The 71,518-nt window shown below is 47.4% G+C and overlaps 2 protein-coding genes across 4 annotated transcripts; one reads left to right on the top strand and one right to left on the bottom strand.

Annotated features, from left to right (window-relative positions):
- Positions 1–11,390: 11,390 nt before the first annotated feature.
- Positions 11,391–55,474, bottom strand: LOC119399786 (xylosyltransferase oxt-like). Of its 2 annotated transcripts, none has more exons than XM_049417843.1 (10): positions 54,967–55,474; positions 50,464–50,773; positions 40,877–41,058; positions 39,749–39,948; positions 38,603–38,683; positions 37,291–37,513; positions 28,514–28,690; positions 26,830–27,150; positions 23,557–23,829; positions 11,391–17,484 (listed from the first exon to the last, which is right to left on the bottom strand). In XM_049417843.1, exons 1-10 carry the CDS (start codon positions 55,159–55,161, stop codon positions 16,972–16,974), a joined length of 2,475 nt encoding a protein of 824 aa, XP_049273800.1. In that variant the 5' UTR covers positions 55,162–55,474; the 3' UTR covers positions 11,391–16,971. The 2 variants fall into 2 exon arrangements, with proteins under 2 accessions (XP_049273800.1, XP_049273801.1); XM_049417844.1 differs by lacking the exon at positions 54,967–55,474 and adding an exon at positions 47,903–48,200 and having other exon boundaries at positions 50,464–50,604.
- Positions 55,475–56,139: 665 nt separating this feature from the next.
- On the top strand, positions 56,140–68,119 carry LOC119399785 (40S ribosomal protein S15a). 2 transcript variants are annotated; one of them, XM_037666627.2, is made up of 4 exons: positions 56,140–56,223; positions 56,491–56,628; positions 58,367–58,532; positions 68,012–68,119. In XM_037666627.2, the coding sequence occupies exons 2-4, from the start codon at positions 56,496–56,498 to the stop codon at positions 68,103–68,105; spliced, it is 393 nt and encodes a 130-aa protein (XP_037522555.1). In that variant the 5' UTR covers positions 56,140–56,223; positions 56,491–56,495; the 3' UTR covers positions 68,106–68,119. The 2 variants fall into 2 exon arrangements, with proteins under 2 accessions (XP_037522555.1, XP_037522556.1); XM_037666628.2 differs by having other exon boundaries at positions 56,203–56,317.
- The last annotated feature ends 3,399 nt before the right edge of the window (positions 68,120–71,518 follow it).

The raw sequence follows: 71,518 nt of genomic DNA, 5'->3' as shown, positions 1-71,518 counted from the left end.
GGCATTTATACATGTGGCATCGAAGATTCCAGCCTCATCATTGGTGGCCGCGTTAGTTGCAGAATTAACTCTACTGTTCGCGTTGCGCGCTCAAGCTTATCAGAACAATCTAAAAAATTTGAGAGGACGCTTGAGCTTCGCCTTCAAGAGTATAACGCGATAGCGTAATCGGGCCCCGTGCGCATAGCCTTCTCAATCGCTAGCCTAGCTTCGGTTCTCGGTGGACACCTCAACCGCGCGGCAAGGAAAGGAACGTCTTTGCGCCTGTAAATTGGCCCTTTCAAACTATCATGTCTACTGCAAGTACAGTGGCGAAGTGCCCACTACGACATAATTCCTTTTGCGAGTTGTCGAGATACCTACCACGCGTCCGTACGGCAACACGCGCATCGAGCAGCTGCGCACGTTGTTGATGTTGTCGTTGATGATGATAATTAATTACACATGCGCGCTTTGTAATTGGTGGTCTTTTAAACGAACCACTCGTTGCGCAGTTCACATGCTTTGATGCCCGGTGCGATTCTACGCTTCTGCAAAGCAATGTTACATGTGCTAACACTCCTCACACTACTTAACATTCATACAGTGTTTCTTTTCTTTTTCGAAGAAATTTTGAGCACGGGCGTGGCTCTGTTGTAGAATTATGTGTACTGTGTACACGAAACCGCATAACATCCATGCAACGTTGGTTAAATGTTTGGCTGTCACATTCGAGCAACATCGCTATTTTAACGTTCCGTCAACGTTGCCTGAAGGTACCCTATGTTACTCAACATATAGAACAACATTATCAACGTCGCTCCGGCATTACAATAACAATACGTGTTACTAGGTAACACCTGCTTGGCACGCGGAAGTCCTGGGTATGATTCCCACTCGGACCGAAGGCTTTTTATTATTTATTCATTTGCATCTATCTCGAATTTCCGCTCCCGGACAACGCTGAATTTTCGCTCACAACCGACGACGCCGACGCTGGAATTTCTACGAAATCAGCTCTTTAACGCTATCCGTTCATGATCTGGAATGTTCGATATCTCGGCGCGGCGCGAGCAATGCAGTGTTTACAAGTGTAACTGTTCGGTGACATGAAAAAAATTTACAGCATATCCACGGGGTGAATGATGATGAGTGGGGCGAAGCTCCGGAGGGCATCATCGGTAAACCGTGAATACGAGTAATTAGCCCCACTAAAGTAAACACGTGAGAAATGTTAAAGGATTCAACAAATGTGGCCAGACAAAGAATGCGGATTTCAACAAAAGCGAGCGGTGCCTTAGCAAACATTTTTGGTGTTTACGCATGGGTGCTTTTGTGCATATCACTATTGGTTTCTTGCAATGAAAATAAAAACAAGTCTGCGTGTCAGTATTCGACGTTGGACAAACCAGAACACGCCGCATACGCGCCAAGTGGCCCACAGTCCAAACTCTGCATGCAAAGGACTCATGGAGCTAGCGCTCACTCTGAGCACCACCAGCCGGAACTGTCGCCTGCAGGCTCGTGAGCTGAAGCAACGCGGCCAAGACAGTGGCACGCCTACGGCCGGGGTCTCCGAGGCCGCGGGTCATCGCGTCGCGGCGCCTGCACACACGTCGCGGCGCACTTTCGATGTCCTCTGTCGAACCGCCCCACGTCTTGCGGATGAAGCTGCGACAAAATTGTGATAAAAGGGGTCATGAACCACTCCTCACGTAGCACGTCGGCAGGATGACCGATGGTCAATAAGGTAACTGACTGGATTCCAAGAGATGGCAAACGCGTGAGGGGGAGACAGAAAATTAGGTGGGTAGGTGAGATTAAGAAGTTTGCAGGTTTAACGTGGCAGCAGAAAGCACAAGACCGGGTTGATTGGCGGAACATGGGAGAGGCCTTTGCCCTGCAGTGGGCGTAGACATGCTGATGATGATGATGAACCACCCCTCGTGCTTGGTGAACAAACGCATTTATTTATTTATTTATTTATTTATTTATTTATTTATTTATTTATTTATTTATTTATTTATAATTTAGCCCCAGGTCCGAATGGCATTTATAGATGAAAGTGGGTTGTTACAGAAAAATAATGGAAGAAGCAGTTAGTACAGCTAAATCATACAAATAAAGCTACTATAATGCAATGTTAGCTGATTCATCAAAGACCCTAATCATATAATGTTAGCTAATGCATAATGGAACATGCGGTTACCAATAACAACAATGTCACGGGGAAGTCTGCTCCACTCCTTTGACGTACGAGGCAAAAATGAAATAAAGAAAGCTTTTGGTTGCATGAGGGAATACCTACTTTATGGCGATGGTCGATGCGACGGGATATGTGCTGTGGGCGAAGCAGCAGTTGGTCGTGAAGGAAAGAATGGATTACCATTCCTTCCTTCACGACCTCTGTGAAATAGTGTTAAACGGGAAACTTTTCTACGAGATGTTAAAGAAGGAAGTGCAAGGGAAGTTTCTCATGGTTGAGATGCTCGCAGCTATGTTATACTTAGACAATATAAAACGTACAGAGTTATTCTGGACAAGTTCAAGGGAACTTAGTAGATTCTCATAGCTGGGGTCCCATGCGGCTGCTATAAACGTTGGCTGCAGCATATACAGCGGAAGGCAGGCGCTGCTGGTAACAGCTCAGACGAAATCTTGCAGCCGTGCAAGGCAAGGAATGTTCAAACGCGGAGCGCGAAGTTTCCGCTTTCTGAAGCGCGCTCTTTTCATACAGAGGCCCGTCATACAACAGAATTTTCGTCACACAACAGATTGCTGCTGTTGGTCGATAGCTCATATAGCCAAAGAGCGGCGTTAGGATCAGATCAGAGTTGCCATATGCTACCGAGTTAACAAGCAAATAATCATCACAAAAGAAGCACAAGAAAAGCGACGTGACTTTCGCGAAGAAGCCCCAAAAAGAAGCGGAAATTAATGCATTTTCCCATTCTTGAAAATATTTTTAATTTTATTTAAAAATGTCACTCAAATACGAAGGGGAGTTGAAAAAGTTCCTTTAGTTATGTTGTACAGCGAAAATATGCGCAACTATGAACGAAAGCACATATTTACTTTTTAACATGGTCTCCATTCGGTTGAATGGAAGTTTGCCAGTGCATGATTAACTTTACTTGTTGATTCCCCTAAAGTATGTTTGACTTCAACACTCAGCTACTCAAAGTCATCGACAAACGCACTATTAGAGAATGCGGCGATCACTAAAACAACCATATTTATTGGGAAAATGCAAATAAGCCCGAAAACGAGACAAGCAACTGGAAAATTCTACAAGCGACTCGGCGAAAAAAGAAGCCCAAATCCGCTTATTAAAGCGGAGCTGGCAACTCTGGATCAGTTGCACTTATTGCCACGGGGTGCGGCCACCTGCCAGGCGCCACGCTCTATAGTGTGCTAATGTTACATAGTAGCTAGCTACACTGGCGCGCTCAAGAATCGCAACCAGAGGGAGCAGTCACGTTTCATGACGCGCGCTGACGTATCTTTCTTCCCCTTTGTGATGCCCCCCTGTGTAGTTTCCAGCGCGCTCGTCGGGACGAGAGAGATAAAGCGCCTAAAGCCCGTGCGCCAAATCCTTCTAAAGCGCGAGACAGACGGTACGATTTTCCATGCGATGCGACGGCCGACGCGGCGGTGGGGTAGAGGGAATGGTAGCTGCTCGATGCTATGAAAGGTCACCATTCCGGTTACCCCACCGCCGTGTCGGACGTCGCATCGCATGGAAAATCCTACCGTCTGTCTCGACCTTAACTCGTATCGTTCATGGCGGATTAGAAATATTTTTTTTCCGGCGATCGATTCGAGAGGCAATAAACGTCGACATTTTCGATACTGATGTCGATTCGACGATTGCTTGGGAAAAGTGGTTCGAGGTCCCCTTCGAGAAAATGATGCCACACACGAAACGACAGAAAAAGTAATCAGCAATGACTTACGGTTCCGTAAGTGTCGTTCCGTGGCAGTAGGCCTACAATATAGATGTGCTGCGTCAGGGCGAACAAAGGATAGACGACACGACTTTATTTAGCTTTCGCAGACACTAAATCCCATGCACTTTAAAAAGCAGTTGCACAATTTGGAGCGTCTTTTTGCTATTTGGGCGGGGCTTGTGTTTTTCTTATGATGCAACCGACGACAGACAGACAGACAGACAGACAGACAGATAGATAGATAGATAGATAGATAGATAGATAGATAGATAGATAGATAGATAGATAGATAGATAGATAGATAGATAGATAGATAGATAGATAGATAGATAGATAGATAGATAGATAGATAGATAGATAGATAGATAGATAGATAGATAGATAGATAGATAGATAGATAGATAGATAGATAGATAGATAGATAGATAGATAGATAGATAGATAGATAGATAGATAGATAGATAGATAGATAGATAGATAGATAGATAGATAGATAGATAGATAGATAGATAGATAGATAGATAGATACCCGAACCCGGTGGCTTACAGCCGTTACTATCGCGGGGAATACTCGGAAGGCTGTAATTTATCCAAAGAACGGGCTGACTTGCGACGTATTATATGGGCCTGCCTCCAGGTGACCCGACGGGGCCACGCATTAATTGAAGAGCAGTGAGCGACTATGCTGCCCAGCAGGGGCCCTGATGACCTATTGCGGGCAGTCCAAATGGCTGAAGATGCAGCCACGGCCCAAGGGCTACTGGCCGCCGTTTTGGTGGGAATCGATCCTCCTTATAGGGACCCTGACACGGTTTTCACGATATTGTAGAAACGCATTGAGCCGGTAAAGCAAGTTCTAGGGACAATTTTGCAGACCGATATAAGCAATCTGCATCAAGTGTTTAACTTATTACCAAGACTTTGAACATGCGAATCGCTACAGATCGCAGCGGCTCAGCCGAGCGAGTTTTCAACTCCCCGCTTCCATTCTACGCAACCTTGTTTCATTATACGTAGTACCGGCGACCCATATGATTGGATATGTCCAGCCTATGTCACTAAACCTCCGGTGGGTAGCGAGCGTCCTCTGCCCGTGACGTGCTCCGTGTTGACGTGAGCTGCGCGACAGTGCTAATCTAGACGTTTCTCTTCTAGGATACCATGAATTGCCCTAGCTGCGTTGTGTGCTGCACGTCTAGCGATTGGTGACTCATTAAAGTTATTCCCTCTGCCTCCTGAGGCTTTCGCCTTAATAAACTGACGTATACGAAAGCTATAGCGCTTAATCTCGCACTTACGTGCACACGATGGAGTCGGACGAACAAGGTGCTTCGACCGAGAACTCGCAAGGGATGCACGGAGCTCGCTGAGAACGCGGCCAGCCAGTCGAGCTCCGAAACTGCTTCTCGTTTTCTTCTTCTTCGAGACACGAAGAGGTGGAGCGTTCTTCCTCGTCGTCTAAGTCATATCACAGTAAACCAGTTTACACCTCTAAGGGGGGTTTTACCGTGTCTATAACTAACACCCTTACACCCTAGGAAAAGGGTCTTTTCACGTGTCAAAGTACCCATACCATATGGTGTTACCATTAGCCTAACGCAATTATCATGGGGTGTTTCCAATGGCCTAAACACCCTTATCACTAAAAAACGTGAAAAATAAAACCTACCAGTCAGGGACGTGCAATTACAGCTGACATCAGCATAGAAGGTGCACGCACTCGCCAAACTACAACTACAGAGCGTATTGTGAAATACCGCGTGGACGGAGCGCTCGTGCTACACAGCCTTATACTGACCACCTGGTATATATAGCCATAGTATCTTAAGCCGCCGTTCAGTGCCGGTGGAGATATTCCTGTTCCGTATAAATGAACATTGCACATTAAGATAATAGGCGTAAAATTTATGGTACGCTTGCAGATAGCCCTAAAAGAGACATATCTTTTAATCTGAACTCGCCTAAGATCCAACGACTTTTTAATCAGCGAGTCCCAGTTATCATCTGGCACGGTGTGGTATGGGCCATGGGTGTTTCGATAACGCATAACACCCTTATCTCCTAAAGGGTGTTTTAGTTAGAACATTACCCCATTAGGCTATTTGGGGAAGGAAAACACCCTTACACCCTATTTTTTGCAAATTTTGGTTAGGTAAAAGGATGTTTTGCTTGCTTGAAACCGCCTTAAGGGTGCAAAGTGGTTTACAGTGTATCTCCAAATGCACATGCAACACTTAACTAGTAAAGGCGTCGTGAACGAGTAAAGGCGTCGTGAAGATATGTCGCAAGCCTTAAGCAGGAGCTCGCTCTCTTCGCTCGTCCCGACAAGCGCGCTGGAAGCTCGACAGGGAGTGATGACACGGGCGACAGAAGCTACGTCAACGCGCGCCATGATCTTGAGCGCGCGCCACGAAACGCGATCGCTCTCTCCCGTTGTGGTTCCTGTGCGCGCTAGTGCAGCTACTTTGTAACTTCAGCACACTGTAGAGTGTGGCGCCGGCACACGGCAACAGCCCGTGGCAAGAAGGGCATCCGGTCCAAATGCCGCTGCTGATTTATGTCAGCTATCCGCTAACAGCGTGCTATCTGCTGCGTGACGCCAAACACGCATGGGGCCTCTGTATGAAGAGAGGGCACATGAGAAAGCGACAACTTCTCGCTCCGCTTGTAAAACTCTACATGCCGCGCACGACTAGAAAAATCTTGCTGAACCGTTCACAGCAGTGTTTGCTGCTCGCAGAATGTGTTTTTTAGTCCTGCATTTCCACGGGGACTACGAACTACGTGGTGAAGTCGGGCGTGGTGAAGTCGGGCGTGGTGAACTACGTGGTGAAGTCGGACGTGGTGATGTCGGGCGTGGTGAAAGGCAGCCTGCCTTTCACCACGCCCGACATCAACGTGAGGGTGAGGGAAAGTGTAATACAGAAGAAAGCGCAGGGGCCACCCCCTCAAGATGAATACCCACACCACCGAGCACGCGGTCGGGTATTTCTTTTCCCATTGAAACATCATAAGGAAATCGTGAGCCATTCCACTTGCGGAGGTGCTCGTACCCCCCGCAAAGTCGTTTTCGCCTCATAGCGCAAGCGCGTCCGGCGGGTCATAGTTGCCGCAGGGCGAGGGACGTACGGCGCTGATTCCGCGGTGGCGCCGCCCTGTCGGCGAGGTTAGGCGGACGCACGGGCAGCACGGGGAACAGCATGCTGTTCCCCAAAAGAGAGTCATTGCAATGACTCTCTTTTGGGGCCTGTCGCGCGAGTCGGCGGTCGTCTCTCGCGGGAGGTCCGTAGGTACGATTCCGCGGCTCGGGCTCGCGGACTCCCGCGGTGAGTCGAACGTCGGCGAAGCCGCACTCGCGGTACATATGTGTTAGGTTGTTTATGTTTGTTATATTGGCATTTTATTGGGTTATTTGTCATGACACCAGCTATTTGTTAGATTTGGCTGGTGAGCTCGTCGTTATGTAAAAGCTGTTAATAAATGTCCACGTGTTCAGTACACTACGGTGCATGCTGCTGTGTCCGATTTTTCATGAGCGTGGCACTCTCGAGACCCCACACACCCTGTGAAGGTGGATAACCAGCTAAGCTGTTTAGCACTCAGCACAGAGGGGACAAACTTTCGATGAATGGTACACAAAGGCGCAGCATTTTCATGAAAGACACAGAAAGTCCCTTTCGAATGTAGCGTATGCTTCTTCGGAGTTTTCCATTTGACCAGCATGAGTGTTTATGCCGCGAAATGTGTCGTCTTATTTGGTTTGCCGCTTTGCACTCGGCGTTTCGTGCACGATACTGAGGAGCCATTTGAGCAGCATGCGCACATTTTGCCGCATTCTCCGTTTCCCGACACTTCAGTGCACCAGTGGCGAGTAGTGGAGTTTGCCCAGTGTCTATGGCACATACGTTTTTGCCCACGGACAATTTGTTTATTTTTAGTGGAGCAGTGGTGGGTAGTGCGGCTTGTCCAATTTTTGTGGCCCATACCGGCGCTGGGGCTTTCTGCGTACTGACGGATGTTTCGACTATATAGGCATATACAGCTTCGCTATGAAACCAATGGGTGCCCGGTGGCACTGTGAATTTAACCCAGTAACTCTCACATTAATTTGAGGCTTACGCTCTGACCACTTGACCGCCGCTGCGGCTCCCACCAGGTCCCTGAGCAGAGGCAGTGTTCTTTCTCCCTTAAAGGGGACCTGCAACACTTTTTGAACAAGGTCAAAAAACGCTACCGATCGGTAGCCAAGGCTCCTGAGAAGATGCTAGCCAAACACTATAGCGCAGCACGTGGCCTGGAATTTTCAAATAATTCTCAAAGTCAGCAAGAAATCGCTCACTCTTCCCTCGACAAACGACGCCATAAACCCAAAGGACTGCGCCATAAACCAAAGTCCATGGCCATTGGCTGATTTGAGCACCGTGAGCTGCATAGTTACCGCGACCGCCGCGGGACGTCGCCACATGCCCGCGCGCTCGTGCGCGATCACACTGAAAGTAAGCCGCGCGTTCGATGAAAAAAGAGAAAAAGTGTTCAAGGTGATGACGCGCGTTGACGAACGGACGTAGCTCCTTTACCCTTTTCACCCTTACCCCCCTTCCTAGATTGCAGCACCTCGTTGGTACGAAAGGAGAGAGAACGCCCTAAAAAGTGTTCGACAAATCCCTCTAACCCCGTTCGTATTGACGGATTCTAAAACTTTTTGCGGCAGTCGATTCGTGATGCAATAAACTCATTCAATGAAGCCATTCGATGATTACTTGGAAAAGTGTTGCAAGGCCCCTTTAATCTCCTCTCCTCCTCTTCCCACCTTCTCCCCTTGCAATTATTAGTGTGCGTAAGCACTTACTGGAGAAAGAGCAATCGTCGCATGCAAATAAAAGAGGCTTCTCCTCACGCATTCGGATCGTGCAGAGAAGCTAGCTTCAAAGTCATCGGAATGTTCCGGCGCTACAGTTTCAAGCACGCGTTCCAGCACATATATGTCACTACAGTCGTGAGCAAAAATATGTGGAACACCGCAAGCCACCTCTTCCTAAATATTCAAAATAGAGAAAAATTTTGAAAATAGGAAACTGTCATCCGATTGTAGCAAAAGAACTACAAATGGTTTCCGAACAAAACATCAAGAACAAAGTCACAATTTAGCCGCAAGGGCGAAGCAAAGAATGCGATAGCAACAAATTCGGATGTTAAGCGAAGTAAGGCTAGCAGCTAACTCCTTTAGGACCCAATCTGGCATAGCTCTACAAAACACTGGCGTAAGGGAGTACGGCGGCTCCAGGGAGCGAAGCTGTTTCGCTTCGTAGCCGTGCTCATTGTTTCGCTCGTTTGTATGCGCTATACCATTTGCAGTTATGCTGAGCACACAACTAGATAGCTACTATGGAAAAAAAGAGTTGGTTGTTTCGTCTCGTATGAATCGTTCATAACACGAAAGTGAGATGTTTCTCCGTGTGAGTGTAGTTGCAGCTCACTTGGACATACAAGGGACTGTTGTGACCGGCAGTCGGTGGCGACGCGCTGACCCTGAGAATGGGCGAGCGATGCGTTCTCACACTACTAGAACACCTGTATCCATCGCAGAAACGGACTCTGTACGCGAAGCGACCGACAAAGGAAGAGTCTCGACCTCAAAGTCGGGGACGGCAAAGCCGGAGACAATGGGCCACCTGGGCTTGGCTTGGTGTGCTGCCGAAACGACCTGACCTGTATGTTTTGACAGGAGTCGCCGCAGACCCTTTTCTGCCCTTCGGGGAAGAGTCCTAGGAACAAGGCTGAGGAACCTGTCGCCTTGCTTCCCCCACAAGCGTGCCGTCGACCACCTGACCCTTGCTGTTTCAAGAGTGCAACGACCCCTCAGCGACAGTGAAATGGACTGTGCCATGGTGGGTGGGGTCGTGCGTGTGATTGGTGGTCATCAAGAAGGAGGAGCCAGCCTGAGGGGTTAAAACGACGGTGCTAAGTGAGAAATGGGGCTCTGAGCCCTCGGTAACAGTCGCTGAACTCTGACCTTGTCACGATGTAATTGAGTGTACGGAAAGTGCCAGTAAACTTGTTATTGTTTTCCCAACTTGCTAGCATCAGTTCCTCAACCCGGAGACTCGACTACGCTACCAAACGGAGTCCGGGTACGACGCTGCCCTATCGTAGCAACAACCTGGTTGCCGAGGAGGGACGGATCTAAATACCGGTCGCAACAACTGGTTGCAGCGGTGGGATGGATCCAAATACCCGGTCGCGACAGGACCGACAACTGGCCACAACGTGTGATTAGATCCTGGCGGAGATGAAAAGACCGCGAATTATATCGACAGATTCAAGCAGCGTTTTCGCGATCCGACCAGGATTTATATCTGTAGCTTGCATTTAAAGTCACGAGATACCGGTATGTCGCGAAGCCTAGCGGAAGATCTTTGAAGCTGTATTATGGAGTCGTTCACATTGCTGAACGTAGTCCGATGCTTTTATGCGCACCTTAAGTAGTTCTCAAAATTAGAGAATTTATATTATTATACATCCCCGATTTATTCTGTGCTGCTTACGAGGTAAAGGGAGTTGCTCGCTGAGAAGCGGCGGCGCTGCCTTCGCGGAAACTAGTGCAATATATAACGAGCCGCAGAGCGTGCGCAGCGAACCGCCGTGCATGAACGAGAACCACTCTCTCGCTCACCTCCCACTGTTTTCAGCATGTGTGGTGTGTATACGACTTCATAGTCGGCACAGATAGAAAAAATTTTATCATGGATGTTTCACGGCGTTTTCCGCGTTACCATTCCTAATTAGACACTCTGATCGGTAAAGCTTTCCGTTGCTCTAAAGAAAACAGGCACCATAAAAATTGCTTTTCGGTCCCTTTAAGGAAATACAATTTGCATAGTGCGCAAGTTGCGATTGGAGCGGCACGACAGACACTGAGGTGGTTGCACCGATTTTGACACCCACCGCCACATATCCGCCGAACATTTGGTTCGGCCCCATTGTCTTTAGCAGCCCGGTATAACGCGCTCACATTCATGAAGGTGACATGCACAGTTCGTAGTGTGCGCCTCGAAGTATGCGCTTTGGCGTAGTACTTTGCTGCACCACACCTAGATAACGGCACCATCCCTGCCAAAGAAGGAAGCACATGTGCCTTCACGTCAAGGAACCTGTTTGCGTGTGTGACGTAGTGGTGAACGCGTCAGGCTTCGCAGTACTGTGACTGGCTCGAAAGTCTAGGAGTCGGAGGTCAGTTCTATGAAGTCTGTACGGGTAACCTTAACCTTTTTTCTCAATTTCTTTCTGAGCTACCCGCGTGCGCTTTCAGTGACGTCAGTTCCGTGACGGAAAAGACGTGCGTAAACACTGGGCGGTTCGGGCAAAAAAAAAACACTTTCTTGTAAAAATTAACAGATTTACATAGTAACACAAAAAGAAACCAAGCAAGAAAGGCCACAGACAACCGACAGGAACTCTTGTTCTATGAAACGTGTATATTTGACTGCATTTCCACGACAGTTTCAGAGTACAAAAAAATAGTTGAAATCTCTCTTTCATTGCACACGTTGTGACCAATACGAGACGCACATGCACATATGATAATCTGCTCAAGAGCAACACAACATGCGGCAGCTTACAAGTAGCTAGTTGTGCAATGACTTTGGAAAACAAATGAAGACGAATACAAGGTCAAAAAGGAAGACCCAAAATTTGTTCAATGCAGCAGACACGTAAAACAAGCTCTCAATCGTTTCCAGCACTTGTCGAGGAAACCAACCCAGAAACAAAATTTGTTCACACGGCAAAACAGGTGCCACACAGTACAGAACGTTAGGATAAAAAGAATGAGTTGGTAGACATTAATGTTTGTTTATGCGACGCGCTTTGCGATGTTTTTAAATGCGAGATCCTCCTTCTTTGCAGTCTTTCATTTAAAACATCGTGAAGCACTGCACATACACAAAGACGAGTACAGAACCAGGTCAAGGACCTAAAGCCCTGCTGAAAATGTGTACCAATGCACTCACTCGACTGTTGGCTGTAAAGCAAAGCAGTTGAATTTAATCTAAGCTAGACCCAACACCATCAGGCTGAGTCCCAAACATTGCAGAAAGTGCACAAACTGATAAAAGGGTGGGCAAATAAGAAACCCTCAGCTGATTTTCGCAAAAGAGGACACATCTTCGCCAGGATGAAGGACTTGCCTTCGTCACAGCAAATGATTTGTCCTAGTCAAGCGTACGTGTCCTAATGAGAGCCGAGACAAGATCCCTTGTCATCGCCACATCCAGGCATCCCTTGTGCGACCACATGTTGGTCACTTCGAAGTCCTCACCTCCTTGTGTGAACCTTTTACGTTATTTAGAAGTTCACAAAGCACGCATAGGCTGTCTGTCCACTAAAAGTAACCTGCTTCTAGGTAAATGACTTATAACCACTCGAGTGACTTCGCAACTTCCGAGTTCTGCACAAACACAAGCACTTAGAACAGCCTGAGTTTCAAGCAATGGCTTGCGCACTTACGACACCTCTGCATTACACCACTTTTTTTGGTATGTCGGACTGAACATTATGACCACACTACACACATAATTGAAATCGACGCTTTGGGCAAAAAAAAAATGCTTGGACAAAACTTGTACACAGCTATTGCCCTGAAAACAGAGTCGAAGAACTATGGTGAAGAAGACTATGTATCTGGTGAAGACTGCAGACATTTTCCAAGTCGAAGATTACAGCAATGACCACCGTGCGCTCGAAGACTATACAGTTGGTGAAGTCTACATACATCGTTACGAAGTTGAAGACTACGATGAGATATGGTCGAGCAAGCAGCCCCATATCTTTTGTCCTTGATGAAGGAGGTACGTATTGCTTGAGGCATCATCTCGAGTGCTCAGAAAGCCAGTATTTGAAGTGATGTACAATTCCAAAAGTGACGCGTCATCACAGCTTGGCTATACAAAGAACAAAGTAACACGTGTAAAACATGGCACCTTCACGAAACAACAAACTAAGCAAGAACCTACTTAGTACTGAAAACAGAACCACAAACTAAGTACGTACACAGGAGAGCGTGTGGGTGTTTAACTCTACATAACACGAGTACAGTATGGCACTACTCTGATATGCACGTGAATGTTACGTTCAAGCGATACTTATGTACATGCAGCTATTAAAATTCGATGCACATATAAGCCTGCTTTCAGCGAAGCTCTCGTGATATGCAATGGTTCAGGAAGGGTATGATCATTGTCTGGAGGAAGTGCGCTTGATTGCTTCACACGTTCAGTGCAGTGATGTGCCACATTACTTCGTTACACGCACATAAAAAAAATTTATCTGGTGACGTTTTCTTCGACGTCGGTTAACCACTTTTCGGTGCTAAAGCAATCTCTGTGCTTAGACTTCGTGAAAGACACATTATGGGAATTCTGAAAAGTGCGCGGTTGCACAGTCGACGTTACTATGAGTTTGAAGCGTTTCGATACCATGATGTCACAGAAAAGCACCGGAGGTTTGTTACTGCCCAAATCCACAACGAACATCAAGAACACCTGCAGGTAAACGAGGACGTCTACAAGAACCCAAGGGTCAAATTAGTTTCGAACAAATGCAACAACAGAAGTATTAGAATGAAAGCAGTTTTTCTAATATGCATGAAATGCACAATTGTGCATATTGTGCACAATGCACAATATGCAAAAATGCACAAGTGCCATTATTGGGAGGTAGACAAACTTCAAAAAAATTATTTGCATGTTACACGTGGTTAGTGCAATGACGAACATGGCCGTGAAGAGAACCACAGCATTGGTTAACACACACGCATACTCAAGGATGTGGAGCAAAAGCTACAGGATGACGAAATGTGTGACAAATGCCGACACGACACACAACAAAGGCACAATTTATGTAAATCCATGGACATCACACATTCTCACAGGAACATGACCCGACAAAACCTCGTTGCTTTGTCGAGAAAGCGTTTGTATGTTATCCCACGAACACCAAGAACCTATCTCGAGAATTGCAATGGTAGACTAGACAGAGTTTACAATCGTACTCCTGTACAAACTATTAATGTAACACAAAAAAATTCAACACAAGCACACACCTAAAAATGTTCCAACTTGCTTTTTTTGCAAGACATCAAGGCAAGTAGTATTTTTCTTTTTTTCTTCAAATGCTGCAACTCACTATACAATTCATGAGAGTTCTGACTGACATCGCCGTGTATCATGTATACAATGGGATTTGAAGGCACGTCATGAAAAAGAGCCGGACATGCAAACGGCAACTTAGATACATCCCATTTCAAGGGAAGACGTCAAGATGATGACCAAATCGTAAAACTTGGCATCCTTACTTGCAATGAAACCTCAAAGGAGTACTGACACAAAACTTTGAAGGCAAGACAACTTTCGAGATAGATTTGTGTGGACACACACACATCACCTGTAAAATATCTATGAGTAATGTAGCCCAGAACATAGCTAAAATCCGCTTTAGTGTACTGAATGTATATAGCAGCTTGAAGTCATGATTTAAGCTAGCTAACCCAACTGACTCGCTAAAAAGGTCCATGATCTCTCTATGCACAGCATCTGTGATGTGCTTGCATAAGCCAACTTGGAATGCATTTTACCATTATACACAAAATAAGCAAGGTGACACCACCGGGATATTGATTAGACAGCCACTTCAGGCCTCTGCTAACCAACAGAGCATTCGTGTCAGCCTAGTGCCTTGCTCGTTACCTTAACGAAGCAAAAAAATCAACGAATCGAAATCCTCTCTGTTCTGTTTAAGAAGCATGTGAGACGACCGATTCGAGACTTTTACTGTTTTCCTTCCCCAAAATGAAGCTCGGGACAGGGCCGACCTACTGTAGATTTCCTTCTGTCTCGTCTTAAAGGGCTAGTAAACAACTTCACGGTGCAAAATTCGTGATGCACAGATAACTGCGCAGTTCTACACTGTGAACATGCTGCCGCACAGATTTTGCGAATAAGTGCTGTAATTAGGAAATTACAGGGTGTAGGAAAACCCACTTCAGCTGGTTCCAGTTTCTCGCACGGCCTTCCCACCCTTCTTGGCAGCAAAGAGGGATAGGCGTGGCCCTTTGTCGTGACTACGCCCCCTTCGGCGACGTAACACGTCAGCGATTACATCAGCGGCGTGCAGCGAACGACCAAACGAGGCCTCCTCTGCGTGTCGCTCGTGTTGGAGCGCCGCGGTGAGGAAGCGCAGGTACGAGGGCTGCAAGGCACTGGCGAGGTAAGCAAATACACTCAAACCTCGTTATAACAAAGTCGCATCTGACACGAAAATATGTTCTTTATATCCAGAAATTAGTTATAAACGTATATTTGTAACATTTTAGCTATGACAAGACTATTCTTCATTTACTTCGTTATAACTAATACGCTATATCCACGTTCGTTATATCGAGGTATGAGTGTATGGCACAGTGCATGCGTCCTCCCCCTAGCGGTAAAGTCTCGAGGTGCCTCTTGATCTTGAAGGCTTCCATTCTGGCAGTACCGCTTGTCCCAGTAGTCTCGGCTGTAGCGAAATGGCAGACGGCAGCACAAGAAAATGAAAATGCGGACTGCACGGCCAAAACTGCATCACTGCACGGCCAAGGTGCCGTTTCGTAGTGCAAAGGACCAATAGACAAAGTTGGTGCTACGTAATGTTGCCCATGGGTAAGATTACGTCACTGTGCAGGCGAAAAGGATTGGGCAGGTGCAGGAGAGGGGCGAGGCAACTGTTTCTCGAAATGGAGCATCTGCGGGGCGTACAGCACTGTGACATCCACAAATTGATTGGCGTGGCCTTCTGCACAAGTTAGCCAGCTTGTTTCGAGGTGTAACAAAAAAGTCTGAACCTGTTTACTGGCCCTTTAAAGCAAAACCAAGGCTGCAAGTAACCACCTAGGTTAACTAGAACTTGGGCAAGCAAACCAAAAAAAAAAAGCAATGCAAACAATAACAACGCCTCAGTAGCTACCATTAATGCGCGCTGCAGCAGCCCCCTCATCTGTTCTTTTGCCTAATCAATTTCTTCTGAAACAAGCTCAGATATTCGACACGCAACGAAAAAGAATATGCACTTTTCTGTGCCTGCTATAACTCGAGGCTCTCAAACACAAGTGAGGTTACCGAGTCACGTAACTGGTTGCAGCTACGATGGGCTACGCCCCTAGTAGCTCCAAATGTTGACACAACGTTGCGGCAACATTGAGCAAGTTGCTTCAAGGTTGTGGAAACACTGCGTGCTACTAGGGACCATAGCCCATACACAATATGGTTGAGTGCATAACTTGATATTTGACAGCCCAATGGGCAAAACGTTTCTGCACCCGCAGATACCCATAGAATTACTACACATTTCCAGAGTTGGACAGCAAAATCATAGACCTGTGCTCTGTCTACGATTAATGTCTAGACGACGGCGTAATCTTCCATACCGATTGGGAGACGCAGAGTGGAATCCAAAGCCACTGCGGGCCCCATTTGCTGCTTTGTATTCTTTTGTATTCAGAGTGGAAGCTCTCGAGAGCTGATGGCAAAGTCACATCCAAGAAGGAAATACATTCGCCATATTCTATATTAGTTATAGGACTACGTTATTTGTCTGCTGATATGCGCATGAAACATTTCACAGTTATGCAGCGACATTTTATGACTCGTTACGTTAGACATTTCTTTACTCCTTTCTCGCCTTTTTAAAAAACGGGGCAACATAATGCCCACATAGGTTGTGTTTTTAGGTGGCCATTCACCTTCAATCAAGCACCAAATGGGGCATCTTTCGACCTCTGGACCTTGAGACAGGCACTGCAGCGGACGGCAAACTGTTGCGAGGTTTTCGCTACTCATCTATGATCGGGCCCAAGATCATGCATGCGGGCTAGACCGACAACTACGCAAGCAGCGAGTACGCCGACCTCTGCCAGCGATCTCTATTATCGAAGACGAAGAACGTGCCGTGTGAGGATTGCCTGAGCTCCTCCGCGGACCAAAAGAAAGAACATCTAGAAGACCGCGTGGCCTCACGTGCCGGTCATGACCTGTACGGTTGGGTCCGGCCAGTGCGAACTCCATCCGCTCTCGCGGCACAGTGTCAACGACTCGCACGTCCCACTCGACGGCGCAGAACGTGTGACGCACGCCGTGCGGAACGTCCAGAACTGCACCGTCAGCGCGTCGACCCATCTATCGAGGTCCGGGCCAACGAGAAATGCGTCTTCGTCCGCCTGCGCCTGAAGGGTGCGGCGCGTCTCGGCCGAGTATCCCAGGTGCTCCTCCACGCGGGACAGGTCATGGCCGATGTAGGGTCCCTGCGGCCCGCCGTTCGCCCGCGACGCGGTCGTGGCCGACGTCAGCTTCTTGCCGTCGCGGTAGGCAACGGGAGAGACAAGGAAGCGTATCTGGGCCACGAGGGACCAGTGGTGGAACAGCATGACGGTCCAGGTGCCGGGACGAAGGGGCTTGCGGAACTCAGGGCGGTGGAACAGTGTCTGCGGCCCTGGCTCGACCTGGACCTCGTACGATCCGGCGACCACCTGGGTTGAGTGAAACGAAAGTAAGTAAGTGACTTCAGTAAAGCACTCCTTTGGGGCTAGTTAGTACATGTTAGACAAACAAGCGCCCGCCCGTTCGTGTTGTGTTTTCCATGCCTTCTGTGTTTTTTTTTTAGATGCAAAGTATCTCTTGCTCGGGGGTATGTAAAGTGGCGTGGTCATCCGCACGCAGCGTTGTGGTCCGCACTCACACTACGCATGCATGACTCTCCTCCTTCCCTCTCTCCGACAGCTGCGCGTTACTCTCTCCACTTCTCTCCCAGCACCTGCTTGCGCTTCTCCTGCGTTCTCGCTTCTGCTCTCACGGCGCATACGCTACTCTCCTCCTCTGGTCTCCTCTCCTTCAAATACTAGTAGAGCGCTGCGCGCGTTCAGTCCAGCACTTGCCTCGGTTGGCTCCTCTGAAATGCGGGCTCGATATGCTGAAATTCACTCCTGCACAGTGCCGCGATGAGGGCCAGCGCATGCGCATCCCCTCCCCCTCTCTCTCCTCTACTACGCTGCCTCTCTCTCGCGTGCCTGTCGACGTTCCCCACACGCTCTGTGAGAATTAACGGCCAGGCTAGAGGGAAGACACGACGCGCGTAGTGTTCCTCTTCGCGTTCCACGACGCGAGGTCGGTAGCATGCCCAGCGAACACCAACGGAACGCGATTGTGCAAGCGCACCGCTTTGCATCGCCTCATGTTCCTCTTTAGCGGGAGATGGTGTAATTTCTTTTTGTACCACCTATGCAGCACAAAGTTCCCCTAACTTTGTTCAAGTAAATGACAAAAACTCCTTGGGTTCCCTGATCAATTGCTAAGACAACTTTGATGAAGACAGCCGTCACGCATTGACTTCATTTCGATTGTCACTGTTATCTGCCTGTCATGTGTGTTATACCATTATAAGGTATATCAACCTTATCAGCTCCTATCGTTTCTTATCAGTCTTACCTATGTCCTCTTGTTTTATACATCTTTATTTATATCCACATGACTTCATATGCCTTAATATACTTTGATGTACTGTTATCCAACCTTATCTATCAATATTTATTTATTCAAGCTGCTATCTATCTGTCACTATCTGTCTAATTCTAATTCTCCGGATCTATCTTCACGTCTATCACAAGCCATCATCATCGTCAAGGCTAGGGAGGTCAAATTAAGTTTTTGTACTTCACGGTGCTTTTTCAAGGTGAGCGTGATGTATTTGTTGATGCTGTGGCTGCTGCTGTTGCTGATGACGATGTTACGCCTTGCATGTGTTGTCGACACCGTCGGACAATAACATCACGCATCTCATGAGACACTTAGGGCTGTCACATTAAAATGCCATAAACTTCGTTGAAGGAAGATTTGTATACTTGTGCGAATATTATCCTATTCAGTGTTTGCTGTGGCTCAAGTTTCAGTGTTCGATGAAGTTTAGCAGTGTTTGAAACAAACGAATATACACATTTTCCCATGTACAAGTCACCAGAACATAAGTCATGCCCTCGATTATAAGAGACCAGGACAGGAAGAAAATTTGCACACTACGACAGACAAATCAACAAGTCTCCATTCGTGGATACACGATGCGTGCATGTTGTCTGTTTCACCAGCAGTTCAGTTTCCCAAATACCTTATTTACTCCAATCTAATGCAGCCTCAAACGTAACAAGCAATTTTTGCAAGTTCTGTCCATGCGGCCAATTTTCAGACCCATTTTATCATAGAAAAGAAAGTGCATGTTAGATTTGAGTAAATACAGTAATATTTCACAATGCCAATAATTGAAGTAGAATTTCAGTGATGCGAACCTCAAGGGGAAGCAAAAATATTCGTCTCACCCCAAATTTTGTGTCACCAGAAAACTAGCAAAATCCGTTTTCAGGCCACGATATATGCACAAAACATTTATTTCCATTGAAAGAACACGCGTATGTTTTTCCGGGACACACGCGAATGGACCAATAAGGGATGGCACAGGTGGCTGCTGTGAACGTGCTTGTCATAGCTTCGCTCGAAGCCAACTGAAAACTATGTGCCGAAGACCGCTCCACCATAGTCATATACGCCAGAGTCATATGCGAGTCATATGCATAGTCATATGCGAAGGGTTCACGAACGGCGAAACTCTTCTAGCCTTTTTACAACTTCATTGACCTTAATCTGCCGCCGCGTTAGCCGCGTACCTTCGGAGCTGTGTAGTTGCTATCTATGATAGCGCCGATAGCGACCGTGGTTTCATGCGCGACGGCTGCGGCAAACGGTAGTTCCGTTTTCATTCCGTCTGCGCTGACCTCGCGTGTATTTCTGGAGCATGCTGCTGTCGACCATCGCTCGACGGTTTCGATATCCAAGTTCGTATCACCCGTCGCGACACAGAAAAGTGTTCGGAACATCCAAAGTTTGGCCCATTGGACACAATGGAATTCGGCCAGGCAATTTGACGAATTCTTATCAGACGAAAATTCTAGGCTTGTGCGAATATTCTAGCAGTTTGAATATTCGAACCAATATTACAATATTCGACTTCGCTTCGAGATAAATTTAAATTATTCTAGATTTTGAAGCATTCGAAATGAACGAATAGACATATTTAAACTGCCTGTAATGTAACCCCCTGTAAAGGTGGTTTCACTGCAGTGGAGGGGGGGTGCTATACCGTGAATACATCTATCCAGGAAAAATTAGCACTGCCGCAAAGCCCCACTTCAAGGTTAAATGAACAAATTACCCTCACATCGCTCCATCATTTTTTAAGTTTAGAAGTTTGTTGTATCGGCTTATATGCTCCAAGTAGAGTAAATTTTAAAACGTAACGTATTTGACAGGTTATCACTTGCATTCTACCGAAAGTCATATCCTGCTACTATTCAAAGTTGCTTCCACTTCCCTTTGAACCAAAAAGAATGACATTTGCACATGCCTCGCTTGCAATGTTGAAAAATATTGTACAATGTTAGTTGGGTCATGACAAATATGCCTCATTTTTCTTTATAATATGCTGATATATACTATTCGAATTCGATTCGAAATTATTCGACCAAATCACCATTCGCTGTGAATTCACTTTGAACCTAAAATTTACTATTCGTACAAGCCTAGAAAATTCGTATCACCTGAGATTCTGCTCTACCAATTTCTACTATGCTGTAAGGGAGTTCTGTTCTGTGTGGCTCATTGTGATCGGAATTCCGGTTCACTGGCACCCCTTACATTAGTAGGCAGAAGTGACAATCGATATTTGTTTATTTATTTGAAGATGTGAGCACGCATGCGAGTGAGTTTCAGCAAGTGGAAACGAGTGCAAGTGGGAGGAATTAAAGTGATAATGGGATGTTCGAACTAGTTGGTACTCCATGATCAACACTTCTTGCGCAAAATTTTCTCAGAGAACGGACGAAACAGACATGGACCTGAGAAAATTTTGCACAAGAAGTGTTGATAATGGGAGTCAATGTTTGCCCAAGTGGGCATTGACAAATACAAGCAACGAGAAGCAGGAACGCGAGCGAGTGCGCAACAGCCTGCAAAAAAAAGGTCACCGCCCAAGCACCCCATAGGCTTCCCAAGCAACGCTTAGCGGCGCTGCTGCTCTTGACAGGCAGCGCCATCTCTGGCAGAAAAAGAGAAACTGGGGCGTGATCAGCGAGCGCTTTCCCTTCTCGCCACCGCGTTGCCGCTCGCTTCCGTGCACGTGCAGAGCTCTCGCGGTGTGCACTTGCGGCGTCTCACGATTGTACCGCGTGCAGTGCGGCTTCAAAAGGATCTTCAAGCTTGACTGGCACTTCCGCAAAGCGAACTTGATAAAATGAGGAAAGCTCGTCAATCACGTTAACGGTGAAGAGCAGACGATCGACGACAACCACGCTCGACTCAAAGCGAAATGCATTTCCCAAGTCGCGATTACGCCGTGTAGGACGTATACCTCGAGGTAAGTCTCACTCTGTCACGTTAAAGATGAATAATGGTCCACATGCACTCCGAAATGAAGCCGTACACGCTATCGATGTTCTGTGGCGTGGACTACGAATCATATGATTGTTGTTTTGATATGGCATGCTTACAGTAGCAGCCGTGTACTTTCGTGAACAAACGTTTGTGGCGTGCGAAAAAAAGATTATACGGCCATGGCACTGCTTCCTGAGAAGGTTAGAGTCAAGTCCTCCGTGCCGCTGGAGAATCACCCCGCCGATTAAGACGCGAGGCAGCTAGCTGAGCTTCAACCACTGTGAAGCAAGATGAACTGCTCGTCTCGTTTTTTCGGCTCTCGCGTCATGCTTGCAGTCTCTTTTTATGATACCGACTTGACAGGCGTATAAAACCTGTTGCGTGAACGCGGCTAGAAAATCGCACAAAGTCAGAAGGTGGTTAATTCAAGGTTGCAATTGCAAAGCATGTATGAAGTGCCAGTTATATTTAGCGGCTTAAATATATATCACCCCAATAAAGTGACAAAAACAAAGCAAACCTGCAGAGCGATGTCAAAGCTTGCTGAAAATGCACAGACGTCCGTTCCGGCGTGATAAAGCAGCCTTCCCGACGCGTGAAATGCAGGCGCCGAACTTCTGACAATGTGCGGAGTTCAGTTGAATTCAACCAACCGCGCAACGCTAACGGTATAACGCGAATGTGAACGTTCAACGACGGGTAGGTCTCACGAGCACGGGGAATCAAAACACAAAGTTGCTTCACCTACAGCCGTAACTGGACTTTAACAATGCGAGAAGACAGCGAGTAATCATTACTGTAGTCACTGCGTGCATGCGCCCTGTTACTTACCGATTCAGGTAGTCGGAACGAACGAAAGCGATGAACTCAGACAGCCAAATAGAAGGCGAGACAGCGCTGTCAGCTATCCACGCTTGCCGCCTTATTTCTCGTGGCGACACGCCCGGGAACCGATACAGTTTAACACGTGAATCGTGTGCCTTGTCTGCACTGTTGTGGCTGGCCACTAAACCGCAATACTTCGGACCACGCTTGCGCTTCCGCGGGGTCGCTTCTGCCATCGTGGAAATGCGCAGCTTCGCACAGCAAGCCTCCCGGTTCAACGTGCCGAGCTGACGGCCCCACAGTTACCCGCACCGAGAGAAGAACGCGAGCGCACGTGCGCTACCGCTACTGTGAAAGGGGCTGAGTCGGCCGCGCGACAGTTCAGTGTTGTCCGACAGAGCCGCAGCGCGGCTGGCGCGGCGCTGTCGTCGCGCCGCAAACTTGAGCTTGGGTTCCCTATACAGATGGTTAACCAGCGAAGCTGAAACGTGCGGCCCCGGTGTTTATCACGAGCTGGAACCTGTCAAAGGGTCTCCTGTTGCCGCTTTTGTTCTCTCTATCACCACGTAGAAGAGATGCATGTTTTTGCGTTTGGTGACGTTAGCTTAAAGGATATAAAGAACGCCTAACGGATTTTATGGGTATCGATTCAAGCCGCGGTGGGTATCATTCCGAGCTATATATGCTGACGGAACCTGAAGAGAAACTAGAGCAAGCGCGGAGATCCTTCGAGGTAGCATATGCTAGCACTGCGCCTTCATTATGAAGCTACTTGGAATAGTAGCAGGATATGACTTTCGGTAGAATGCAAGTGATAACCTGTCAGATACATTACGTTTTAAAATTTACTCTACTTGGAGCATATAAGCCGATATAACAAACTTTTAAACTTAAAAAATCATGGAGCGATGTGAGGGTAATTTGTTCATTTAACCTTGAAGTGGGGCTTCGCGGCAGTGCTAAAAAGAGATGCATGTTTTTGCGTTTGGTGACGTTAGCTTAAAGGATATAAAGAACGCCTAACGGATTTTATGGGTATCGATTCAAGCCGCGGTGGGTATCATCCCGAGCTATATGTGCTGACGAACCTGAAGAGAAACTAGAGCAAGCGCGGAGACCCTTCGAGGTAGCATATGCTAGCACTACGTCTTCATTATAGTTTCTACAGAATCATGCACCGCCACATTTTTCTACTGCCTAGCCGTAGACAGCTTCACCGTTAAATAACGGTGAAATGAGAATTGAGCGAGCGTTCACTCGTTCTGCCGACCCGTGTGAAAAACCAGTGCACGTTTCCAACAAACCTTGGCCGGATCCACCCAGACGACGGTGACCGCAATTGCTTGGCCGCCACTCCACGAGTGGAGAATACCGGGCGACGAGTCCGGCCCCAGAATCCGCGCGAGGTCGCGGATCAACTGCTCCTTCGGGTCATACTCCGTCCCCACGGAGATGAACCGAAGCCGAGCCAGGGCCGGAGCCGCGGCCGTCTCCTGGTTGCCCGGCTGCCACCGCTCCAGGGGCGCCAGGTGCACCTCGTACGAGTCGCCACCGGTCGTGTACGACATCAGCAGGCCCTATTACGTGTCATGAAAATTGATTTATTTACAGGGGAATTTCGTTATACAAAAGCTCGAGGGACCAGGATATGTACCAATTAATGGGAATTTCACTTAATGAGAAAGGTATCCACAGGTGCAACATTACCGGACATGCACCCTCTTAAAGTTGTTATGTACTAAGCATAAGTAGGTGAAAGTAATAATAATGCAAATCGGTTTGGCGGAATCCTACAAGGTGGAGGAAGGGTTAAAAAAAGGGACATTGACAACCACCCATTTGTAGCACGAAGTCACAAGGAAATGCAAACCGATTTTCAATTGGTGGTCATAAAGAGATGGTATTAGGAAAGGGTGGTTGTCGATACCCTTTCGTAATACAGTAAAAGCTCGTTAATTCAAATTCCACGGGAACGCTGAGCAATTTCGAATTAAACAAAATTCGAAATAATGAAAGTGAGCCAAAATGGGTGGATTTCGGGGGTGGGGGCACGAAAAATATTTACTGGCCAAAAAAGTCGGTGATGACCATCTGCTTCTTTTCTCTGAATGCCACAGCTGCGGCTCTCTGTTCCAGCGCGTGGACGCGGCGCAGGAAATCCTCTTCACCCTCTTCAAAGCTGAAGAAGAGACGCGCCACATTAAGTGCCTCCATCACCGCGGAAGCTGACGGGCGCACAGGCGCTTCGTCATCTTCGTCTTCCTCACCTTCTGGCTCTTCAGCAACAGGCTGCGCACCGGCTACTTGAGCGATAATGTCCTCATCAGTCAGAGCACCACACACCGATGCACCGGTGTCAACTTCAACATAATCGGCAAAACGCACGCCCCGAAGAGTGGCGCGCAATGCCACTGGCATGAGCTCCTCAGCCCCGTCGACGTCACAACTATCCTGCGCACTTCCAGCTGCAAATCCACTGTGGCGGAAACAGTTTGCGATTGTGGTCGCGGTCACCTGTTCCCATGCGCGCACCAACATGTGCATGGCAGTGAGCAGCGTAATGCCGAAGTCCTTCCTGTCGCCCACGCACAAAATCATTCTCTCCAGCATGTGACGCCTATAAAAGCACTTGATGTTCCTTATCACACCCTGGTCCATTGGCTGTAGGGCCGCAGTTGTATTTGCTGGAAGGAAAACTAACTTTGTTGCTCTCAGCTCAACGTCGACTTTGTGCGCCGAACAGTTGTCGACGACAAGAAGAACGCGTCTGCCGCCCAGTTCCATTTGCCTGTCGAATTTCAGTAGCCACTTCCTGAATAGGTCACCTGTCATCCAGGCTTTCTTGTTTGTGGCGTACTCCGTCGGCAGTGACCAAATGTTTTTGAAGCACCGTGGCTTGAGTGCTTTGCCAATCACAAAAAGGGGGACCTTTTCCGTACCGGTCATATTTGCGGCGACCAGAACAGTGACACGCTCTTTGCTGCGCTTGCCGCCGGCACAGCTGTCTCCCTTGTAGGTGATCGTCTTGTCTGGCTGCAACTTGAAAAATAACGCTGTCTCGTCAGCGTTAAACACATCCTGTGGTGAGTAGCTCTCCAAATACTGCTGCAGGGTGTCGCTTCTCCAAGTGTCGCTTCTCCAAGTTTCGGCGTCCACTTCCTTTGCCTCGCCGGATAACGTGCGGAATACGAGATTATGCCGCTCTCTGAAACGATGAAACCATCCCTCGGAGGCGACAAAGTCTTCAATGTCCAAACGCAGGGCGAAATCGGCTGCCTTGGCCATGATGATAGGGCCGCTCAATGCGATACTCTGGGCTCTCATTTCTTTAACCCAGATAATCAAAGCTGACTCCAGTTCCGGGAACTTTGCTGTCCTTAGCCTTTTTCGACTGGCGCCAAAATCCTCGGCTTCATAGGCGTTTTCAGTGGCCGTCCTGTTGCGTATGTAGGTTGACAACGTGCTCGGAGGTATGCCGTGCTTCCTCGCAATTTCGTATTTGCTCGAGTTCCCTTGGTCAACCTCTCGCAAAATCTCCACCTTCTCCTTGACAGTCTTCGCGCAGTAGTTTCCCCGCGGCATCTTGCAACTTCGATGTGGAATAAGACGGCTTGACGGCGTGAACGAACAACGTGCTCGAGGGACAAAGTGACGCTGCCGGGTGCGGCCTAGGACTGCTAGGACTACTCCGCCGACTCCTCAGCATCCCGCGGGTCCCGCGTATACAAGTGGCGCCAGGCGCTGAGATAGCGGGAGGGCTACGGAAAAAAAAAAATTGCTCCCTGGATTTCGGCCATACTTTGCTCGCCCTTTGCTCGGAGGCCACTTGAAGCTCGAAAAAACCGGTCGTGCCACCTATCGTTCGGCCGTAAAAGCTTCCACTAGTGTTTGACGATGATGACGCTCGGCGGCGCGCGCTTCGAATTATCCGTAGAGGCGGCAATTTCTGTTCGAATTAACGAATCGTTTTACACATGGTCTCCTATGCACTGCGGACCGGACTGCAGTGCATAGGAGACATTTCGAATTATCCAAAATTTCGAATTAATGAGGTGTGAATTAACGAGCTTTCACTGTAATAATAATTGTTGAGGTTTTACATCACAAAACTGCGATATGATTATGAGGGACGCCGTAGTGGAAGGTTCCAGAAATTGCAACCACTTTGGGTTCTTTAATGTGGAACTAAATCTAAGCACACGGGCCTCCAGCATTTTGTCTCCATCAAAATGCGGCTGCTGCAGCCGGGATTCAATCCCGCCACCATTGGGTCAGCTGTTGAGCCCCATAACCACTAGACCAGTTAAAGTAGGTGAAAGGCTCAGCCAATTTGCCACATGCTCTATGGTACGGTTGACGGTTATTGGACCAACGTAGCTTTGCCAGTTTCAGTTTAGTGCGGTTTATAGAACTCGTTGGTCTGATTAATATGCAAAGATATGTGCAAGAGCCAGTTATTTAATACATGAAGTGATAAGGCACTGCCTCAGCGGCAATAACGAGGCAAATTAAAGCAAATACATCACATGGCAATGTGCTGATACAGTAATGTTACCAAGTACTGTGTCAATACTCGCCTGAAATTGGTCTCCGAAGAAGTATAGATGGACGGCATCAATCGACAGGCTGCGGTTGCGGTTGATGACACAGAAAGAACCAAGGTGTCGGTCGGCGAGTCTTGCTAGACTCTCGTAGACCGTCAGCTTGACGTCATCCGCGGCCACGCCGTCGCCGCGGTCATACTCGCTCTGCCAGTAGCCGGCGGGTGGCACGGCAGGGCCGGCCGACGAGAGATGTGGTCGCGACTCCGCGATCCACACATCCACCTGGTCCAGCACTTTGCGGCTGACCGACGACTCGAACTTCCGGGCAAAGAAGACGGGGCGATCGCGAGTGGCCTGATTGAATGACAAGAAAGAAATAACGGGGAAGAGCTGTTTAAACATTTGTGCAGAAGTGAAGCTGTTCGTTCATTTGTTAGACACAGCATAATTAAACCAACAACGAAGTCAAGGGAGCCATAGGGGAAATTATTTGTAGCATTTAACTGTAGAGTAGTAATTATGACATAAATGAAAAGGAATCAAAGTGGATGAAAGATTAACCTGCCCCTCGTAGGGACCAAGCCTATAACCTTCAGATAACATGTCCAATGCTCTACAATACAGAGCTACAGCGGCAGTCGTTTTCTCATCCACTTTATTGGGTATTTCCACGTGAGCAAACCTGGGACAGTTATCCAGCACCACTCATAACCACGACAGCTAGCTAGTGTGGAACACATTTTTTTTTTGCCAGCTGTGGAGGTAGAGCATCGGGCGAGTTATCGAAAGGTTATAGGTTCGGACCCTCGGCGGCAAGTTGATTTTTCCTCCACTTTATTTCCTTTCCATTTAAGTCATAATTGAAACACTACAGTTAAATACTACAAATAATCTCCCCTATGGCTCCCTCGGCGTCCTTGTCCGCTGGTTTAATCATGTCGTGCCTTACGAAGAAACGAGCTTTCGATTCATTCCCTCTTTCGTACTGTTCATTGCTTTGTGACTTCTGTACGTTTCCTCATCCATGAGCTTTGATGTCCGAAAGGTCACATATACATTAACAAACAGGTGAGCTCCCTAATGGGAATTTTTAGGGAGTTTTTGACTTAGCTTTTCAGTGTCACACAAAGTTTGCTAACCAGCTTAGCGTCCTAAGCTCTGCTTGCGTCATATTGTAAATCAGTTCGGTTAGCATACGTTGAAGTTCTGTCTTACGCAAAGAAGTTAAGTCTAAGCTTTGAAGTTATTACGGACAACAAAGCTGCATGAAATGCAGTACTGACAAACATCATCCTACACTCCAAGACAAATAGGGCGCAAAAGGACTGCAAAGGAGCTACTACTACTCCATACTACTGTTACAATCTATACTCCTGTTGCAATGTACGTGTCCGCCGTGTTTTCTTCTGGCATTCTGTTTCTTTGCACTCAACATTTTGAAAGTTGATTGATTGATTGATTGACTGACTGATAAAGTGACTGATTGATTGAATGATTGAGTGGCTGATTGATTGATTGATTGATTGATTGATTGATTGAGACTGATTGAATAATTGAATGATTGATTGAGTGACTGATTGAATGATTGATCGGTTGGCTCACCATTCTAAAGCAACGCAGGCATTAAGAGGCATGCTAAAATGGATGGCTGCAAATTAGTGCAGGAACATTAATTAGCATAAACATTAACTCGTAATACAAGCACAAACCAACCCACCTGTATGCGAGGCCAGTCGTCTGTACGGAAGACATTGGGCGAGCACCCACACCAGTCTACGACGTGGCGGTGCTGGCACTGGCAACCGTGGCGACGCTTCCAGTTGACGAGCCGCAGGTTCTGGTCAGCCACAGTGCCACAGAAGATGCTGTTTTGCAGTGCTGTGTGGAAGAACGACTGGAAAAGCAGGCCAACGGGCATCAGAGATTAAAACGCAGCCTGTATACAGTAAGAGGTTTCACTTCCGTTGCCTTGGATCGCTTACAATAAAGCTGTAATCGTTGGCAAGTGCACTCTGGGGCGAGAGAGGGTGAACCTGTTTGTTGGAAGGCAGAGATTTTTGCCACTGGTATATTAGACTAAGAAAACTTCGAGGACGCTTGGGCTTCACTTTCAAGAGTAGAACACGATAATGTAATCGGGCGTCGTTTGTATCGCCTTCCCAATTGCTAGCAGAGTAGGCGTGTTTGTCTCCCCACTGGCTGTAGGGCAAGTGGTCACCGTTAGGAAAAGAAACCTGTGGATCTACCATATTTCTTTGCATGTAACCTGCGTAAGAATGTACAGAAATTTGGAGCTAAAGTCAGGGTGTGGGTTATATGTAGGAACGGTTTGTAGTACACGAGAAAATGCAGCATTTTCTGCAGGCCACACACAGCTGATAGAGAAATGTGTAGGGCAATAAAAGAACAGAAGAGAGAGGAGATTTGAAAGAGGAAGCGGAGCCGGCACCCTCCGCTGATGAAGTACTGGAGGCTGCAACTGCTCATCGACACCTACCACAAAGCTCTCCTGGCTGATCGTAATGGAGTGTGCATGGTGAAAAGGGGCTAATATGGGTAGGACAACAGTTGAGCAATAATTCAGTTCGATTCAGTTTATTCAGACAAAACATTGCCTAGGTTGAAGGGACTAAAGGCAGATTATCTGGCTGACTAGGGTCCCTCCACCCATACATATGCTCAGATGTAATGCAACATAAAAATACAGAAATTTCTTTCTTTTTTTTTCTAGGAACACAAAAGCAAATTCCATGCATAAAAAGAATATTTGAACATGCACTTTAAGATATAACAGTACAATCAACAACAATTACCCATAGCAAGATAAAAAAAAAAAAAATATGTAAAAAAGCTGAAACCAGGAAAATATTAGGTCAAAAGACTAAGTACAATACCGAATGCAAGATACACATTGAAAGAAATGAGTGATTTTTTACACAATTATACAAAAGCACAAAAACACTAAAAATATTTCAAATTGATAATATATTTAGGGCACAGTACAAGACAGAAAGTGCATTTTAACATTTTTCTTTAGACTGTTTTTACTATTACCTTGCTCTAAAAGTTCACGGACATAGCTATAGCTGTGGAGTAGATTAGGTATTTGATATGACAAGGTTTGCTTTCCACAGGTTCTCCTGAGTGATGGCAGTCCAAATCTGTCAAAACGTAGATCATAGGGAGTATCGTTTGGGTAGTAATGCACCATATAACTGCCCCAGTTGTTTCCAATTTCTTTGCCTACATATACAGTGAGTTTGAGCAGCGCCTCTTCTATTTTTCAGTGCCTGGGCGAACGCTCTCCTCAGACCGTCGAGCGCGCGCTCCGCGTCCGTTCGCCGCTGCCGCGTGGTGGCCCTGTGCAAGTAGACTACGGGAAGCTGGCGCTGGACGGCCGCGCGTATCACAAAGCTCACGAATTCGTGTATGCATCCGAGTTTAATTGTATTTGTGCTTCTTGCAGGCTTTCACAGGTACAGGGGGATGGAAAGAAATGCGAACATAGCGGCGCATTGTTTTCACCACACACTAACCGTGGTGGCAATAAAAAGATGCTAGATGGTTTTTTATTGTGTCATGGACGACGTCACATTCTCCTCAGTCATCGAGGCTATAACCACTTGAAAATAGATGCGAAACAGCAAAGAATGCAGATGCCGCATGTTCGCGTGTCTTTCCATCCCCGCTTTGTGTATTCCGCAGGCAGACTGTCAGGCCGTGCTGCCGGTTCGATACTTGCACTCGAGGTTGATAGTATTCGCGTTTTATTTTCTATTTCAGTCTATTGCAACCGCCCCAATGCCTTAGTATGTCATACTGTTGTGTTCCACTCTGCAAATGGAACTGAAAGAATTCACGATTGTCTTTTTTTTATTTCCCTTTATTCATAAATAAAAAAAATCTCACAGGGTCCCTTATCCATTCATCTAAGACGACTGAAAGGCGAAAGCCATCTTCTTCTTTTCTTCTAGTCAATGTGTTGAACATTTCCTGCCTCCCTCCGAGATATTTCTGCGCCCAACGTGGTTTTTCTTACAGCCTCAAGGATCGGAGGCAGTGCAAGTTTTCTGCACATCAGCGGAGGCATGCCTGCCTCCGTGATCTGCACATTTTGACCAACCGAAGATGTAATATGACGACGTCACGTTATGTGACGTCACGACGATGTCACAAAACATTAATGATCTGTGACGTCATATGATGACGTCATCACGTAATTATTTTTTGCATCACTCGTGCTGATGCCGCCGACGGTCAATTTTCGCGTTTGATGAGGCATCTAAAGCTTTCGCCTTAATACACTGTTCGGCTGTCGTTCCATAAAATTCCAGCTGCCGCTGGTGTTCGGTAGAGGTGGCTTGCAGTAATTAGGCGGGATAATTGGTCTCCTAATACTTCTTCAAACTACACTAGGATATGCAGCCGTCGTTTACGACGCGAAGATTTCATAGAATATAAGAAGCGGCGGCTTACGAAGGATGCAGTAGCGTCACTCTTTGCAGACTACTCTTCACATTTGCAGCCTAAGGTAACAACTGAATCAAGCATGGCAAGTATCCCTAAACGTGAGCGTGTTGCGTCCAAACAGTCAACGAATCCATGTAGTACAAGTAGCAACGCTGCCTCGCGACTGCCGCCATGTGCATGCAGCGCTGACATTAGGTCCCGAAGCTGAAAAATCGGAGCCCATGGACACCACATGCGCTACCGGCGAAACAACCTTCAATCATTATGTACATTGTCACTGGAAGCAGCTTAGAGACATTTCATGCTACTAAGCGCATGAACTCATGGCTTGCATATAAGTGTGCTACACCAGTAGACGTTAGCACGCATCGGGGAACTTTAAGCACCCAGCTTTTCAGTATTAGCTCTTGGCAAATGCTGCTTCGAAAATCGACTTTCAGACAGTCAATAACCGACTCTCAGTCAAGCGAATGTAACGGTGACAAAATTTTCCGCGCATCACTGGCATGCGCTCTCTGGAATCGGGCTAGCAGACGACACGCGAGCGTCTCGATCAAATAGCCGCGAAAGACACATGCCTTCAAAATGGGCTGGTTGCCCAGAACGACAAGTGTTTCATGATTCCAGTTACAATTTTCATTATACTTTAAACAACGCGAATACAGCTGAAAACTGAACCATATAGCAGCTTCGAATGCAGCCACGGCATTCGTTTCCGCGAGCGAAGACCGCGCGGCTAGTCTACTACGGTGGCCGGCGCCCGCGGCTAAAAGCCGCACTAACGCCGACGGTCGTTCCCATTGCTCCTAACGCTCCTTCGCCCAGGCACAGAAAATAGAGGAGGCGCTGGTTTGAGATGTGGGTACAAGGTTGATTGCTGGTACCACTGCTGCCAGTTCTAATGTAACCACCCCTCCTGCGACTTGTGGGACTGTCCCGCATTGAGGGCTATCGTCCCTTGTCCTGCAAGAGATACGAGAATCTTCAAAATGTCTCGCACTTCGCACTTCATTGTTAATGTTCAGCCTGCACCTTGCGTTCACTGCTCACCGCTCCGTTTGGGGACGTATTACCTGTAAGAACGAAGCTTATGGCACCAACTGCGCGTCGTCCCGCCGTTCCAGATGTGGGTGGCGAACCCTTCGGACCAGCCGAACACGGGCACAACTTAGTATCTTACCACTGCTTGGCAGTGTCCGACCGGCAGTGTGACAATAGGCAGTGTGTGGAAACTAAGCCACAGCTGTTTTGTGAGGTACTATTTTTGAAGTTGCCAAAAGTTTTTGTCGATAGTTATAACTTTGTTTCGTGTCGGAGCATATTGCTCTGATGCATAAAATAGTTTTCTTTACAGAGACATTTCTTTGGGCTTCAATACAGCTCAGACCATTTTCTAATGTAACAACCACTTCCAGTGCAGGACCAGCCCTAATGCGGTTTTTATTTCCTGACTCCCGTTTCAAGTTTTCAAGTTTTGCCTGGATCATAGATCTCCATGTATACGCACACCACTTATTGTGCAAGTATCCCGAGATGAAAGACCAGTTATAATACTGCCAGAAAATTCCCAGAGAAGCAAACGCGCTTGTAAGTGGAGGTGCACCGGCCAGGGAGAGAGCAGTGATGCCGTTACGAAGGAGGGGGGTTAAGGGTCACAGAGCAAACGGACAAGAAGCGGGGAGAGAACAAAAATAAAGAAAAAGAGCGCAGTGCAGGCAGCAGCGCGACGCGGGCGCGTTATGTGAGGAGGGGGAGCACGCTTAGGCAACGGAGGCGCCTTTGCCCCCTTTTCTCCAGCTGCTTGTCGTACGCGCTTCACTTCGAATGGATGCCTGCGTTTGCATCAAGTGTGGGTTACGCTGTTTGGAATTTCGGTTTTCTGTCGGCAAAATAGTTGCAGCGTCTTAGAGCACACATATCGCGCATGCAACCTTGATTCCTGTGCAAGCGACAATAATTTCATATGCGATCGAGGCGACTTCACCTTTGCCACCAACAGGCGGACTCGCAAGCTTGGAAGACTTTTCCAGGATAGTTGCCGCGGCTTTTCTCCTGACCGCGAACCGAAACTTCGTTTCATGTGTGCTGCCATTGGTTTAGCTCGTGAATGCAATCTCTTCTACGCCCGATCTCTGTGTTGTCTTGGGCGAGCTTCCCACGACAGCATGCCAAGTTGCAACCCGCACACTAGGCCTAACGAGCGTTAACTGCCTTGTCGGTAGTGGATGCGGACTATCAAAGTTGCGGTTTGATGCCGAGTCAATGAAATGCTTCGCAGTTGTTGCATTTAGAAGGGGTGGCTTACATCTTCAAACCAAAATGAGGGCATGCATGTGCAACATTAGAGTGGTGGTTCGTGGTTGGCACTGGTTTCGACATTGCGTACGTGCCCGGAAAATCGAAAGCGTGCGAATTTTAATTTCCGTTTGATGTATAGTTTCTGCGCAGTGTGGTACCGCGGCGAAGTCCGCATAAATGAGGCAGTCCGAAAAGCTAGTCGGCGACTTTCCGCTACGGTGCGTTTTCTTGTTGTTGTTCCGCGTTTATTATGTCGGCACCTCAGGTCCATAGACGTTAACCATTGAACATTTGCAAGTTTAAGCGACTGCAAACTTACGCCCCAGTCGCATGCCTCAACCGTCCGAATTGTGCAGCTGCCTGTTGGTCATGCTTTGGACATGTCCAGCCTCTCAAAAATTTGGTTTCGGTTACAGTGCGGTACCGCTTACAGTGCGGATATTTACGACTACGGCGACTTACGTCATAAGCGGTCTATGCTGTGTCAGCTACTCCATTTCCCAGTGTTAGAGATGCAAAAAATTTGCAAGTGAACATTTCTCGTCAAAAGCTCAAAATTAAGATCGTGTACACTCAAACCTCGATATAAAAAACATGGATACAGTAGAACCCCGCTGATACGTTTTTGAAGGGACCGTAGGAAATAACGTAAGAGACGGGAAACATAAGAGCCGAAAAAACACGAAAAAACGGCAAATATTTAGTGGTACAGAATTTTATTTCAATTCTTACGAGCAGCACGAAAATTGGCGCGCTCAGCCGCGATCTAGTCGATGGATAGAAACGCGGGAGCTTAGGACGGCCTTATCTACAGGAATGTAATCAACGCATGTGATTTTTTTAACACCAACAGCTGTAGGCATGAAAGAACTAAGCACAGGCAATCACGAGCGGCGCGGCGAGTCCGACCGCGAAACGCACGCACGACCATGCGAGCTCGAACCAGCTCGAACTCCTCCCGTTCTCCGACAAATAACGATGATGATGAGTCTACGCCAACGCGATGGCAGAAGTGAATGCCAATCTCGAAGGCCTTGCTTTCGCAAGCAATTACGTCATACACGCAGTGATGCTACCGAGGACTTCTGATTTGGAGCAATTTTTGGAGCAGCAAAATTTCCGTTTTGGAGCACTTTGGAGCAGCAAAATTTTCATCTTGGAGCACTTTGGAGCAGATAATTTTGCATCTGGGAGCACTTTGGAGCAGCGTATTTACATCCTGGAGTGCAATACAGAAGCATATTGCATTAACATTCAAGCACCTCAGTATTATTATGGGGCTCTTATGAAAATCATCCCAGGAGCATAGGCGTGCGCACAGGGGGGGGGGGGGGGGGGGCAGGGGGGGCCGCCACCCCCCCTTATCACCTAAGAGGGGGGGCGCAAAATCTGCCCCGTACATTGACCCTTGCGATAGCAATTATATGGACACTCTCGGCGGATTTTTGCCGTCGCCGTTGCCGTAATTTTCCGTATAAAGTTCACATTATAACATCACTACGCGCATTCTAGCCGCGGGTAAAAGCTCGCGAGCGCTGGCAACGAACGCGGCTGAAGCGGAGATTAAACTAGCCGGCCGTCTGTCTCCGCCGCACGGACAGCGCATGCGATAACATCTTCCCGCGTGCGGGCCTGCCGTCAATTGCTCATCAAACAGAGAGGAAACGCCCCGCCCGTCTTTCGTAAGGAGCATGAAGGGACGCCAGGGGAGCGGAAGGGGGGGGGCGCATCGTTTGAAGGGCGCAGTCGCTTGCGCGCGCGCTATCTCGAGGCATCAGGGGACGGCTCGTAAACTTGCTGTGCTCTCAACGCTTACTTCGCGTTTAGAAAACTCAGAGCAAGGAAACGCTTCGGTTCCTGGAGGGGCCATATTCCCTTAAACCAGCGTTTTGTTGAGTTACACGAGATCGGATCCAAAAGAGTTAGCTGCTAGCCTTACTTCGTTTCACAATACAATTTTTTGGTATCGCATTCATTGCTTCACTCTTAAGCGAAACTGAGTTTTTTTAACCGTTAGCTATTGACCCCCGAAAGCGAGGGGCGGACGTGTAACATGGCGCAGCCGCTTCACTGTGGGCCGTCAGCGACGGGCCCGTTGACAGCTGCGCATTTGCGGCTGCTCCGACCAGGAGATATGATTTTACTAATGAGATGACATTTTTAAAAAAGCAAGCAAAAAATTCGAATTGGAACCCTAGCACGTGAGCTCGAAAGGGCAGGGCCTTTTAGGGGGTATTTACTGCAGAGTGATTACAAACTCAGACGTGCTGGCGGAAGAAATTACGAAAAAGCTGTTCTGGATGAAGATCCATGGATAAAGTATATCTGAGGAAAAGTGTCAACGCGTTTCCACCGTTCGCGTGCTCTTCCATAAACACGAAGCAAGGAAAATTCGATATTGTCCCATATATCTACTGCAAGCGATCCCAGATTTCATTCCGCGATGTCCGGAAACAGAAGTGATCAGACATTTTAGCGGCACTCATGTAGTTATTACTGAACATTGCTTTCCTTACGTGCCGTGCGACGCTTGAAACGAGCTATCAGCAGCATTTCTGGAAACAGACGACGTCCGCCGATGAATCGCCGTCGCACTTTCTCGCTAGGCCTAGACGTCACGAGCCTCTGCGGAGACAGCGTTTCGCTGTCGAGCCGACTTGCAGAACAGAAGCTGCGTCGGCACCGTGCATGGCATCGTGGCTTACTCGGAACGCACGCGCGAGCGCTATTTATTCAGCGGAATAATTCTTGGTCCATGATTGCGACTTTATTGGCAGCCCCAAGATCGAGCTGCACATGTTCTGACGCGCCGGCGGTGCGATTGCCGGTGATAGACGCCTCCAAACCCGAGACTTTGGCGCAGTTTGGCGCAAATTTCGTCGATATTATCAGGATGGCGCAGTAAATACAATTTGGCGCACTTTGGCGCAGTTGGCGCAGGAGTGGAATCACTGTACACGCCATGTTTGTGCACTGCAAATCTCAGAGGCTATGCTTTTGTCAATAGTAAATACCAATCTCGAAGGCCTTGCTTCGCGAGCAGTTACGTCATAGACGCCATCTTTGCCATTTGAATCTTGAAGGCCATGCTTTTGTTTGCATCAATTGAAAGATTCTGTTGCTTGCGCCTCTCATGCGGCTAATATTACGGTCAAACGAGGCCAAGCTGCGTGAAAATGCGCATGGCCGCTCTCTTTGGTAGTCATTCGGTCGGCTCCGGGCGCACTTCGCGACGTATCATACGGGAACGGTCCGACAGTTACGACGTAGCAGCGGGTTCCCAATACATTGTATCCTATGGGAGCTATGCCGGACCGGCGGAAAACGACGTAACAGCCGGGAAAACGCAGCAGTGAGGAACGTAACAGCGGGGTTCTACTGTATAACGAATTATAGGTTATAACGAAGTAAATGAAGAATAGCCTTGTCATAGATACAGTGTTACAAAGGCATTTATAATGAACTTTTGGATATAACGGAGTTATTTTCGTGGCAGATGTGACTTTGTTACAGTGAGGTTTCAGTGTTAGTAAATGTCTCATCACCCCCCCTTTCCAGCATGTCCGACACTTCTATAGAAGGAAGGTGGTCACTGTACCCAGTGCTCCTTCATGAAAAGAATGTGCAGCATCTGTTGCACTCTTTCCAACACGGCAAGAGCCTGACAGGAGACTTCTCCTAGGCTTCCCTTCTTCCTCCGTCATAAAATGGAACAACCGTCCTCACCTCGGCTGGTAAGAGAGTGTGCCGGAACAGCGCCTTCAGCCCCTGCAACAGGGGGTCCTCATGTTCGGGCAGCGCCACATAGGAGCAGAAGTCGCGGTGCAGGGCGACCCAGTCACTGCCCCCGTCGAGCCGCAGTCCCCACGGCAGCGTGCGTGGCCCCAGGCGCCACATGCGCCCTCCGCACTCGTGGAATGTGCGCTCCAGCGCCTGCTTCCCGATGAATCTGTGTCATGGAAATGACAATAACACAAGAGTGATGAATTCTGTGCAGCTGTTAAGGACCACGAACACAGAATGATGCACTTTCCGATAAAACCAGCTCATAAAGGTGATGAGATATGATACAGCCAAACTTCCTTGCAGACTAGTCGGCTGAACTTTTTACGTGCTGCGTAAGCAGCACGTCAAAAGTTCAAATATGATACAAGAAAGGTTTCAACAAGACACATGGAGGAGAGGGAGGGAGCATCAATGACTGATTGATTGATTGATCGATTGACTGGTTGATTAAGAATGTCTGGCTGATGGGCAATCTGGTCTGTTCCCTGTGTCTTTGTTCAGAGCGTCAGTGCAGAAGTTTCTAGTGGACATGACTGACTGACTGACTGACTGACTGACTGACTGACTGATTGATTGATTGATTGTCTGATCAATTGATTGCACTCAACATTCAGACACAACACAGAGACCATGAGGCATGCTGAAGCAGACGGTTGCAAATTAGCATAAGATGTACAGTGCTACATAATACAAACTTTAGTGCTACCACTATATTATACAAGCAGCAATGTTGCGATCACAAAAGGAAAAGAAAACTTTATCCACTTGTGATACATTCCATGAAAACTCCATGAAATTCAATAATCTCTTTTTTTTTTTAACCTCTCAGCCTGCTCTTGCTTTCAGCCGCTTACATTCGTATCTCTTCAGTACAAAACTGTGAATCTGATGCCTAGCTAGCATGGCTGCATTTTGGTGATGGTTAAAATTTGTTTAAATTCTGATATTCTAGGTGCAAGTTGAAGAATACCGAACAGTCAAAATTAGTCCAGAAGTCCTCCGGGGTAACATCTCCTATGGCAGTTAATTGCAGCGCATAATAATGTCACAGGGACAGAAGAGATGACAGGATAAGCACGTACTCATCTGCTCTCTTGCTTCTTCTGTGACAGTGACTTTATTGTGCTCCGCAATTCGCCAACACGTTGTACCAAAAAGCCCGTGCACTGAATATTCCGGACACTTCAAAGGCGTGCACCACAACTGCGCCGATCTCACAGGAATCCAATGCATCTTATGAAACAGTACTGACCTCTGCGTATCCTGGCCGTGGGACTTGACGAAATTGGAGCCCATGTTGGCTGCCAGGAACATTTCCAGTTCCTCGCGAGATCTGTGCCAATGAGAAAGACGCTCGGAACAAACTTCTGCAACGGAGCATTCAGAGTAGGCTGCTGCAAGTCCCAAAAAACATTCAATATGGCCGCCTGTGCGTCAACAATGGAGCAATGCCATGAAGCAGCCGTGGAAACGTCACAATATTTTGTGCGAGCACGTGACGAGAAGCTTATACTATGTCGTGACGTCAGGGCACAGTAGGAACCGAAACTAGCTTTTAAAAACATGTTGTAATAATTTTTAAAGTGCAATCACGCTTACCAGTACATTTTCTAGGCTCTTGAGGACTGGGTCTTTCATTTGATGCAAAAAAAAAAAATCTACAACTGAAGATCTTTGTGTCAGAACCCCTTTCAAGTGGATTTCAAGTATACTGCTAATTCTCCCAAAAATCCAGGAAACAGCTTCATCAGGCGAGCCTGCGACATCACGTCACATCTTCAACTTGTTTCAGTCGATGAAAGTGTTTTCTTTATGGCAAGAAATGGGGGGAGGCGGATACTTTCTCCCATTACAACAAGATGCCACCTTTAGGATCTGACTGTCATATCTTAAAAAAAAAAGTTCATCGACAATTACGATACTGCCTAATGCAAACTCTGAGCACAGCTTCGTGTTTGGGCAACGCCAACTGTGTTCGAAGTTTCGGCTATGTAACATTCGTTACATATTGCCACACAAAGTGCCAGCACTCAAGTGCTACGCCCACCACTCTGTGCATTGCAGGCGTCACGAACCAAGGGCCAGCAAGGGGCCAGCGTGCGTGACAGTGGAGGAAAGCGAGGTTAGAGGCCAGTGGCTCGTGATATCGACAGACTCCGCGTTCGCTCTCTTTCGTCCTCATTCGCTGGATCGGTTACGCCACCAACACCAACGGCGACGCCGCTCAACGCAGGAATGGGCGCCTAAGAGCTGTGCTCTAAATATTAAATTCTCACATTCACAACGCACCATTCTCTAGCGAAAAATATGAAAAAAAGAAAGTAATCAGTAGTACAACCCTAGATGGTTTTTCAGGTGTAAGGAGAATAGCAGTGACCGCCACACAGCAGCGACTCACTTGACGGGGTAGTCGGTCTCGCTCAGGTTCACGAAGTAGTCCCAACCAGGGTGCTGGCGCAGGAGGTAGGCCATGCCCCGCAAAAGCATCTCAAGCAGACTCGAGCCACCCCAGATGGTGGCCAGTCGGTCCCGCGCCAGATAAACATTGCTATATCGCGACTCCAGCGGTAACAGGGACCGGTACAGGTGGTCTTGCCGCTGTGAACAACGTTGGGCCAGTTGATTACTACAGCAAAGCTCTATGTCCACGTCAGTGGCGACGTGTACAATTGTACGCATCAACTACAGAGGCACGTCTTGCACCGTGTGCTACTTCAATCACTTTGAAACATGAAGTGCACTTTTGTACACGCTTCCAAAATGAACAATAAGTGCTCGTTTATCTTCAGTGTGCTGTATATTACTGCACAGTATCACTTTGCTGAAGACACTACCATGGTTGATGAGTCGTCTGATGTGCCGTGGTTCCGAAGCCACGCCAAAACTATGATATTTGTTTCTGCTTTTTCTGTTTTTCATTGGTCACTGTAAACATTGCCTGTATATATCTTGCTACGTTTCACAATAAAACTCAGTTGAAAGTTCGCACTTTTTGGTGTCCTGTCTTGTCCTTTGTTGTGTTTTGAACCATTACACTACTATAGATATTTGTTTGCTCAGAATGGATATAACTGTTAACAACCTGCCCACGTATTTCAGTCTTGCTAAAATGGCTGACTGGGCGAGTTGGTGATTCCAAAGTCCCTGTTTAAGTCCCGCGATCGTATTTCAAGTTTCAGTCTTGCAATTTGATTATTTTTATATGAAAATAAAACATCAGTGTCTTCAGAATAAATAGCTCTGCAGTACCATTCTAATCACAATCAATTACAGAAAACTGCAGAAATCAATATATTACCATGTTGTCTTTCTCGAAATGGAATATGAAGTATCTTGGAGCAAAAGTAAATTTGACTCGTTTATAGACAGTCCATCAATTCGCGCCTGAAGGGAACTTGACTGGAGTTCCACGTATTTTTCCGTGGGCCGATCCTGGAGACAGTGCAACAGCGGGCCGACCCACGGCGGCGGTGAAGCAGGCTTTTTTCATCAGAAGCCTGCATGGAAGATGAGGACAGGTACTCACGGCGTCAACGTGAATGTAGAAGACGTGACGCTCGTGGTAGAGGAACTGCAACAGACGCAGCACCTGGCGCACCGCGCGGCCGTTGACGCAGAGAAGGAAGGCGATGCGCGCAGGCTTCAGCGTCTTGGAGGTCGCCGGGGCCAGCGGCCACAGGATCTCGCGTTTCGTGACTTCGCCGACAGCTGCGAGGGGTAGCGGAATGTAATCACGAGACTGGGCCAGCGCTGTGACTCGCAGTGTGCTAGCCATCCCCCTAAAGCTAACACTAGGTGCGGTAAGGTCTTCAAAACTGATGCTAATGTAACGGATTAGCAGGTTAGCATCAGTTTAGTGAATGCGAAGCTGGACATTGAAGCAATCGCTTAACTTCCATGACAATCAGTGCAACGAAATCTGCGGATTGCGATGGAAAAGTGAAAACAGTGCTCCGTTTCTGACTCTGACGACACTCATAACTCTTTACAGATGCTCATATATATATATATATATATATATATATATATATATATATATATATATATATACCTCTTGGCAGCAAGAACTTTGCTTTCGGAAGTGGCCTCACAGTGACAATTCAGTACGATGTGGTGTAGTTGCATTGAAGGCGAGATTCTTGCGTATCCCTCATGCTTTCCCTCCAACCTTAAATTTAGGCACAAGCTTCTAAGCATGAAAATGTGGCTTTACACTCACATAAAAGGCCTTCAGGGGTACTTGAGCACTGAAGCCACAATGGTTACATCTGACTAGTTGACGGAAACTGCATGTTGTTGCCCCAAGGGTGAAAGTCTCAGGATCCCGACTTCACAGCTAGTGCAAAATTTCTCTCTGTTAACGAGTGAACTTCAAATTTAATAGGTACATGTGTTGACCCCGAAAAGTACTATAGTACAAGCTTAAAGTATTAATTTAGAGACTACATTCCCAGGCTAAGAGAGAATTCGGCTTTTTTGCTAATATGCGCTCTGGGCAGGGGCGTAGCCAGAAATTTTTTTCGGGGGTGGTTCAACCATACTTTATGTATGTTCGTGCGTGCGTTTGTATGTGTGCGTGCCTATATACGCAAGCAAAACTGAAAAATTTCGGGGGGGGGTTTGGACCCCCCCAACCCCCCCCTTGGCTACGCCCCTGGCTCTGGGCACTCTTGTCCCCCATAGTACACAGACACTGCTTTCACACAAACTGAAACATGACTTAAAGAAGTACTGACACAACATTTTCGCTTTTTAATTGTTACCATCAAATGAAGGTCAAAGACCTCCAAGCCTTAGAAAGAGTGCTCACAAGCATCACAGCACTGTAAAAAAAAAAATTTAACACCAGTTCCTACAAAAGTCTGTATTCACATAAAAGGCGCTTGAGCTAGCTAGAATTGTTCTTTCAAAAGATTTCACGCAATCCTGATGGTGGGCATATCGTTAAAGGGGCCCGTGACAAAAATTAAGCGCTTTCTTCACTTCTGGAACAGTGGAATGTACCGATATTGTTGTGCAAGTGGCAACGCCGAAAACAAAGCTGTTATAATTTTATTTAAACGGAGAAACAACTTTGATTTGGAACGACAGCGACACACGACGGCTATTTTTGTGATCGGAAGTGATGCTTCATCCTGTGGCAGTGACAACAACGGCCGGCCGTTTTGATTGGCTCGCCACAACAAGTTGCACGCAATATTCACATGGTCCCAGCCAGGCCACATTATTGTGCATAAAAATTATAAAAGCACTTTTTATACTTCCTCAGACACAAAAGAATTTATGTTTTTAAATATGAAATTTTTAAAACAACTGCAAAACGACGATAGGTGCACTGCACAGTGGTCACTTTGAGGCGAGATTTCCGGTATGTCTCCCTAAGAGGTGCGTGGTGATTGGAACTTGCCATTAACGTCAGTGGCACACTGAAATGCGAAAGAGAACTTTTTTCTCGTCGTCTGCTGGGATTTCGATGTTTCAAGACTAATAACTTCCATTCTCATGCACCAATTTTGATAATTCTTTCTGCGTTCATCTCAGTATTCAACGCGACGCACACTCCAGCGCTGCAGAAGGCAGGTGATAAACGTTGCAGGGACCCTTTAACTAACGAGGACAGCCAGCGATAATGAGCCTTTATGAACAAAAACCTTCCGCGAATTATCCAGGATTGAGCTGCATGTGTTGCGATGTAGTAATCTCTGCATCAATCAATCAAATGTTTTCTGGCTGTCACAATTAACAATAGCCGTAAGTTTTATGCTGCATTAGGTAATGTCACATTAATTAGGCGCTTTATTTGTACGACTTCACTGTACAAGCAACTTTTTTTTTTGCTTTGAGTTGTTTCGTATAAAAACACTGCCTTCTGTAATACCAATTGGTAGACAACTTGCCAGTGGCTTTAGAATGAATAAGGAAAATTATGCATTTGTTTAATATTTTCTTAAATTTTATTTAATTTGCTTGATCTCTTTTTTTTTTGCTACGCTGTAGTTGTTTACTTGTTTACTTCTTGTTTTGTTCTCTTATTGCTTATTTTGGTATTCATCATATTGCATTACATAATGTGCACAGAAGACGACAACGAAGGCAGGGTGTTGCATAAATAAGTAAATAAATAAATAAATAAGTATTCTAAGTGCCATCCGTTCACACGCAAGAAAAATGCAAGTAAAGCTTCTACAGCTTTCAACAAAATTGTCTCAGTACTCCTTAAAAAAAAGAAAGAAAGAACACATAATATGGCCTAGCTGACTCACTTGTAAGGAACACAAAAACACTCCAATCTCAGACGATCACATAACACACAACACTGCAAATTGAGACCATCATGAAATGCAAAACAATGCTATTAGTACATGAAATAATACAAAGCGGTAAGCACAGGTGTTAGAAGTGGCACCGAAACGAAGCGGTGTTAGATGCTTGCATCGCTGAAGTGAGACAGCTGAAGAGAGAAGAGGTTGACGGCTACGTCGGCACGTTGTCATGCATCGACATTAAGCGCACACTCGCCGCAAGGTGAGCTCCAGAACAAGAAACACATTTTATAGAAATCAGGGCGGGTTAGAGGCGATAGCAGCAGGAGGAAATGCCGATTATTTTGCGACAGTGTTGACGCATCTTGACAAAACGCGTCATTGAATGAGTTGGTTCGTTATAACAGCCGAACCTAATCATAACAAAGTCGTATCTGGCATGAAAATAAGTTTTTTATATTCAAAAATTCGTTATTAATCTATATTCAGTACGCTGTACAAAGGCAAGGCTATTCTTCATACACTTCATTACAAAGAATAATTCTTTATATCAAGGTTTGGCTGTACTTCCATGTGTACACAGTGAAATGTTTTCATCTTTCTCAAGATATATATCATAATCGTTAAGTGAGTGTTAGCGCTGTTGTTCGTCCTGTCTGTATCTTTCTTTGGGCTCTTTAAACTTATAAGTAATGATGTGTGCTTGCCCTGGACTAATCCTGCAGGTGACTTTTTCCAAAGTTGGAAAACTTTACTACAGTAGACCTACGTTACGACTCATCGGTGGGTCTTCATGGTTTCGGGTCGCGATGAACACCCTACAATTTGAAAGGATGAATGAAAATCTGCACAGAAAAGGTGACGCGTTAAGACACTGTATTCGCTTGCACAATGCTCGTGCCCGTACCTTGGCCACCAGAACTTCGTTTTCTCCGTCTGGAGTGATTGCACCGCCACGGTGGTCTAGTGGTTATGGCGCTCGACCGCTGACCCGAAGGTCGCGCGATCGAATCCCGGCCGCGGCAGCTGCATTTTCGATGGAGGCGAAAATGTTTGAGGCCCGTGTACTTAGATTTAGGTGCACGTTAAAGAACCCCAGGTGGCCGAAATTTCCGGAGCCCTCCACTACGGCGTCTCTCATAATCATATCGTGGTTTTGGGACGTTAAACCCCAGATATTATTATCTGGAGTGATCATCACAGCCTTGAACTCTACTGGAAGTTATCGCAGGTTCAGCTAGAGCTTGCAAATAAAGAGCTTCAGCGCTTCCTACTTGTGTTCAACCACTGCTCTTACTATAAAAATTCATGGATGCAGCCTAAAAGTAATATTTCATAAGAGTTCATGAGCATACTGGCCTGAAAACATTGCTTTCCAGCCAATTGATTTTTATATCAAACCCCTACGCTGCTCTCAGGAAAATTTACCCCACGTAATTAGCCCTCCCACGAACTCTGCTTCCGCTTTGCAAAAGAAAAGGGGCAATTATGCATGTAAATGTGGTATATAGCTAATATATAATAATAACTCTAGAGGTCTTACATCCAAAAATCATGACATGATTATGAGGCACGCCGTAGTGGAGGGCTCTGGAAGTTTCGACCACCTGGGGTTCTTTAACGTGCAACTACTAAATCCAAGTACAAGGGCCTCTGGCACTTTCACCTCTATTGAAAATGCGGTCACTATGGCCGGGATTCAATCCCGTGACCTTCGGGCCACAGTCAAGCAGGTATATGGCTGAAAGTTCAGTGTTGACGTGTGTTGCCTCCCTGTTAAACTTGCCTGTCTAAGTGCACTGAGGGACACCCCCTTCTTTACACTTCCTTATAACAAAATCATCCTGTGATGAAATTAAGTTCCCATAAGCAGGACACTGTAATATGCAGAGAGGCCATAAATTAGTCGTTAGAATGCAGAGACTGCTGCTTGGCAGAGCGGGGACCCACCTAACACATGCTTTAAACACTCAACATTCGAAATAACTGACATTGTGAGGTGCTTGTAGCAAAATTCTGCTGATGTCTGTAATGTGTGCTGATATGTATGAGCAGATGCTTTGCCTGTCAGTTGTCAATGCATAGCGTAGTCCCCTTAATGGAGCTGTCGCGATAAGATGTCACGTGATTAGAGCTGCCGTGTTACGATAATCAATAAATCAGACGATATCACCAAGTGGTACGGACCATGTTACAGAGTTGCCATAACGAGGCATAAGCACGGCTGCAGCTAGCTTCTGCCGCTCCCATCTGCCAGGGATCAAGTACCCGTGGCCATCACCTCGACAGACAGGCGCTCTCTTAGGACAATACTGCGAAGTTTTCCCTGCACTTCCTCGAACCTGTTTTCTAGCTATCGTACGTCAACTCGTGATGGTATCCCTCTGTAACGAGACAACGATCCCAACAACAAGCCGCCGTCACCTCTCCCTTATTTCAAGCTTTCAACACGTGTATTTCTGGCCGCCGCTAAACCGAGCTCCCGGCACTGTCATAGCGCTCCATGCCTCCCCCGGTTGCTGTGAAGAAATTCAAGACATCTCTGTCTAAGCTGCACCGAGTGTCCTCACACAAGCTAGGCAATGCCCAATGCCACTCTACGTTTGGTCTAAAGTTGTTGTACCACTATCAGGTTGACAAAAAAAATGCATGTTTTCTTTTTTCGAAAGTCTGCCCTTAGGCACAATAATTATTGATTCAGAGATACACATACAAATTTGCTTCAAATAACATGATGTCAACAAATGAATGATAGCTGAGTAACTGCCAATGGGGTTTTACTAAAGTATTTAGGTCACAAAAGCTAAGCAAGTTGTTTAGCAAGAAACTTACTATCAAGCCATTAAGTAAAGCTGCATATTCGCAGAGATGACAGTTAAGAGATTCAAGTACATACGTACGTTGTAAGCATTCTCACACGTGTAAGTGGTTCTGTCATGGCTTTTCTTCGGCGACTTCTGTGGAGTAGTCATGAAGAAGCGTAAGGACCGTGGGACCATACAGACACGTGACAAGAATCAAGCAGCAGCAAGAACAGCAGAAGGTAGCCTTGAAAGACAAACACGCCCAAAATGTACCGAGTGCTGGGTAAGGGTGCATCTGCACGAGAGGCGGACAAAAGCGATGAGCCCAAGAAGCGTGCAGTGTAACAAGACGAGAGTCTTCGAGTCTTGCGAGCGGTAAATGTTCTCACAGAGGCATCACTAAAGAGTGGCGAGACTTGGTCAACAAAAGTGCATTGCTGGCTCCAAGCCCCCAGTTGGCTAAGGTCACAGAAGTGTTGGCTAAAGCCGCGAAAGACCACCACACCGAAGCTCAAAGCTACTACTCGACAGTGCATGAGAGATTTCGGAGGGAGAGTCAGAAAGCCACTACCGATGACAAGACAGCACCCAGAAGGAAACGCTGCAGCAAGTCAAAGCCATCGTGGAGAGAATGAAGCGAGGTTGAGAAGATCCAGGACGAGACAAGGCAGTTTAAAGGAAAGTTACCGGTTGCAGTGAACATCAGCATGTTTAGAGGAAACAGTGGTTCACTATGAACGTCAGCATGTTTAGATGAAACAGTGGTTCACTATGAACATTCTCAAGTGCATGGGACACAGAAGAAAGGCACAGAAAGATGGTGCTAGTGCTGGACTTCCATGTTTTGGTACGGTGTGTGTGATGAAAAAAATTTAGTTATCTGCTGTGCCCCTGACCATTATGCTTAATCAAACTTCACAAAAGACCAGTTTTTGCAATTGACATAACTAATACAATGGAGACGTCAATCACCCTTTACCAGACGCCAGAACAAGGCTGGGGTTGGAAAAGAAGTTACAGAGAGGTTGCGGCAGCCACCAATACTAAAACTAGTATTAGGTTAGAACACCAGTTAGAAGTTCAGCACCAGTGTCATCCTAGTGTGCCTTGCCTACTTGCACTAGCTGTCTTAGTACTAAACAACAGCAGATTACAAGCTGCAGTTTCCATCCACCCGCACAAGAAAGGTACGAGAGACTCTGAAGGACAATCACAAGCATACATAAAGAAGGAAGCATGGAAAGAAGACGCAGTTAACGAGGAAGAAATGAGTTTGAGGCAATTAGCACTAAACTGCAAGCAGATTAGGAGCCGCAAGCATCATCTACCTCGTCAAGAGCAACAGGAGGCCCCGGGAGGGACGCCCGAGGAAGACAGTGAGCAGTGCATCCGAGGCAACGACAGTTTTTCAAAGGAGAGGGTTAGGCAGGCCCGAGAAGAAGCAGCTCTCCGCACATGCATCGCTTCAACGTCGTCAACGCTCACAGGGCAACCCCGTCGAGAAGACGTCCATGGCAAGGTAACCACCGCACAGCTCGCGGTCGTCGGCCGGGCACACCATGTCGCAGTAGCGCGACGGGAGCGTGAGGTTCGCTGCGGGCCCCTCCTTGCCGCAGAAGCACTCGGTGCCATACTGAAGGCCGGCCCAGGCGAAGCCGAGGCGGAGGACACAGGCCAACACAGTGACGCCGAGAGTTGGAGCGCGTCCGCGAGGCCAGTCGCTCGAAGATGCGCGACTTGCGGTCGTCGCGGAAGCAGCCCAGATGCGCGCCGACGACACGTCCTGACCGAGGAACATTCGTCCAGTGAATTCTCCGGGTTAGGCTTAGAAATTTGTCTTTTTCTTTTTGCAAGGTTTAGCGCAGAACATTGGCACACATAAGTGGTTACGTTTTTGCAGCCACTGTTTTCCATCAGCTAACAGATGTTGCAAAGTTCTCTGCCAATGCAAGATACGCCTTTATGTAGAGAAGCTTCTGGAATGCTATCAATGCTCATAATCTGATTCCACGCAAAACACGAATAACCATGTACGCCGTAGAACTTACACAAGCACTAACAACTGTGCTGGAAACTACAATTTGTATGCAGGAACAGCTGCTAAAAGATTTTTAAAATATAAATTGTGGAGTTTAATGTCCCGAAGGCGCACAGCAGGTCATGGGGGTGCCACTAGAGAGGACTTTAGATTTGATTTCAACCAAAGTTTTCATTAAAGGGGTACTGACACGAAAATTTTCAGTTGTTCTTTGTGCCAAGTGAAAGACCAAGTCCTCAAGAGCCTACAAAACATACTGGTAAGCATGAGTTCACCCTAAAAAATAATTACCACATGTTCTTAAAAGCTAGTTTCGGTTCCTATGATACCCCGACATCATGACACAGTACTGAGCTTCTCGGTCACGTGCCCGCACAAAATACCGTGAAGTTTCCACGGCCGCTCCACTGCGTGGCTCCGTTGGTGATGCACAAGCAGCCATTTTGAATGTTTTTGGTGAGGCATAAGCGGCCATTTTGTATACTCTGGTACCTGACATCCTCACAACTAGCCATACTGGCACATGAAGTCACCAAAATTGGCACTGTAGCCCGACGTTCCGCTAGTGTCGAGGTCAGTGGGTGTACCACGCGAAAATTGACTTTAATGTCAAGATAAAATATCTTATCAGCATTTACTGAGCTTCAAAACTTGCTCAGTACACAGTCTCTGTACACAGGAGATATGTACAACGGAGTAAACTCAGCTTCAAAAATTGGCATCAATACACCTTTAACACGTGTTCAGATAAACAACGTTCTATGCTTTCAGCAATAAAGTCTCACAAACTGAAAAATGCAAGTTCTAAGAGTGACCCTCTGAAAGGCGCGATTCTGCTCAAGCAAAAATGTGATGCCTAGAGTGGAATTTCACGAAGAGGATACTATTATATCAAAATTTCATTACATGTTAGATGAGAATCTTGAACAAAGAATACAGTAATTCACCTTTCTTAGCAATTAATTAAGTTACCTGAACCATACTGGCACTTTGTCATCTGCAATTCTGAAATTGCAGCAGGAAGGTGTCTTCGTTGCAATATGTCTATTATGCAGTTGTACCTTTTTATTGCCTTTGTTTTGCAAGACAAGCCTCAGCTTGTATAATCCATTCTGCCTCCCTTCCTTGGCTTGCACCTAACACACTTAAGTAAGCTTACAATAGCATTCGTAATGTACTTATTACATAAACTTCCTAAATTTTGATAATCTCTACGATGAGTATCACTAACCAGCAGACTTCCCTTACCAGAACACCAGTTAACTTGAAACTGACTGAACGTTTGCGCCGGTACCAAGGCTTCAGCTTTTTTGATCCCGAAATTCACCCTTGCTACATGAAATGAACTTGTCTGGTCTGTAACCATGACACCAATAATGACTCTACTCGTGACACCAATCACTGCAACTTCCATCTTTATGACACTAAAGGAAAAGCTGATGTGTCAAAGGCGGAACATTTTTCGCTTAAACTACCCCCATTTAAGAAATCTTTCAGCAGGGTTTCAAGCAAAAATGGCAGTTCACAAGATTTCCAATGTCACGTTTCCAATGGAAGCCTTCAGGCAAGCGATAACAAAACAGAGACTACACGCAATACCTGTACAGTAGCTCTAATGAATTACTGTACACATTCCTTTGACGCTTAACATTGACAAGTGCGTGCATCTAGTGTTGGAAAATGGAACTAGAAGAAAGCTAACGAATATTCTTGACATCGGTAACGCTGCAAAGTACTTTTCTCCATATTATATGAGCACTGATTCTAGTGACAGTTAATACTCATCAGCAGTAACGAAAGGCTTAAGGGCTGCTAAGAACAAAATAACACAATCAGCAGCCATGCCAACATGATTTCCTACAACCAGCTACCTATTTATAATCACTTCAACTCAAGTGAAGTTAAACAGCAGCGAGCTTTCAATTTTCAAAAAGGCACTGTACAACTGTTTTGCAAACACGTACCAACAGCTTCGACAGTACAATCACTCCAGCCTTGACAATCTTACCTGGCGAAGTCTCGCAAAACCGCGGCAGCTCACTCGGGTACAGCATTCCTCGCCGAACGAGGCAGGTCACATTTGCCAACTCCTGTTTGCACCGGGTCGTAGTGGCACGCCGTATCGCGGAGAGGGCGTCTTTCTCGACGATGTCGCATTCGGGTCGGAACCCCAGCTGAGCCCAGTTGATGGCCTCCGATCCGTTGACGTCGTTCGACGCCGACGGGCTTCTACGAGCCTCCGAGCGCGGATGCTGCCCGCCGTCCTCGTCATTGTATTCGTCATCTGACTGAGCACTCTGTTCTCGTCCATTGCTGGCCTGGTGGAACAAGATATGAAATCAACGTCAGAGCTGCTCTTTAGGCTAGTTGGTTATATGCATCTAAAGGTATTGTAGCGCTATCCGTAGGTCGGCAAACTCACTTATGAGTCAACTCACTCGGACTCACTCAGACTCAGATTGAGCCGTGAGTTCGGGTCCAAGTGAGTCCGCTTGAGGAAAATTTTGGCGAATCTGAGTGAGTCCGGTTGGCGAAAATATTGGCGAGTCTGAGTCCGAGTGAGTCCGTTCGAGGAAAGTATTGGCGAGACAGAGTCCGAGTGAGGTAAAGTTTCGCGAGTCTGAGTCCATGTGGGGCCACTTCAGCGAAATTTTGGTGAGCCTGAGTCCAAGTGAGTCCTAAGCGAAAAATATATTTCTTGAGTGAGTCTGAGTGAGCTGAATTTATTTTTTCGACCTATGGCACTAGCAGACATGGACGAAAAGTTAGAAGTGAGTGCTAATCCCGTGGTGTCATTCTCGTCTGTGTCTGCTAGTGCTGATACTTTTTTATTCAAGGTCAAACTGCTTGTTCATTTATTTATTTATTTGCAGAAATACTGCAGGCCAAGTGGCCCAAGCAGAAGGGCCAATATATAAGCATGATAAACAGCTATAAACAACAAAAAATGTAAAAACATGTGATAATGATAACAGAATTCAAATAGCAAGCTGATACAAGCGCCAAAAAAAGGAGGTAGCACAAGTAAGCAAGTGCGAATAGAGAAACAGTGAACACATTATCAAGCGAATTAATAATAGAATTGTTGGTGTTTTAGGTCCCAAAACCATGATATGATTATGAGAAACACTGTAGTACAGGGCTACAGAAATTGCGACGACCAGGGGTTCTTTAACATGCTCCCCAATCTAAGCACACGGGCCTCCTACATCAAGTGATTTAATATTCGAGGAAATCTAATCAGGCAATGGAAAAGAAATTAAGTACAGAGCAATTTAGGGTGAAGCATTCAACTGTACTATGGACCGTAAGTGGTCAGGTGACAGATTATTTCAGCTGCGTTCGGACAATGCGTGGACGTTTAGCAAGGAACACCCCACATGCAACGAGCACGAAGGTTTCATTCAAACTGCAGTCATCAGGATTGCTACAAGCGTAGCTATCACATGAAAAAGCAAAATTTTAATTCTGGGTTTCCACGTGCCAAAACCATGATATGATTATGAAGCCGTATTTGCAGACTCCGGTTTAAAGGGAGACATGTACAAGGGGATATTGGTTGTGAATTGTCTCCTCCCACACTTTGCCGTGCAGTTGCGCACCAGTTCTGCCTTGCCTGGCATGACTATCGGGCACAATCAATCGATTCCACTTCATTTAGTGCGTCTTCGACTACGCATGCAGAGATAACAGCGTATAGCCGAAAAACATGAAACCCTGGTAGGCTCAATGCTCAGTGCTGACACCACCCGTGTGTTCTAAGAAATAAGTGTTGAGGAGGAGATAGCACATGCAGGATGGGTAGTCAATGCGAGAAAGAAACAACTTCTCTCATCTTTGAATTCGGAGTTGTCTAGGGGCCCTTCACAACAGTGCTTTTTCCAATATCCGACTCAAAACCTCCTGTTTGCAACTGCAATGCGGAGCTTCACCAGCAGTCACCAGACTGTCACCGCTGGTGTCTACATTGGCTCGACACCGAAATAAGCTTTTTCGCATGCCTTGTCCGCTCAAATGCTGCGACACAAGTTTGGTGCAGTAGGTGTCGCATTCACACGGTGCCGTGTGCACAGTGTCATTCGTAAGAGCAGCCGAAATTGCAACACATTAATTGCTGGAATTTTACATGACAAAATCACGACACGATTATGGGGCACGCCGTAGTGGTGGGCTTCGGAAATTTCGACCCTTTGGGATTCATTAATGTCACCTAACTCTAAGTACAGCGAATTGCGACAGTTACCTTGCATTGGCCAGATGGCACTTTGACGCTTTCGATTATCACGCCAGTGTCACCGGCTCCTGCCACTAGAGCACGAAGAGAGTGAGACAGCGTTCCATGGGCAAGCGACCTATGTTTTGTCATTCGTCTAAAGATCTCATGCCAAACCTTGCCAAGCTCGTTCTTCCCATTTCTTGTTTGAACCGTAAGCTCGTCTAAGACAAACTTAGCTGAAATTCCCACTTGGACAGCTTCAGCCAGTGGAAGCTTTTCCCTAAAATGTATGCTTGGGCAAGTTGGTGCATAGCTAAAAATGATAAACAGAGCACGAAGGACAGAACACTACAGTATTTAATTGTAATCAGCACTGTCTCTGTGCGTTTTCTTCCTCGTGTTGTGCCCTTCGTGCCTTGTCGATCATTTTTAGAAACTATTCCCTTGTGCTAAGCAATCCAAGGTATTACAGCAAATGTGTGTTACACACCTCTTAAAATTTTTCCTTCAACCACTTGCGAGGTTATGTGTTCCGGCACTATGCTGTCAACTGTGGAAAGCTTCAGCTCAAGATGTCTATATCATTGCCATACACCAGAGGTATTATCATATAATCTGCCCAGCGTGGACCACTTAGCCAACAAACTTTGGGCTCTTTTTCTCTCAACCATCACTGCTGAACCAGTTGCAAAGCACTTTATTTGGGGTCCTTGGCCCCGCTTGTGTTGTGCCACACTGACAGTATGGGTCGTGGTGCAATTTTTGCGATTTTGAAAGTTGGGCAAGTTGGTGACAGTTCATTTTAACGTGTGAAGAAGTGTGTGTTTTTTTTCTGTGCCAAAAAAAACGCAGGAAGGTGTGTGCCAGGCTGGATAACAAAATATCGGCCACGAACTCTGTCATGGTGTGCGACTAAACATGCTTCTAGGTTTGTAGAGTGCCGAACTGCAATTGTGTACCGTTTGCCACTGTCATGTGGAAAGATGTACGTCGGCCTAACTGGCTGGTGCATTCACAGATGACTTTCGGAACACAAGACATCACTAACAAACAATGTTTTATTCATACATTAAAGGGCATTGCTTGAAATGTGGTTGCATGCTGCTTTTCACTGAAACATAGGTACTTTCAAATGACATCAGCTGACCAAAGAAATCATCAAAGCTTTCCATGTAAATAATTTTCATGTAAATAAACGAAAAGAGGATTGTGTCAGCCAAGCGTTAGCTGCACTCAGCGATTGTGAAGTTTCTTTTTTTTTTTGGAAGATCAACGAAGAGGTTGTAACTTCGTATAAGTGAAAGTCATTGTTACACATGGTACGCTGGTGTGTATGCATATTAACCTGGTTAATTAGTTGCAAGTGCAGCGGTGGTCCTGTTGAATCATTTCTATGTTTCATGTTGTCTTCATGCACTGCTTCACACATTGCACTGAATCTCTGCATGACATATGTCTAAACATTGTCCAGTTAGGTTGCTGCGTCGATAATATTCTGCGCTTTTTGTGCCAGTGACAAGCAATCCATCATAACGCTGATCTAAGGCATCATCCTACATCCTTCCATGAACCTTTTTCTCTCTCCCAGCACAGAGTTACGTGGCAAGAGGAGTGAATGGCTCGGCCAGGCTTATCGTTGCTCCTTGAATCTGTGTGTGCATCTTCCATCACTGCTAGCTTTGACAAACCGCAGCAACGGTTTCAGTGCATAACACGGACATGACCGACGCGCTGTTGGTTTCGCATATCCCAGGTGAAAATGTGTAGCTGGGAATCAAACTGGTATAAACTGGTATAAACTGGGATCAACTGGTTTTAGTTGGAAACTAACTGGTCCCAGCAATGGAAGCAACTGGTTCGAGTTACAAGCCAACTTCGAACTAAGTGGTACTACGACCAGTTGTACTGTGAGTAAAAGACGCGACCAATTGGAACCAAAAGTGGTACGAATTCAGACTCCAGTTGGTTCTAGCCGTTAGGCCCATTACCGACTGTGTTATGGGCATTTCCTGATGGGTATGTTCTAAAGGCGTTGTGTGCGAAGTGCGCCCGCTCGCGATAAATGCGCTACCGACGCAGAACAAGCTTACAAACCACGCGCGCTGCATCTGAAGAAAACGAGGAGCAACGAAAGAAAACAACAATAACAATACTCCGAGGAAAGGTGCGCGCTTGCAGCACGCGCTTGCACGAAACACCTGCCGCCGCGACAAAAATAACGGCACTACAGTCGCAGCGCGCGTGCAACACTTCGCATGCACGCGCGCACGACACGTAAGACTCGACCGCGGTCACCTGTGAGTCGGAGGCTCTCGGTCCGCCCGTCCGTGCGGTCGGAAGATGTCCGGCGGCGTCCGTTTCCGATGCCGGCGCTAGGTAGAACAGGTATCCGAGCACGATCTGCACGCTCAGGATGGCCACGCCGATGGCGAAGTACGGCACATGCCTTCGGCACCAGCGTTGACTGGTCACCACCCGCGACACTGCCATTCGCGTGCATTCAGGCGGCGTCGAAACCAGAGCGGCGGCGTTCGAAATAAAAGCACGGCGTTGCGGTGACTCACTACCACTGCGAAGCCCCCCACCGCTAATTACCCCGCACAGGGAGGGCAGCACGGCAGGACCCCGCGCAGGTCGCTTCCTTTTGTATATGTTTTTTTGTCTTTCCGAAACGATTCGCCGAAAGAGCGCTCAGGCGGCAGCCGCAGTCCCAAACGAGACGGGGTTTCAGTTTGTCAGAGTAGGCGACGGCTCGTGTCCGCCAAGTCGTCTAGGAGAGGTCTACGTTTCAATTTGTCAAAGTAGGCAACAGCTGGGTCAGGTCTTCTAGAAGACGTATTCTAGCGGTTCGAGGTTCTTGTCCGAATGTTTTCCTCGGGTCTTCTTCCATCGGTATTCATCGGTGCGACTGCAACAGCAGTGGAGAGAGTGAGAAGTAGATCACGGCATCGGTGTGATCGAACGGCACGGATCAAATACGGCGACCGGCTGTTGCCACGACAAAAAAAGTGAAATGCCACGGCAGCCACGGCGACCTGTCGATTAATAAGCGCGGAATCAAAAGCGCAGCACACGCACAAGGCCGCTGCTCTGTTTGACGCGTACGAGCAGCTTGCGAAAAAAACTCTTTGCACTGTTTTTTGATGCTTTTGGAGATCTCTCCTTGGGACCTATCGCCGCTATCGCTCTTGCTACACCCCCATGCACGATGCGAAGCAACGACGCAGAGATCCTCGTCAGTCTCGAAGGCTACATAAGGTTCTTCTAGGCCTTCGAGAACCCACAACTTCCAAACCCACAATTTAATAATTTTAAATACTACATTTTCAATTCGGTAATCAAAATAAATGCACCAGATAAAGGGTAAAAATAATTCTAGTAATCAACGAGTTCGAACATTGACAAATATTGCAACAGTTACGTCATGACCGCCATATGTAAACATAAGCTTCTTTGAATTAAAGTGGTAGACAGCGCCGTCTAGGCATGTTTCTATTTGTCTTGTATGGGCGAAATTATCCCTCTTTTTCCCGGCCGCCACCGTCTCTTGAGGTAATGTTTTGCCCGAACGTTTTTCAATCTGTTTCATCTGCGCGTATTCTCGCTCTCTGCCGCGTCCAAGCCGCCGTCCTCGAATAAATCAAAGGTTGCGCTTTCTTTTCGCACCAATATTTGTGGCCTGTACCGAACGTAGCTTGCCGTAAAAGAGGACCCATATTCGCGGCGAGTGCCGTGTGTGTGTGTTTCATGTCGCGACGTGCTGTCGGTCTTGCCGGTTCGCTTCGTTCACCTCTTCGCTCGCCTTCTTCTTCGTTGCAGACAAAATGGTGCGCATGAACGTCTTGGCCGACGCTCTCAAGTCGATCAACAATGCCGAAAAGCGGGGCAAGCGCCAGGTACTCATCCGGCCCTGCTCCAAAGTCATCATCAAATTCCTCACAGTCATGATGAAGCACGGTAGGTACTCGTTTCAAACTTGCTGAGTGGAGTGCATTCTTTGCCAACATAGCAGCGCGTTGCTTGACAGTGCGCCCTGTGGTTCCACAACGTCGTAATTCATTTCGCGCCTGTTCTGAACCCATTCTTTGAAATACGTGGTTTGATATTCTCGATCTTGCACGATGCTGCCTACGTATCTTTGTTATAAGCGAGTGTCATTTCGAGTCATCCGTTAACGAGCCCTAATTGTTCTTAGTTAATCGTTGTATGCCGGTGCGAGGTTATTAGTGTCCATCACTTGACGGTCAGAACACATGCCCACCAGTAGTAACGTGGTGTCGCACGCAGTTCGTTAGTGACAGCGTGCAAGATTATAAATGTTCTGACGGTATTGATGTGTTACGCTTGTTCAATCGTCTGCGCGTGAAAGGCTCGATGTTCCGTTTTCCAGCGAGCTTTGTGGATGCAACCTGTTCGCGTAGAACTGGCTCGTGTGATCGTGCTACTGTTCAGGACAATGCGTCGACGGTATCTGGTGACACTTCAATACGCAGGGAACTGTGTGACAAGGTCACATTTGGCAATTTGATACCTCCTATCGACACGCCAGTCTGATTCGGACGTTAGCAATTGTGACGGGTAATTTTTAACTTCGGAGACTTGGTGTAACACACGATATCTGACGGTACAGTCCCAGTATTCTATGTCCACATGGTCAACACACATTTGAAGCTCTTTCATAGACTAGGTGCAGTTAATGCATGGAATCTGACATCACAGTTGCGATCTGTGTTTTGCATAAAGTGCTCAGCAGTTCAAGTGTTACAGACCGAATCACAGGTGATGAGTGAGTAGCCATCGCAAGGTAACACCTGTAACAAATGTGAGACCAGAGCTATCACTGATCCCATAATGAGTTTGATGACTCCAGTGCTCACAGATGACACAAAGAATCGGCAGGGGAGCTATTCTTGATATGTCCACTTTGTGGACATGTCCATTTCTTCGGAGGAGCGTGTGCACTCAGTTATGTGAAAAAAGCGGTGAGCTGTGACGTCACGGTGTTGACCACGTCGACGCACTGAATCCGCTAGCACATTCCCAGCATAATAAGAAAGTGGACGAAATGCGCGGTGACAGGACACTTAAACAAACTTGACATGTCTGAACTTGCATATGAACAAGTCCCAGATATTTGAGAATGCTGCAAAGAATGCGTACCAACCTTCACTGGTGCGCTAGGCGGGTGGCAGCATTAAACCTTACTCAAGGGCTAACATAGTCAAGAGTTCATCCACAGCCTCTGAGATGTGCAGCCAAACGCGGATCTCTAGAGCTGCGTTCATTGCTTTGAAGTGCATTCCGTCCCTCTTGTTTGTTTCGAGAGTTGTGAAAGCTTCGTGACGTCAAAATGATGTTGCAGAACTGGAAACGGTGGTGTGCTGCTTTCCAAGCTCCAGCCAGTCAGTGGCAGCCAAAGTCCACTAGATGGACACATTGAGAATAGCTCCCCAGCTGCCATGCAGGCCGACCTACACTTCTGAATTGCTTGGCGGCGTTCATGTGGTCACACTTCCTACCACTACACTATCAGGCATACGTGAGGTGTTGTCTATGACTGGTCTCAGCAGTGCTCACTTTGTTCAACAGTGAATACGTTAGTGGCACCTTTTGGCTTAGATACCCATGTGCTTTTAAACGTCAGTCATTATTAGTTGTGAATTTTTTGCGACTCACTTGGGATGTCGTCTCGCAGGCTACATCGGGGAGTTTGAGATCGTGGACGATCACCGCGCGGGCAAGATTGTGGTCTTCCTCAACGGCCGACTCAACAAGTGCGGCGTCATCAGCCCCCGCTTCGACGTCCAGCTGAAGGACACCGAGACGTGGATGCGCAACCTCCTGCCGTCCCGACAGTTCGGGTGAGGGACCTCTCTTTGCAGCAGTGCTGTGTTCTGCCTTTCTGCTTAGCTTTCTGGTCTAGTGTTTCTGAACATAGACAAAGTAAGTCTCATTCACATGGCCCCTAAACTACCCAGAGGTCGAAATTTAGTTGTGGTGTTGCAGTTGTGCATGAGTCTACAACGAACACGTAGTTGTGAGAATTTTTGAAACGATGCCACAATAGCGGAGTTCTGGCTCGTACTGGTAGAGTGTTTCTCCTCACCGTGTGAGGAGAAAGAGCGGCAAGCATGCGTAGCTGCGAGCAGACGAATATGTTTCGTGGATGAATAGCAGACGACATGTTGACTTCACGGCGGTTGCTGAGTGGCTGAGGATTGCCAAAAGGCACGGAGAGGGGATTGTATCTTGGAATTTGTGGGGCGCCCGCGGCTCATAGCGCTGCAGCGTTTGGCATTGCTGATCGTGATGGCATTCTGAACTCAGTGCGCGCATTTGCTTGAAATGTTAACGAAAAATTAACGGAGGTGGTCTAGGTGCTCTTTGAGAAAGGAGAAATGCCACTGTGTGGTGTTTCAGTGCTTAACGGTGCTCGGCTGCTGACCCGACAACACAGCTTCAGCCCCAGTAACGGCAGTCGCATTTCGATGGAGGTGAAAAGCTAGAGGTCCGTGTATGGTGCAGTGTCAGTGCACATTAAAAAAAAGCCCTATGTTTTTTAAATTATTTGCGAGTCCTCTACTGTGGTGCCTCTTATAGCCCGAGTCACTTTGGGATGTTACACCCCATAAACCTATCCCAATCAAAACTAGGGAAACAAAATGCAAATACAGTCGCCGATCGTTTTTCTGACTCTGCAGGAACCGCCGAAAAGTCCGAATAATCGAGAGTCCGAAACTAAAGGATGCGCGTCTGCACACGCACGCTTAGGTGCGACCTGGTCAGCCTGTATCTCGGCCAGTGTCTGGCCATCGCTGTATGCAGACAACAGCAGTGTTACGGCCTGCGCTAAATCTACATTTGATGGCTGCGGTGTGGGTGGCACGTCATCGTTAGAGTCGCTGTCCACTTGCGCATGTCAGGACATCACGGTCGAAGGTTACAAACTCCTCCAACGGGAACCGCCCCCACATCGATACCAGTAGCACGGAGGTCATCCAAAATGTCCGCTGCTGCGGTAGGCGGACTCTCAACCGCGAGGTCCAGGGCTGTGGCACTGCCCTCATACCCACTCTCACTGTTAGCAAATCCTGCGAGGCGGAAGCACTTGCGGATTGTTTCTTGAGTCACTACCTTCCAGTCATCGGACAAGATGCTGATGGCTGACAGCACATCCACAACGTAGCTCTTCCCACTGTCGACGCATAAGTGTACACTATTCAGGAGGCGCAATCAGCAGTTCACTTTTTAATCACACCCTGGTCCATGGGCTGCAACACACTTGTTGTGTTTGGCGGCAAAAATTCTATGGTGATTGCTTTTAGGTTGCTGATGTGCTCGTAGGCACCGCATTTGTCGAAGAACAGCAGTACCTTGCGGTTCTGTTGTTCGTATTGCCGGTCGAGCTTCCAAACGTACTGTTCAAGGGGGTCTTGCGTTATCCACGCCTTGGAATTCGCTTCATACCTGACTGGGAGCGATTTGATGCCTTTAGAACATCTGACGTTTTTATTTTCCGGCGATGAGGAGCGGAGCTTTCTCCGTTCTCGTCACGTTGCCTCCCACAACAGCTGTCAGTCGCTTCTTGCTATGCTTCCCCCCGTGACAGGGTTCGCCGGACAAAGCAGACGTCTTGTCGGGCACCATTTTGTAGAAGAGGCCAGTCTCGTCAAAATTGAAGGCGTTTTCTGGTGCATACTGGCGCAGCAGTGCACATAGCATGTCGGCGCGGTAGTTAGTTGTGAAGATTAGGTCAACTGAACCGCTCTCGCCGCACATTTGTTTAAAGGCCAGGTCGTGCCTTCTCTTAAAGTTGCGTAACCAGCCGTCACTGAACTTGCAGCCGATAATACCCATGCGCAGGGCAGGCGTCTCTGCTTTCTGTCTTAGCAGATCGCCAGACACGGGTATTTTCCTAGCTACCGTGGCACTCAACCACATGTTCAGCGCCTCTTCAAGCTTTGGTGGCTGCCGTCACAGAAATTTTTCTGCGTTCCTGCATACTCTTTTTCTGCGGCCTCCAGAATCTTCTCCTTCTGCTTCGGTAGTCCGAGACAGTTTGCTTGAAAATCGAAAACTCCCGAGCAACTTCAGACTGAGGTCGGCCGCCTTCCACCTGGCGAATAATCGCTTTCTTTGTCAGCGTCTTGTAGTGGCCGTGTTTCTTCATTAGTCCTGACGGTGCAGATGGAACACGTGGCGTCGGAGCCATTTAAGCAGCTCGCACGCCAAGGAACACACAAGACAGCGAGACACAAAGCGCAAGATGCGAATCAGGCCTAGCCGCAGAAGCATCTGACAGCGACGCAAGCGCACAACCCACTAACCCTCGAAGGCTCAAACCAAACGCCACAGCGAGTCGACTCCGAGCATGGCTTGGCTTGGCCGCGGTAGACATTCAATGGATACTTGACTGGCTAAAGCTAAAAGGCAACCATTACGTGTAGCCAGCAAACATATCCTTCAAGATCAGCAATTTTTCAGCATTAATTTTGACACTGGCACGACATCCATCCATAGCCAGTTCAACATTGGGGCTCTTCGATTTTCGGACTTCTGGCAGTTCTCTGGCAGCCAGAGGGTCAGCCAGCTAGTTCCGGTCGGGACAGGGAACAGCGTCTTGGTCACATGCGTGGGAAGCCCGAGACAACCCGAAGCTGCCCCAAGATTACAAAATCGAACGCTGGGACAGCCAGCCTAAACGTAAACAAACGCTACCGCCGTGGCAGCAAACGAAACTTTGCGCCGCGTGCGCGTTGGCTTTTCTGCATTGCCCGTTTGAAAATATGTGGCTAGGTTTGCTTAAGGGGAGACACTGGTCTCGAAATGAAAAGTTTTATTATTGGAGATATTGTAATGAAATTGGGTGTGTATATGTATTTCTTCCTCCTGATTTCAAAAATATAATTAGTTTTCATGTACTTCAATTAGTTATCAAATTGTGAGAGCATAAGTGAAATCTAATTAGGTAATTTCTTACGGGTCATTAAGACACTTTCCCTCAGTATTTTTAGGTTCTGTTTAAGATGCAGCTGTAGCCAAAGACCTGCCATGTGGAGCTATGCTATTTATATTGTCACTGAGATATATCATCATATAAGAACTTTCAATTGTATTGACACTGTGTAATCTTGAAATGCAATTAGCTCACATTATCATACCTGCCAAGTCTCCCGGATTTTGAACGTTTCTCCCGGTTGTACGGGTCACAGAGAAATCTCCCGGAAATCCAGTTTTGCCCTGCGCGTTCCAGTGATTTGTCTGGCCACATGAGCAAAGTTGTCTGGCCACGTAGTAGAAAGGATTCTTCTTCTTTTTAACGATGGTAGAAAGGTTCAACTCAGTTTCATTGCGCATGAAGTAGCTGTGCACTTTCCGCCGCGGTCAAGCACTTAAGGGTAGCCGATGTCTGTCGAGATAGCGCGTTCGCCAGCGCTCGCGACCGTCCCCGTCTCAACGGCGCCCCTTATGGTCCCTTGCCCGACGAAATAACTGGTAAGCAAGCGACGACAGGCCTCGCACGCGAAGTGATGTTATCGCATGTGCCCTTCGCGCGACGGTGACCGCCGGGTCGTTTCATCGCTGCTTCAACCGCGTTGGTCCCTAGCGCTAGCGCGCATTTACTCGCACGTTTGGACTCTGTACAGATCAGCGGTGACCGCAAGATCCCGCTGAGAGTAGGCAGTTTTAGAATTGCATACGCTAAGTTAGCGTTAGCGTTTGCGGCCCGCTATTTCCGTCACTCACCGGGAGCCCGCAAGCGCTTAGCGTACGACGCAAGCACAGGCGCAGTTGCGCTAAAAGCCAGCGCAAAGCTTTGCGTACGCTGTTCTAAAACGTGTCTAATGTACATATAATTGCTATCGCAGTACACCCCCCCCCCCGTTGAGTAAATCTCCCGGATTCCGTTTCTCCAAACTTGGCAGGTATGCATTATTGTTCACAAAATTTCATATGTTCATCTTAGCCACAAAAAAATAGCATAGCTCCACAGTCCTATTTCTTACGAATTCAATGGTATAAAATTTATCAAAATTACCTTACAAAAACATAATGAAAAGATCCGTAAGGCTGGTCAAGTTGGCAAAAAATGTGAAGCTGAGAAAATCGCGTTTGAAGTTTGACATGCACTGTATAAATTTATGAAAGGAACCTTTAACCATAAATTTTATTCACATGTTCCCCATCTGTTTCCCTTCAAAACAAAACAGAAAGTGTCTTGTTCCACCCAAGGAATCATATCTAAAAAAATTTTCCAATGTGTAAAGCATGATCAAAACCCCACCATGACAAGCGGCTGGGGGGTTCTGGAAAAGCCATGGGGTATGAGGCTCAAGCGACTGGCTGCTCATGTCTTTTCAGTCTTTAGGAAGAACCTTCTAGATGTTAGGCAGCATGTTACCCTGGGTAATAGGCTGCTATGCTTGAGAGAATACCTTCAAAGTAGTACAGGACTGTAATCTTCAGTTGCACCCGTTTTGTGTCGCCTTGCAAGAGTCTTTTTTGTGTTGGTGCTCTTCAGATGAGTTGCATTTGCCTTGCGTAAACGCAGAGAGTCTTTTTCTAGGCTTCGTCGAACAAGGCAATCCCCAGCAACATAGCCCAAACTTGCAGCAATGGACTCGTTGGTTGCCCTTCTTCCTTGGTTGTAGATGGCAACAGCCTCAGCGGCAGCTCGCTTCACACTTTCCAGCGAAGCGTTCCCATTCTTTGAAGTTTGGGTCCAGATGACTGAATGAAGACTCTCACTCGCGTTCTGGGTCTTCCCTTCACAGCACCGTGCCAGCAGGCTCTCATCACTGAGCCTCACAAAGACTGGCTCCAGAGCAGCCGCAACACAAGCCGGCAGGGCATTCTTGTGTGAAGGTGGACTCTCCCCATTGGCCAAGGCTCTATTGTACTTGCACCAAGAGCTAGCACCCTCGGGGCACTTTGAGTGCTTTGGTGCATCATCTGTCGATGTCATGTGCAGCAGTGTAGCTTCGACTGCCCTCTTCATAGCTGGCACGTCATTGATATTGCTCCTCAGGGCATATCCGTAGTAATTCGCGATCTTCTTGATCTTCTCTTGTGTCAGCTTTCCTCTACCCCCAAGAGACTCACCCTGAGCCTTCTTTTTGTCCACAATGTTCCGTAAAGCTGCACCCATTCGCTTGTGGACATGGTTGATGCAGTCCTTTTTGTCTATTTGGATAAAGCCGTACACCTCGGCTTCGGACAAGGCATGAAAAGTGCGGCTGTCTCCATCAGAGAGCACAGTCGTGTAGCGCAGACCATGCTTGGCCCAGGATCTCTGAAACATGGTCAGCGCAGCCTCTACTTCCATGCGGCCAGAGTTGCATTCGATGTTTCGTTGGCACTCGTGGGTTGCCAGCCAGTCGGTGTACCCTTCGTCTTGCGGCTGTGGTCCCAGGGCACAGCCGAGACAAAAGTTTGAGTAAACAACATGGTCAATTACAAGGCCAGTGTAGAGCTCAATGATGCAGCCCACACCTATGTGTGAGCTCCGACCTCGCGTCATCCATGAGCCGTCAAACACAACATCGATGTTCCCTATGGGGTTCAAGAAGTCTGTATACAGCTCTTTTATTACTGCCACACTAGCAGCTTCACTTTCAGTCGCTGTGTTTTCGCAGGCTTTCACTAAACTTTTTAGGTGTCCCTGAAACGTCTTGTGGTGCAAGCCTCGGTGCGAAAGGTTCATACACGCACAAAAGTCTGAAAGGGCAGTAACACCTTTGCCTATCATCTGTATCCCCTTCATGGCCCTCATGTTGACTTCGAAGGGAGTGATGGTGGCAGTTCCGCTCACTCTCGGAGAAGAAAATTGCTTCTTCTCGAAATCACAACTGCTGCAAGAAAAAATAAGCTTTACCACAAGGCCGTACGCCTTGTCCGTTGCCTTCCTCACGCTGAGACTTTTTGCGTCACATTTGTCGCACTTCGCTTGTGCAAAAAAGTTATTCAAAACTTTCATATCGACGAGCAAAAAATCGGTCCCGGCGTCACCGGTCTGGCACTCCGCGCTGACTCCAAGAAGGTCGAACTTGCGCTGGGTAGCCGACTTTCCAGACAGAACGGTCTTCGTTTGCGCCGATCTCTCAACTCGCTGCGCCTGCTCCGCCGTTGAGTAGTACGCGGCATCAACCCGAAGTGTTTTGTTAGTCGAACTTGGTCCCACGGTGTCGTCAGTTGAAGTTCCCGGCAGATCCAAAGGGTCCGGCCGCGACTCCAACTCCGCTGCCGACGGTGCACTTGTAGCCGGCGCCTTCTTGTTCCAAGCCCGTTTTTTGCGACTTCCAAAAGCTCGTTGCATCGATGGTTTCAGACGAGAGTCTCCAGGCATCTCGATCGCGTGGAAAAACTACCGGCACAAAGTGGAAACGCGGTCCGTCGAGAAACACGCACAATCGCAAAAGCAGGCGCACACAAACGGACAGCCACGGCGGAGAACCCAACACAAAGAAAAAAAATTGACGTGTCGGTCGCGCCAGCCAATGGGAGACTCGGAAAGGCGCGCTTGAAAAGCGCGCCGTGTGAGAGCCAATCAGTGGCCTGGAAACGACCTTGAGAAAACCCGCGACGGCGGCCGTTCTGCTTGAGCGACGCCATTTTGAGATGGCGCAAAATGTGCACAAAGAAAACAGCTTCAAATTTAGCCCAAGATGGCGGCGCTCGGCCCGCTGCAACGCTCATGGCGCGCGCGGGAAGTTCGAACAAATTTCATCCTTTTGGGGACATTTTAGTGCTGCCGGGGTGCTTTGAAAGCCGATTTTATCACGTTTCCCGACCGAATTTAGCGTTAGCAATTTGAGAGTAGGTGCTCAGAAGTACAAACGCCTCGAAAATAAGCTTTGCGAAAAATCGATTTTTTGACCATTTTTGGCCGTTCCAAGACCCGCGTCTCCCCTTAAGAGCTGAAGTGATATTCTCGAGCATACGGATTTGGGATACGATCACGTACATTCGCATATTCGTGCGCAACTCGCCCCGTCCGCGAACAAAACAGCCAGCTGGCGCACGGCGCCACGGAAGCGATGCAAGGTGAGCTACCGCACCGCTAACGGCTTAACCAGCTCACGTCTGCTTAGTACGTGTAACAGTCGCTGCACAACACGACGCGAAAATCTCGCGAAAGTGATCGTGTCCCCAAAAGAGCTCGAGGATCTATCGCGTACTACGCCGCACACACGCGTTGACCAGCTTGCGTTTTGTCATAACTTGAGACATGCGGCGGTATGGGTACCACGAGTGCGCATTATATCTAAAATAAACTTCCGTGTGATGCGTCTTCGACTTGTTTTTGCAGATGTTGCCTGAGCCTCTTTTCCAATCCTAAGTGGCACTCCAAAAAATCTCATGTACTAGCTCAGCTTTTATTTGAGCTACTAGGTGATAACCGCGTACAGACTGCATGGAATTATTACTAAGAGGTGGACAAAGACAAAGCCGACGATGAAATAAGCAACAAAAGGATGTATATACATTTCTGAATTCATCTTCGTTTTTTCACATCGACGCGTCGTAGCATAACATAATACCATACCTCATATATGGGCCCGTAGATCGAAGTACGCTCGTACGCCGTTCGCGACCAACGAGCATCACACAAAAAACAATGTAGCAATCGCTTTTATTCGATCAGTGCATTTTATCAACATCGAAGACATAGTTGAAATAGTTAAGTTCTGACAGGGTTCACGCACGCAAACATACGACGGAGCGAAATAGCTAGTTCGATCACAATCGTCTCAGCTAAATGCACATAAAGCACACACGCCACCACAATCGAATACTACAACGAAAAAATTAACTCGAAAGGCGTCTCCATGCGTTCGTACGAACGTATACATAATTTTTGGGACATGTGCACGACGCAGTTAGAACGCGACAGTTCGCCGCGTTGTTCACGGCAGGAAACTTCACGGGACACGTAAGAAAAGCAATAAACATTAGCTCCAAATGCTCGCCACCACTCGTAATCACGCCATCTCGCACGGCGGAACGGCGCCGAGCGGCCCGGGCGTAAGGACAAGCAAAGGTGTAGTCCGCAAGCGCCCGCATTGAAATCGGTCGAGTCCTCACAAAGATGGCGGCGAGCGCGTATAGTCTCTTTTCGGCGTCTGCTAGCCTGAAACCTTCCAGAGAGCTTCCACGACTAAATTGTCCTGGAAGCTTCTGGCGACCCTCGGGCTCCCCGCGGGTCGCCAGAACCGTCCAACCCGAGAAATATGAACGCCAACCGGAAGTGCGCCGCGGGGGGGGGTCGGAGCAACCCGAGAAAAACGAGCGCGCTCTGGCTGGCTCTGGCAGCCCGCGGGTAGCCAGAAGTGGAAAATCGAAGAGCCCCATTTCAGTGCTGGCAATCTAGCAAACATATGGTAAACATCGCTGACAGAGCGTCAAGGCGTACGCCGTCGCACCCGATCTGTCAATCGGAGTCCGATAAATCGAACGGCGCCTTGTGGGGCGTCTGAATTTTCAGTCGTGAGTTAACATTGCTGTGCCATGAGGATGTCCGAATAAACAGTCAGTGACTGTATTAGATTGCAAAAATGTCAGTGATGTAGATTCAACGTCCAACCAGATAAGTCGCCAATCTTGCATCGCACATCCAATAGGGCTTGTCTTCTTCAAGGCTGGTGAAGACAAGTCCGCTTCCGCCCATGTTTGCCCATGTTCACAAATTTTTCATCTCTTCAAGCTTCTGTCCTCCCCTGAACTTGTGCCTTTTTTTGGATCACACATACATGTTACATGCCGTGGAAGTGAACGTTTGAAAACTCGTTTGGCTCAGCCACTGTGATCTGTAGCCATTCGCAGATTGAAAGCCCTGTAGTAAATTTCATAGTTTAAGCAGAGAGCTTAGATCAGTCTGCTGATTAGCATGACTTGCCCTACCCAGCTCAGTGTCACAGAGCTTTGGTTTGAGCTAGTTGGCCATAGTTTTGCAGACGAGAACAAGACGCACTGTCTAGGGGCAGCGCTGCTATTGAGGTTTTGAATTCAAGCTGGAGCGTTGAGTGTGGGGATGCTTTAAAATATGGATGGTAAGCCTTGCCCAGTAAATGTTTTGGATTAAAAAACAAGACAATGACCGAGACCACGATGCGTCTTATTTTTTGGCAAGGGCCTTGTCATCTTCCGTAGCTAAGTTTTTCAGCTCGCTACTGGAAATGAAAGATAAAGAACAGCCACACAGGAGAGTGCTAATGTAGTCTGTTAGGAAGGTGATTCTGTGATCATTTTAGAAAGGTATTTCGAGTGACATAGATAAATTAAAGTTGTGCTCTAGATTCCTCAAGTGCTCACTCTGTTCTGTTTTCCTCCTCCTGTGCAGCTACATTGTGCTGACCACGTCCGGTGGAATCATGGACCACGAGGAAGCCAGGAGAAAACATCTGGGAGGCAAAATTTTGGGCTTCTTCTTCTAAGGAATAAAACACACATTGGCACACTGCCCCATCACCTGCGTCCAGGTGTCTTCCGCTCATTGTAGTCACTGGAACATGGACTTGCAAGCTTTCTAACAAGCTGTCCTTGTTGCTGCGTTTTTCTTCATAATTGAAATAGAGTGCCTAAAAGCATTTTTCATCCCCGCTACGCTATAATTAGATGCGAAGCATCTTACGGCGGAGTTCAATCTGGTGGTGGTGGTGTGCGGCGTGACCATCCTTACTGCCCATGCGTAAACCCTCTCCCCACACCTCCTCTTGACTGCCCTCTCCTGCGCGATGAGCGCGTGCGCGTCCCCTCCCCCTTTCTCTCCTCTTCTACGCCCCCCTCGCGCGCCTGTCCGCGTTCCCCACTCTCCCTGTGAGAATTGACGGCCAGGCTAGAGGGAAGACGCGACGCACATAACGTTCCTCTTCGCGTTCCACGACGCGAGGTCGGTAGCATGCCCAAAGGAACGCGACCATGCAAGTGCTTCGGCTTCGCGTCACCTCATGGTCCCCTTTAGCGGGAGATGGTTTTTTTTGTTTAGCCTTGGGTGCCACAATGTAAAGCCATTCCAGTCTGTTTCTATTCCCAGTCACAGTCTATGGTTGGCGGAAACCTTTTGAGTCATACATATCACACTTGTTTGTTACGAGATAGTGAAAACACCTCCGTAGAATTGGTACACCGAGCAAAACATTTTTCCAATGTACCTGGAGAGATCTCAATTCAGAACAGTATAGAGAGTGCCCGCCTGCTGGTTACTTGCAGCAGTTGCCAGCGGGCGGGAATTCATATTTGCACATAAGGATTGGCTTGTTCTTTTTGCCAACGTGTGTAATCAACTTCGAGCAGCTATGCACGACAATGGAGAAATAAGCACTTGCATAGTGCATGGAGGAACTTCAGTGCATCATGGAAGGCGCCTAACATTTGTTCCTAACAAAGAACACTACAGTTGTCCAGCTTGTTAGTTTGTACGAGTGTGTTGAAAAGGAACAGGGTGGTGCACGGATACTAGTCCCAAGAAACTAAACCTCTCGGTCAACCCATGTACCGAGTGCCATGGGAACACCCTTGAATGCCAAAGCAACTTGAAGAAAACTGCGAAGGCGAAGGTAGAACTGAATGCATGGGCTACTGGCACCACCTCTTGCATTTTTTAGATGCGAAGCATCTCTTGCTCGGGGGTATGTCCCGCGGCGTTGGCCTGGTAGTCCGCACTCACACTACGCATGCGCAACTCTCCTCCTTCACTCTCTCCAACAGCTGCGCATTACTCTCTCCACTTCTCTCCCAGCACCTGCTTGCGCTTTTCATGCGTCTCGCAGTGCATGCGCTACTCTCCTCCTCCAGTCTCCTTCAAGCGGATAGAGCACTGCGTACGTTCAGTCCAGCGCTTGCTTCGGTTGACTCCTTTGAAATGCAGGCTCGACATGCCGAAATTCTCTCCTGCACAGCGCCGCGATGAGCGCATGCACATCCCCTCTCGCCCGCCTGTCGACCGCGTTCCCCGCTCGCCCTGTGAGAATTAACGGCCAGGCTAGAGGGAAGACACGACGCGCGTAGTGTTCCTCTTCGCGTTCCACGATGCGAGATCGGTAGCATGCCCACCAAACGCCAACGGAGCGCGATCGTGCAGGTGCTCCGGCTTCGCATCGCCTCATGGTCCCCTTTAGCGGGAGATGGTGTAATTTCTTGTCGAGCATGTGCGTGGATTTTATTTGCTCTCATACCTAGCCACTCGTAATCTCTAGTAGTGCCATGAACTTCACAAGATGTCTGGTATTCCACGTATGTGGGTAGATATTGCGTCACTTAGCAAAAACTATAATTGTTTACAGTCAAACCCTGACTCAAAAAAGTAAAAGCAAGAAGAAAAAAAATGTTTCTTGCCAACATGGGCATGTAACGAATACACGCTTATAACAAGCATCGGTTTACAATGGTGATGTTTTCACATCTGACATGGCTTTCTACGTTAAGGTTCAACTGTAATTGGATAGCTGCTGAACAGCTGAAGTTTTGAAATCCAGAATTGGGGGGGGGGGCATTCTGGTGCCTTGCAGTACTTGAGGAGGTGTAGCGCTGTTCTGGTGGGGAAGGTTTAACAAAGACTTGCGAGAAAGGTATTTAATTTGGATATTTTAGCTAAAGACTTGTTGAAACGGACGAGAATGTTCTGGGTTGGGCTTCCATTGAGCTCGGTGTACTCGGCACCTACCAAGTGATTTACTGTTTGCTCGTACTGTGACTAAGTTATCCCAATGGTAAATTGAGTTACCCTTGTCTGCCAGGAATGGTAATGCCTTCGCCTCTCCAACCCTTGTAATGTAAAGGCCCGAACACACGTACGCGTTGCAGCGCGTCAACGCGTGACTTTTTGACGTGGCGTCGCGCCCTCTCCCTGTGGAGAGGGAGGGCGTGACGCCGCATCAAAAAGTCACGTGTACGTGTGTTCGGGCCTTCAGGCTTTCATTTCTCCTCCAGGACAGATCGGAGCTTGCAGCAACATACAGTCAGCATAAAATAGAGCCCACGAGACACAAGAAAAAGCTTAATAGTCCCGCTTCTTGGGCGGGCAGCCCTAAACTTAGATTTCCAGCCTGTTGCAAAATGCATGAACAACATGCACTGTGCAGTTCAACTGAATACAGTCACAAATTTTGGGGAGTTTCAAATTTTTCCACACCTACTGGCCTCGTAAAACTTTTGATGCGGACTGTACATGTGAGTGCAAATATCCCCGATTGCTCTCTGCTTTTTAGAGGGTGCGATTCTTTCAAGTTCTGAATGCCATGTTTCATGGCTGTTAATGTGTTCAAAAATCTGGGAAAAGGTTTATGTAGGGAAGTTGGATCTGCGTCCTTTTTGCTAATACTGAATTCTAAAGCAGCAAATGTGTTCCTCGGGTGCTTGCAAGATGGCAGAGTGTTCATTCGTGTGCTCCGAGGTGTCGTTTAATCTGCCTCTCCACCGCAACCTTCGGGCCTCCTGGTAAGCTCTGACGATAACGGAAACGACCGCACAGAATAGGCTTTTGTCTCAAATTCAAATTCCGGACCAGGACAACCTTTTCATCAACTTCGCAGCTTTCTTTCTGACAAATCTGTACAGATTTCCTTCACACATTCATGCTGCAAATGGGCAGACAATTTTTTTCTCCATTTTCATGAATTCCAAGTGTAACGAGCAGATGGCTGGGAAGAGAGGTTGGTTACGAAATGTGCTTGGGATCTAACAGTCCTGTTGGGTGCATGTTTCGTCTAGAGGAGCCTTGCGTTTGCTTGCTTTCAATGCACTGGCATCCTTCACAAAGGCTGAGGTTTTTAGGGAAGCAGCACTACAGTTTATGTGCAAAAATGATGCACTTAATTTATCTTAGTGAGGCATTTTAGCATGCCTTTTT

The sequence above is a fragment of the Rhipicephalus sanguineus genome, chromosome 7 (genome assembly GCF_013339695.2).
Source record: "Rhipicephalus sanguineus isolate Rsan-2018 chromosome 7, BIME_Rsan_1.4, whole genome shotgun sequence".
NCBI lineage: Eukaryota > Metazoa > Arthropoda > Arachnida > Ixodida > Ixodidae > Rhipicephalus > Rhipicephalus sanguineus.
This window is presented reverse-complemented; position numbering and strand designations above follow the sequence as displayed.

What these genes read in the sequence shown, in the direction of transcription:
- LOC119399786 (XM_049417843.1), bottom strand. Translation starts at nt 55,161, where the DNA reads ATGGCAGTGTCGCGGGTGGTGACCAGTCAACGCTGGTGCCGAAGGCAT. An exon ending in GAGACCGACTACCCCGTCAA is followed by an intron (nt 38,684 to 39,748) that starts GTGAGTCGCTGC and finishes TCATTGGCACAG; the next exon opens with ATCTCGCGAGGAACTGGAAA. An exon ending in CACGGCCAGGATACGCAGAG is followed by an intron (nt 37,514 to 38,602) that starts GTCAGTACTGTT and finishes TCCATGACACAG; the next exon opens with ATTCATCGGGAAGCAGGCGC.
- LOC119399785 (XM_037666627.2), top strand. Translation starts at nt 56,496, where the DNA reads ATGGTGCGCATGAACGTCTTGGCCGACGCTCTCAAGTCGATCAACAAT. An exon ending in CACAGTCATGATGAAGCACG is followed by an intron (nt 56,629 to 58,366) that starts GTAGGTACTCGT and finishes GTCGTCTCGCAG; the next exon opens with GCTACATCGGGGAGTTTGAG. An exon ending in CTGCCGTCCCGACAGTTCGG is followed by an intron (nt 58,533 to 68,011) that starts GTGAGGGACCTC and finishes CCTCCTGTGCAG; the next exon opens with CTACATTGTGCTGACCACGT.